The sequence below is a fragment of the Heptranchias perlo genome, chromosome 25 (genome assembly GCF_035084215.1).
Source record: "Heptranchias perlo isolate sHepPer1 chromosome 25, sHepPer1.hap1, whole genome shotgun sequence".
Taxonomy (NCBI): domain Eukaryota; kingdom Metazoa; phylum Chordata; class Chondrichthyes; order Hexanchiformes; family Hexanchidae; genus Heptranchias; species Heptranchias perlo.
The window spans coordinates 45,489,899-45,561,760 of NC_090349.1; the positions used below are offsets into that span (position 1 = coordinate 45,489,899).

The 71,862-nt window shown below is 44.3% G+C and overlaps 1 protein-coding gene across 1 annotated transcript; it reads left to right on the forward strand.

Moving 5' to 3' along the window:
- The first annotated feature begins 7,392 nt into the window (after nt 1–7,392).
- LOC137342287 (syntaxin-2-like) lies at nt 7,393–54,188 on the forward strand. The gene is made up of 10 exons (XM_068006198.1): nt 7,393–7,626; nt 16,390–16,464; nt 17,462–17,561; nt 30,464–30,538; nt 34,028–34,101; nt 35,238–35,346; nt 42,315–42,388; nt 44,023–44,160; nt 48,329–48,439; nt 53,816–54,188. The coding sequence occupies exons 1-10, from the start codon at nt 7,597–7,599 to the stop codon at nt 53,894–53,896; spliced, it is 867 nt and encodes a 288-aa protein (XP_067862299.1). The 5' UTR covers nt 7,393–7,596; the 3' UTR covers nt 53,897–54,188.
- Nucleotides 54,189–71,862: the final 17,674 nt, after the last annotated feature.

Consider the following 71,862-nt stretch of genomic DNA (forward strand, 5'->3'; position numbering starts at 1 on the left):
TTGGAGTGGGGTTGTGTTTGTGGTGAAGTTGTGTTTGTAGTGGGGGTTGTGTTTGGAGTGGAGTTTTGTTTGGAGTGGGGGGTGGTGTTTGGTGTGGGGTTGTGTTTGGAGTTGAGTTGTGTTTGGGGGGTGGGGTTGTGTTTGTAATGGAGTTGTGTTTGTGGTGAGGTTGTGTTGGGGTGGGGGTGTGGTTGGAGTGGGGTTGTGTTTGTGGTGAGTTGTGTTTGTAGGTGGGGTTGTGTTTGGAGTGGAGTTTTGTTGGAGTGGGGTTGTGTTTGGTGTGGGGGTTGTGTTTGGAGTTGGTTGTGTTTGGGTGGGGTTGTGTTGTAATGGAGTTGTGTTTGTGGTGAAGTTGTGTTTGGATGGGTTGTGTTTGTGGTGAAGTGTGTTTGGAGTGGGGTTGTGTTTGTAGTGAGGTTGTGTTGTGGTGAGTGTGTTTGGGGTGGGGTTGTGTTTGTAGGGTGGTTGAGTTTGTGGTGGGGTTGTGTTTGTAGTGGGGTTGTGTTTGTAGTGGGGTTGGGTTGTGGTGGGGTTGTGTTTGTAGTGGGGTTGTGTTGTGGTGGGGTTGTGTTTGTATGGGGTTGAGTTTGTGGGTGGGGTTGTGTTGTATGGGGTTGAGTTGTGGTGGGGGGTGTGTTGTAGTGGGGTTGTGTTTGTGGTGGGGTTGTGTTTGTATGGGGTTGAGTTTGTGGTGGGGTTGTGTTTGGAGTGGGGTTGTGCTTATGGTGGGGTTGTGTTGTAGTGGGGTTGTGTTTGTAGTGGAGTTGTGTTTGTGGTGGGGTTGTGTTTGTAGTGGAGTTGTGTTTGTAGTGGGGTTGTGTTGTAGTGGGGTTGAGTTTGTGGTGGGGTTGTGTTGTCATGGGGTTGAGTTTGTGGTGGGGTTGTGTTTGGAGTGGGGTTGTGCTTATGGTGGGGTTGTGTTTGTAGTGGGGTTGTGTTTGTAGTGGAGTTGTGTTTGTGGTGGGGTTGTGTTTGTAGTGGAGTTGTGTTTGTAGTGGGGTTGTGTTTGTAGTGGAGTTGTGTTTGTAGTGGAGTTGTGTTTGTGGTGGAGTTGTGTTTGTGGTGGGGTTGTGTTTGGAGTGGGGTTGTGTTTGTGGTGGGGTTGTGTTTGGAGTGGGGTTGTGTTTGTAGTGGAGTTGTGTTTGTAGTGGAGTTGTGTTTGTGGTGGGGTTGTGTTTGGAGTGGGGTTGTGTTTGTAGTGGAGTTGTGTTTGTGGTGGGGTTGTGTTTGGAGTGGGGTTGTGTTTGTGGTGGGGTTGTGTTTGTAATGGGGTTGAGTTTGTGGTGGGGTTGTGTTTGGAGTGGGGTTGTGCTTATGGTGGGGTTGTGTTTGTAGTGGGGTTGTGTTTGTAGTGGAGTTGTGTTTGTGGTGGGGTTGTGTTTGTAGTGGAGTTGTGTTTGTAGTGGGGTTGTGTTTGTAGTGGGGTTGAGTTTGTGGTGGGGTTGTGTTTGTAATGGGGTTGAGTTTGTGGTGGGGTTGTGTTTGGAGTGGGGTTGTGCTTATGGTGGGGTTGTGTTTGTAGTGGGGTTGTGTTTGTAGTGGAGTTGTGTTTGTGGTGGGGTTGTGTTTGTAGTGGAGTTGTGTTTGTAGTGGGGTTGTGTTTGTAGTGGAGTTGTGTTTGTAGTGGAGTTGTGTTTGTGGTGGAGTTGTGTTTGTGGTGGGGTTGTGTTTGGAGTGGGGTTGTGTTTGTGGTGGGGTTGTGTTTGGAGTGGAGTTGTGTTTGTGGTGGAGTTGTGTTTGTGGTGGGGTTGTGTTTGGAGTGGGGTTGTGTTTGTGGTGGGGTTGTGTTTGGAGTGGGGTTGTGTTTGTAGTGGAGTTGTGTTTGTAGTGGAGTTGTGTTTGTGGTGGGGTTGTGTTTGGAGTGGGGTTGTGTTTGTAGTGGAGTTGTGTTTGTGGTGGGGTTGTGTTTGGAGTGGGGTTGTGTTTGTAGTGGAGTTGTGTTTGTGGTGGGGTTGTGTTTGTAGTGGAGTTGTGTTTGTAGTGGAGTTGTGTTTGTGGTGGGGTTGTGTTTGGAGTGGGGTTGTGTTTGTAGTGGAGTTGTGTTTGTAGTGGGGTTGAGTTTGTGGTGGGGTTGTGTTTGTAGTGGAGTTGTGTTTGTGGTGGGGTTGTGTTTGTAGTGGAGTTGTGTTTGTAGTGGAGTTGTGTTTGTGGTGGGGTTGTGTTTGGAGTGGGGTTGTGTTTGTAGTGGAGTTGTGTTTGTGGTGGGGTTGTGTTTGTAGTGGAGTTGTGTTTGTAGTGGAGTTGTGTTGTGGTGGGGGTTGTGTTTGGAGTGGGGTTGTGTTTGTAGTGGAGTTGTGTTTGTGGTGGGGTTGTGTTTGTAGTGGAGTTGTGTTTGTAGTGGAGTTGTGTTTGTGGTGGGGTTGTGTTTGGAGTGGGGTTGTGTTTGTAGTGGAGTTGTGTTTGTGGTGGAGTTGTGTTTGTGGTGGGGTTGTGTTTGTAGTGGAGTTGTGTTTGTAGTGGAGTTGTGTTGTGGTGGGGTTGTGTTTGGAGTGGGGTTGTGTTTGTAGTGGAGTTGTGTTTGTGGTGGGGTTGTGTTTGGAGTGGGGTTGTGTTGTAGTGGGGTTGTGTTTGTAGTGGAGTTGTGTTTATAGTGGGGTTGTGTTTGTGGTGGGGTTGTGTTTGTGGTGGGGTCGTGTTTGTAGTGGGTTGTGTTTGTAGTGGGGTTGTGTTTGTATGGAGTTGTGTTTGTGATGAGGTTGTGTTTGGAGTGGGGTTGTGTTTGGAGTGGGGTTGTGTTTGTGGTGAAGTTGTGTTTGTAGTGGGGTTGTGTTTGGAGTGGAGTTTTGTTTGGAGTGGGGTGTGTTTGGTGTGGGGTTGTGTTTGGAGTTGAGTTGTGTTTGGAGTGGGGTTGTGTTTGTAATGGAGTTGTGTTTGTGGTGAGGTTGTGTTTGGAGTGGGGTTGTGTTTGGAGTGGGGTTGTGTTTGTGGTGAAGTTGTGTTTGTAGTGGGGTTGTGTTTGGAGTGGAGTTTTGTTTGGAGTGGGGTTGTGTTTGGTGTGGGGTTGTGTTTGGAGTTGAGTTGTGTTTGGAGTGGGGTTGTGTTTGTAATGGAGTTGTGTTTGTGGTGAAGTTGTGTTTGGACTGGAGTTGTGTTTGTGGTGAAGTTGTGTTTGGAGTGGGGTTGTGTTTGTAGTGAGGTTGTGTTTGTGGTGAAGTTGTGTTTGGAGTGGGGTTGTGTTTGGAGTTGAGTTGAGTTTATGTTTGGAAAGGATTGTGTTTGAGGATCGGTTGAGTTTGGGTTTGGATTAGTGATTGGATTTGAATTGAGTTTGGGGTTGTATTGGATTTGGGCACAGGTTGTGCTTGGGGGTGAGTTGAGTTTGTGTTTGGATAGGGGTTGTGTTTGGATAAGGGTCGTGTTTGGATAGGGTTTAGTCTGGATTCTTGTTTGGATGGGGCAAAGTTTGTCTTTGTACATGGTTTAGGTTTGGATTGGGTTTGTGTTTGGAGTGGGATTGGGTTTGGATTGGGTTTATATTTGGAGCAGTGTTGTGTTTGCACTTGGGTTGGGTTTGGAGTGGGGTTTGATTTTGGTGTTTGGAGTGGGGTTTGATGTTTGGAGTGGGGTTTGATGTTTGATGTTTGGAATGGGGTTGGGGTTTGATGTTTGATGTTTGGAGTGGGGTTGGGGTTTGATGTTTGATGTTTGGAATGGGGTTGGGGTTTGATGTTTGATGTTTGGAGTGGAGTTGGGGATTGATGTTTGAAGTGGGGTTTGATGTTTGATGTTTGGAGTGGGGTTGGGGATTGATGTTTGAAGTGGGGTTTGATGTTTGATGTTTGGAGTGGGGTTGGAGTTTGATGTTTGGAGTGGGGTTTGATGTTTGATGTTTGGAGTGGAGTTTGATGTTTGATGTTTGGAGTGGGGTTTGATGTTTGATGTTTATGGGGTTTGATGTTTGATGTTTGGAGTGGGGTTGGGGTTTGATGTTTGATGTTTGGAGTGGGGTTGGGGTTTGATGTTTGATGTTTGGAATGGGGTTGGGGTTTGATGTTTGATGTTTGGAGTGGGGTTTGATGTTTGATGTTTGGAGTGGGGTTTGATGTTTGATGTTTGGAATGGGTTTGATGTTTGGAGTGGGGTTTGATGTTTGATGTTTGGAGTGGGGTTGGGGTTTGATGTTTGATGTTTGGAATGGGGTTTGATGTTTGATGTTTGGAGTGGGGTTTGATGTTTGATGTTTGGAATGGGGTTTGATGTTTGGAGTGGGGTTTGATGTTTGATGTTTGGAGTGGGGTTGGGGTTTGATGTTTGATGTTTGGAGTGGGGTTGGGGTTTGATGTTTGATGTTTGGAGTGGGGTTGGGGTTTGATGTTTGATGTTTGGAGTGGGGTTGGGGTTTGATGTTTGATGTTTGGAGTGGGGTTGGGGATTGATGTTTGAAGTGGGGTTTGATGTTTGATGTTTGGAGTGGGGTTGGAGTTTGATGTTTGGAGTGGGGTTTGATGTTTGATGTTTGGAGTGGAGTTTGATGTTTGATGTTTGGAGTGGGGTTTGATGTTTGATGTTTGGAATGGGGTTTGATGTTTGATGTTTGGAATGGGGTTTGATGTTTGGAGTGGGGTTTGATGTTTGATGTTTGGAGTGGGGTTGGGGTTTGATGTTTGATGTTTGGAATGGGGTTTGATGTTTGATGTTTGGAGTGGGGTTTGATGTTTGGAGTGGGGTTTGATGTTTGATGTTTGGAGTGGGGTTGGGGTTTGATGTTTGATGTTTGGAGTGGGGTTGGGGTTTTGATGTTTGATGTTTGGAATGGGGTTGGGGTTTGATGTTTGATGTTTGGAGTGGGGTTGGGGATTGATGTTTGAAGTGGGGTTTGATGTTTGATGTTTGGAGTGGGGTGGGGATTGATGTTTGAAGTGGGGTTTGATGTTTGATGTTTGGAGTGGGGTTGGAGTTTGATGTTTGGAGTGGGGTTTGATGTTTGATGTTTGGAGTGGAGTTTGATGTTTGATGTTTGGAGTGGGGTTTGATGTTTGATGTTTGGAATGGGGTTTGATGTTTGGAGTGGGGTTTGATGTTTGATGTTTGGAGTGGGGTTGGGGTTTGATGTTTGATGTTTGGAGTGGGGTTGGGGTTTGATGTTTGATGTTTGGAATGGGGTTGGGGTTTGATGTTTGATGTTTGGAGTGGGGTTTGATGTTTGATGTTTGGAGTGGGGTTTGATGTTTGATGTTTGGAATGGGGTTTGATGTTTGGAGTGGGGTTTGATGTTTGATGTTTGGAGTGGGGTTGGGGTTTGATGTTTGATGTTTGGAATGGGTTTGATGTTTGATGTTTGGAGTGGGGTTTGATGTTTGATGTTTGGAATGGGGTTTGATGTTTGGAGTGGGGTTTGATGTTTGATGTTTGGAGTGGGGTTGGGTTTGATGTTTGATGTTTGGAGTGGGGTTGGGGTTTGATGTTTGATGTTTGGAGTGGGGTTGGGGTTTGATGTTTGATGTTTGGAGTGGGGTTGGGGTTTGATGTTTGATGTTTGGAGTGGGGTTGGGGATTGATGTTGAAGTGGGTTTGATGTTTGATGTTTGGAGTGGGGTTGGAGTTTGATGTTTGGAGTGGAGTTTGATGTTTGATGTTTGGAGTGGGTTTGATGTTTGATGTTTGGAATGGGGTTTGATGTTTGATGTTTGGAATGGGGTTTGATGTTTGGAGTGGGTTTGATGTTTGATGTTTGGAGTGGGGTTGGGGTTTGATGTTTGATGTTTGGAATGGGGTTTGATGTTTGATGTTTGGAGTGGGGTTTGATGTTTGGAGTGGGGTTTGATGTTTGATGTTTGGAGTGGGGTTGGGGTTTGATGTTTGATGTTTGGAGTGGGGTTGGGGTTTGATGTTTGATGTTTGGAGTGGGGTTGGGGTTTGATGTTTGATGTTTGGAGTGGGGTTGGGGTTTGATGTTTGATGTTTGGAGTGGGGTTGGGGATTGATGTTTGGAGTGGGGTTTGATGTTTGATGTTTGGAATGGGGTTTGATGTTTGATGTTTGGAGTGGCGGTTTGATGTTTGATGTTTGGAATGGGTTGGGGTTGGGGGTGGGAATGGGGCTGGCCTTTTCTCTAAACTGCCCCTTAAGAGACATTGGGTTGCTTCAGTGTCATCAACCCAAATAAAGTAACAAAAGTGCCCCTTTGTTAGAGGTGGCACAAACAATAAACACACAAATCATACAAAAGGAAAAGGAAACTTATGAATTAAATAATATTATTGTCACTATCCACTACACGGGACTGGGGTTGGGATTGGGGCGAGATTAAGAATGGGGGCAGATCTAGGATTGGGGGGCGGAGCTGGGACTAGGATTGGGGGGCGGGGCTGGAACTAGGATTGGGGGCGGGGCTGGGACTAGGATTGGGGGCGGGGCTGGGACTAGGATTGTGGGCGGGGCCGGGACTAGGATTGGGGCGGAGCTGGGACTAGGATTGGGGGCGGGGCTGGGACTAGGATTGGGGGCGGGGCTGGGACTAGGATTGTGGGCGGGGCCGGGACTAGGATGGGGCGGGGCTGGGACTAGGATTGGGGCGGAGCTGGGACTAGGATTGGGGCGGAGCTGGGACTAGGATTGGGGGCGGGGCTGGGACTAGGATTGGGGGCGGGGCTGGGACTAGGATTGTGGGCGGGGCCGGGACTAGGATGGGGCGGGGCTGGGACTAGGATTGGGGCGGGGCTGGGACTAGGATTGGGGCGGGGCCGGGACTAGGATTGGGGGCGGGGCTGGGACTAGGATTGGGGGCGGGGCCTGGACTAGGATTGGGGGCGGGGCCGGGACTAGAATTGGGGGCGGGCCGGGACTAGGATTGGGGGCGGGGCCGGGACTAGGATTGGGGGCGGGGCTGGGACTAGGATTGGGGGCGGGGCTGGGACTAGGATTGGGGGCGGGGCCGGGACTAGGATGGGGCGGGGCTGGGACTAGGATTGGGGCGGGGCTGGGACTAGGATTGGGGCGGGGCTGGGACTAGGATTGGGGGCAGGGCTGGGATTAGGATTGGGGGCAGGGCTGGGACTAGGATTGGGGGCAGGGCTGGGACTAGGATTGGGGGCGGGGCTGGGACTAGGATTGGGGGCGGGGCTGGGACTAGGATGGGGCGGGGCTGGGACTAGGATTGGGGAGGGGCTGGGACTAGGATTGGGGGCGGGGCTGGGACTAGGATTGGGGGCGGGGCCAGGACTAGGATTGGGGGCAGGGCCGGGACTAGGATTGGGGGCAGGGCTGGGACTAGGATTGGGGGCGGGGCTGGGACTAGGATTGGGGCGGGGCTGGGACTAGGATTGGGGGGCGGGGCTGGGACTAGGATTGGGGGGCGGGCTGGGACTCGGATTGGGGCGGGGCTGGGACTCGGATTGGGGGCGGGGCTGGGACTTGGAATGGGGGGCGGGGCTGGGGGCGGGGTCAGCCGGCTACTGCCTGTGTGTGAGCCCGCCTGTGCGCCTGTGCGAGTGCCGGCTGTTGTCGCCCCCCCCCTCTCTCGGTGCCGTCACTCTCCGGCGGGCGGGCGGCGGCTCCCCGGTCTCTTTAAAGCGGATCCGGGCGGAGGGAGCGGCCTGAGGCTCTGCCATTTAACCGGAGCGGCGGCCCGACGGACAAAGAACGGGAGTTTCCGTCATGAAGGACCGGCTGGGGGACCTGAGGGCGGTGAGTGAGCGGGGGGCCGGGGGCCGGGGGATCGGTAACCGGGGGGGCCGGTTGTGGCAGGCCCTTCTCTCCCGGTTAACGGCCTTTATTCGGTTCCCCGGGCCCGCTTGATTCGGGACCGTTATCCAGCGGGCTCCCGCCGCCGGGCGGACGCGTTTTCGAAAAGTCGGGCGATAAATGGGGAAAAATCTCCCCCCTCAACCCCGCCCAAAATAACCAAATATCCCATCAAACCTCATCCTTCCAGAGAGCGCCGGCCCATTGATTCCCCCCCCCCCCCCGCCCCCGCCAAATAAACCCTCAATCAGACCGTGATCTGAGGGACCCGCTCTCCCCCGCCCAGGAAACTTCAGACCCGATTCCCCACTCCACCCCCGCCAAACTTCAGACCCGATCGCCCGCCCCTCACCGGCCAGGAAACTTCAAACCTGATTTTCCACCCCCCCACCCGCCCGCCCAGGAAACTTCAGACCCGATCGCCCCCCCCCCCCCGCCCGCCCAGGAAACTTCAGACCCGATCGCTCCCCCTCCCCCCGCCCAGGAAACTTCAGACCCGATCGCTCCCCTCCCCCCGCCCAGGAAACTTCAGACCCGATCGCGCCCCCTCTCCCTGCCCAGGAAACTTCAGACCCGATCGCTCCCCCTCTCCCAGCCCAGGAAACTTCAGACCCGATCGCTCCCCCTCCCCCCGCCCAGGAAACTTCAGACCCGATCGCTCCCCCTCCCCCCGCCCAGGAAACTTCAGACCCGATCGCTCCCGCTCCCCCCGCCCAGGAAACTTCAGACCCGATCGCGCCTCCCCCCTCCCCCCGCCCAGGAAACTTCAGACCCGATCGTTCACCCTCCCCCCGCCCAGGAAACTTCAGACCCGATCGTTCACCCTCCCCCCGCCCAGGAAACTTCAGACCCGATCGTTCACCCTCCCCCCGCCCAGGAAACTTCAGACCCGATCGTTCACCCTCCCCCCGCCCAGGAAACTTCAGACCCGATCGTTCACCCTCCCCCCGCCCAGGAAACTTCAGACCCGATCGCGCCTCCCCCCGCCCCCCGCCCAGGAAACTTCAGACCCGATCGTCCCCCCTCCCCCCTCCCCCCTCCCAGGAAACTTCAGACCGATTGCCCCCACCGCCCAGGAAACTTCAGACCTGATCGCCCCTCCCCCGCCCAGGAAATGTCAGACAGGAAATCCCTCTTTTTCAAATTAACATGATGGGGAAGCGAGTGTGTCTTTTGCTTGAAGCCAATTGTTGAGTAAAAGAATGTTTGTATTTCTGGATGTGTGTTTAGAAATTGCCTTTGAGGGTGTAGCAGTCACTCAGTTAAATTAAAAGGTGCATTGTACTTTGAGATGCTCTGTGCTATTATAGCATTTAATTAGGTTTAATTAATAGAGCTGGACTTAAACATATGGATTTTTTGAAATGGTAAACACAATGTTCTAGAAAAGTGTAAAAGTTCAACACATAACTTCAGAAGTAAAAATGAAAGGTGTGGTGTCTGTGCAACAGATGTGACAGAAGGATATGATAACCTCACATTACGGATTGGATCTGCTTCTGATTGCAAGCAACAAACAAATGTCATAAAACAAATTGCAAAAATGTGTACCGCTGCAGTTATGTGGTCCGGTTTGGGCTGGTCAGTGTGAGTCAGATTCAATCCCCTTGCTGAGTGTCGGGAAACAGGACACTGCACGCACACTGCTCACTGGCGAAATTTCAAATAATAGATCGCTAAATGAGAGAAAGAAAGATTTGCATTTATATAGCAGCGTTCACGACCTCAAGACATACCAACGCGTTTTACAGCCATTGAAGTACATTTTGAAGTGTAGTCACTGTTGTAATGTAGGAAATGTGGCAGCCAATTTGTGCACAACAAGCTCCCACAAAGAGCAGTGAAATAAATGACCAGATATCTGTGTTGGTTGAGGAACCAGTGAGAGCTCCCTTGCTCGTCTTCAAGTCATGCCGTGGGATCTTTTATGTCCACCTGAGGGGGCAGACGGGACCTCAGTTTAACGTCTCATCCAAAAGACGGCACCTCTGGCAGCACTGCACTGGGAATGTTGGCCTTGATTTTGTGCTCAAGTCTCTGGAGTGGGACTTGAACCCACAACCTTGTGACTCAGAGGAGAGAGTGCTACCCACTGAGCCACAGCCGACACCTTGGTAAGCTCTTAAGGCAGTGCATCAACTGCAAGGTTCTTTTTAAACCACAGTGTGGTTTTAAAGGTGTGATATTTCATCTGTTTCGAGTGGTCTTGCGTCTCAGTCAAATTAGATTTGTATCATATGTTTTTAAACATTGCACAACACCAAGTGTGCAGTATAGCTGGGGCATGAGCAGCTGAAACTGCAGACAAGTTGACCTAGGAATGTTAACTACTTGCAACCTCAAGTGTGGTCTCATTGCCACTTGAAAGTTTAATAACTTTCTCTTGTATAATTTCATCTTTCAGTGCAGCAGTTTTCCTCAAATCTCTGATACTTTAAGAATTGTAGAAACATTAGGAAACTGGTTTGTGAACAGCCTTCATACTGGTTTGGTAGGGATTGTAGGTGAATCCTACAACAACAGCTTGCATTTATATAGCGCCTTGAATGTAGTAAAACGTCCCAAGGCGCTTCACAGGAGCGATTATCAAACAAAATTTGACACCGAACCACATAAGGAGATACTCTGACATGTGACCAAAAGCTTGGTCAAAGAGGTAGGTTTTAAGGAGGGTCATTAAAGCAGGAGCAAGGCAGAGAGGTTTAGGGAGGGAATTCCAGAGCTTAGGGCCCAGGCAGCTGAAGGCACGGCCGCCAATGGTGGAGCGATGGAAATCAGTGATGCGCAAGAGGCCAGAATTGGAGGAGCGCAGAGATCTTGGAGGGTTGTAGGGTCTGGAGGAGGTTACAGAGATAGGGAGGGGGCGAGGTTCATGGAGGGATTTGGAAACGGGGATGAGAATTTTAAATTTGAAGCATTGCCGGACCGGGAGCCAATGTAGGTCAGCGAGCACAGGGGGTGATGGGTGAACGGGACTTGGTGCGAGTTAGGATATGGGCAGCAGAGTTTTGGATGAATAAAGTTGCCTTTTTATTTAGAGCGTTTTTCTCTTAACTGCAGTATATACTTTGGGGTCCTTTTAATGAGAACTCCAGTGTGTTGATGCAGATGGTTAGTGTTAATTTTATTTTTCTCAAGATATTTTGCTGAAAATATCTTTGTGAAGTCTCTCGCTCTAAAGCAGCTGCTGGCTGTCACATTAGTCACCGTCTGGTTGAGAGTTAACGAGATTACACTAGCAAACACAATCTGTATTCTGATTTCTAATCATATGCTCAATGTTATCAGTCTTTGAATAGATAATTTGTTCAGTTGGAAAGCTGGTATTCTCTCCCCTCTCTTCCCCACACCTTCCAACACTAATATGCTGACTCTGGTATAGTTGTACAGGTACGGGTCATTCTTTAGTACCGAGCCAGGGTGACCATTCTTTATGGATGAGTCTAGTCAGTGAATGTTTTACAGTATTTTACTATGGGTAAGAAGGAACGAACGTGTATTTAATTTGAACCTTTCAGGACATCCCAAAACGCTTCACAGCCAGAGAATTACTCTTGAAGCCACTCTTCCTTAAAACCTAACTCTTCGACCAATCTTTTGGTCACCTGTCTTAATATCTACTTATGTGGCTCGGTGTCAAATTTTGTTTGATAATCGCTCCTGTGAAGCATCTTGGGGCATTATACTACGTTAAAGGCACAATGCAAGTTGTTGTTTTTGTGTATTCACTGTTGTGATGTAATGTAGGGAAATGTGGCAGCCAATATGCGCACAGTAAGATCCCACAGTGTCTTCCTCATCCTCCCTCTGTAAATCAGCTGGAACGGGGGACTCAGCACAGCGAGTTTCAAACCTGCGTCCCATTCTGGCATGTGCTTCTCTCGTTCCCTTCTCCTAATTTTATGGACAGTGCAGAATGTCTAGTACTGTTGAGAGTATCCAAGGCTGTAAAATCTTTGTGGCTCCATTCTGTGCTTGTCCTTTATGTAAATACTCTGTAGCAAATGATAGAAAAAGTACAATGCTTCAGTGCATATTGGCTTTCTTTTTGGACTAATCTAGCCAAAATATTGAAGTTGGCAATGTTCCTGAAATGTGTGCTATTGTAAATAATGAGCTATTTTAACTTGGGTGCAGACTATATAGGAATATAGGAAGATAGGAACAGGAGTAGGCCATTCAGCCCCTCGTGCCTGCTCCGCCATTTGATAAGATCATGGCTGATCTGTGATCCAGCTCCATATACCTGCCTTTGGCCCATATCCCTTAATACCTTTGGTTGCCAAAAAGCTATCTATCTCAGATTTAAATTTAGCAATTGAGCTAGTATCAATTGCCGTTTGCGGAAGAGAGTTCCAAACTTCTACCACCCTTTGTGTGTAGAAATGTTTTCTAATCTCACTCCTGAAAGGTCTGTCTCTAATTTTTAGACTGTGCCCCCTACTCCTAAAATCCCCAACCAGCGGAAATAGTTTCTCTCGATCCACCCTATCTGTTCCCCTTAATATCTTATAAACTTCGATCAGATCACCCCATAACCTTCAAAACTCCAGAGAATACAACCCCAATTTGTGTAATCTCTCCTCGTAACTTAACCCTTGAAGTCAGAGTATCATTCTTGTAAACCTACGCTGCACCCCCTCCAAGGCCAATATGTCCTTCCAAAGGTGCGGTGCTCAGAACTGCTCACAGTACTCCAGGTGCAGTCTAACCAGGGTTTTGTATAGCTGCAGCATAACTTCTGCCCCCTTATACTCTAGTCCTCTAGATATAAAGGCCAACATTCCATTTGCCTTCTTGATTATTTTCTGCACCTGTATTCCTGATTCTTTGAGTCAGACCTACATACTGTACTTGGTGCTGGATTTAGTCTGCCGTGCAGCTGATAATTCCCTGCAAGTGCTAAGTGGCTTGAAAGAACAATTTAAAAAAAAATGTGGGTGGGGAAAGTTAGTGGTAAGATCTGGTGGGCCTCAAAAGTATTGAGTAAGGAGTGCAGTTATATGGCATTCAAACCAATAAAGCCATTTGTCTCCACCTTGCCTGAATTTGTTTTTACTTCAGAGATTCTTTTAATTTTATTTTCACTGATCTCAATATTGCAAGAGTCAATATGTTGGAACTGCGAGGGTACTCCCTTCCGCACTTGTACTGTCATCGGGGAAGAGGAAACATTTCTAAAGTTGTTCTCTTTAGAGCAGGGAAGGTTATAGGGAGATTTAATAGAGGTGTTCAAAATCATGAAGGGTTTGGATAGAGTAAATAAGGAGAAACTGTTTCCAGTGGCAGGAGGGTCGGTAACCAGAGGGCACAGATTTAAGATAATTGGCAAAGGAAGCAGAGGGGAAATGAGTTTTGTTTACGCAGTGCACTGTTATGATCTGGATTTCACTGCCTGAAAGGGTGACAGAAGCAGATTCAATAGTAACTTTCAAAAGGGAATTGGATAAATACTTGAAGGGGTGAAACTTGCAGGGCTATGGGGACATGGCAGGAGATTGGGCCTAATTGGATAGCTCTTTCAAAGAGCAGGCACGATGGGCCGAATGGGTTCCGTCTGTGCTGTATTATTATATGAGAGGGTTGTCCTATGAGGAGAGATTGAGTAGAATGGTCCTATACTCTCTGGAGTTTAGAGGAATGAGAGGTGATCTCATTGAAACATATAAAATTCTTAGAGGGCTTTACAAGGTAGATGCTGCGAGGTTGTTTCCCCTGGCTGGAGAGCAGAGCTCGGGGTCATAATCTCAGGATAAGGAGTCAGCCATTTAGGACTGATGAGGAAAAGCATTTTCACTCAGAGGGTTGTGAATTGTTGGAATTCTCTACCCCAGAGGGCTGTGGCTGCTCAGTTGTTGAGTATATTCAAGACTGAGAGAGATTTTTGGACACCAAGGGATATGGGGATTGGGTAGGAAAGTGGAGTTGAGGTCAAAGTTCAGCCATGATCTTATTGAACGGTGGAGCAGGCTCGAGGGACGTGTGGTCTACTCCTGCTCCAATTTCTTATGTTCCTATGATTTCTAAGGCAGGGAGAGGCGATGGAGTTGCTTCTGGTTAGGCATCCCAGCAGAGTCAAAACCACAAGCTAAAATTAAAGCTTCATTGAATCATTTATCTTTCTGCAGTCAAACATCCCAATGATTCCATGGCTGTAACTTTCCCCAGGCTAGTACTCTGTTTGTTTTATATCTCTCCACTATTATCACATTCTTCCTTCCAGCATGTTCACTGTGTTGAAATCGAGATTTATCACACTGTCTCCTGCTCCAATTCATTCTTACCCAGGACCTCAGGACTGTACAATCCCAGGGCACATTTACAGCTACTTTTCATTGCTGATTTAAACACCTGCTGTTTTTTTCAGATTTCTGTACTCTTTTTAGTATCAAAACTGGGAGAAAATTGGGAGCAAAAATTGCAACCAAAGAAACCTAGGTAAATTTGGAGGAAATCAGTTTTAAAAAGGATTTTTTTTTTATCTGCAACATTCCTAAAATTCAAAACAAGCAAGGGACTTAAAGTTTTTCTACTGTCTAATGTACAATTGGTGCTGAAAAATAGATCCTATTTTGCACTAGTACAGTTTCAGTTTACAATTCATGTGTTTCTATCTGCTTTTCCTTCTCATTTTTTGATTAATTTGTATCACAACTTCCTGAAAAACACTTGTTTTCCAAGCAATGGTGGCTCTTCTCATCATTGCTTGAACTTCGCCTACTTCTTAACTGGTCCTCGTAGAGTTTGTATAGTTAATATATTCAAAGGTGACATTTTCCTTTTTTAAAGAGAATTTATTTCAGTATTATGCGATGATTATCTCCTTAATGAGCTAGATAAATGTAATAACAATACAAAGAAACCAAACCTTGAAAGCTCCTGTTCCTTTCAGTGTTAATTCTATTACAGTATTCTCAAGTGATATTTTCTGGTCAGATATGATGTCTGTCTCTAATTCCCTTAATTACGGTAAAGAAAGAACTAGCATCTATATAGCTCTACTAGTGCAAAATAGCATTTATTTTTTGTGTGGTGGTGTGTGTGTGTGGGTGGGTGTTCTCCCAAGGTGCCTCACGGAAACGTAATAAAAACAAAATGGACACGAGCAAAAGGAGGCAATATTGGGGTGGGACACCGAAAACTTGTTCAAAGAAGTGGGTTTAAAGGAGGGTCTTAAAGGAACGGAGAGGAGAGGTTGAGGGAGGGAATTCCAGAGCATGGGGCCTAGGCGGCTGAAAGCACAGCTGTCAATGGTGAGGCGAAGAGACCAGAGTCAGAAGAATGGAGGGTTGAAGGTGGTTGTTACAGGGCTGGAGGAGGTTACAGAGCTAGGGAGGGGAAAGGTATTTAAACACAAGGAGGAGAGTTTTAAATTTTGAGGGGTTGGGGGACTGGGAGCCAATGTAGCTCAGGATGGACAGGGGTGATGTGCGAGATAAGACACGGGCAGCAGAGTTTTGGATGAGCCACAGCCTCCCTTTTGGAGGACAACTTCAGGTTTATGTTGCCCACTCCCTTCCCCAGTGCAGCCAGCATGGGTCGGACACAGACTCTGAACTCTGTAAACTGAGCAGAACAGTCTTGATACTTTTTGGGAGTCATGTTAAACTTTTCATGACATGCTGTTCCATACGTGATCCTTTTGGCTGTGCGTTGGAGCCCAACAAGATGGTCCTTTTGGGAGATAGTGCCTTAGAATTGTAGAATGTTACAGCACAGAAACAGACTATTTGTCCCATTAAGTCTGCACTGGCGTTTCTCTCCATGTCTTCATGTGCTGACCAGTATGATGCCTTTTACCCAGATTCTAAACTGCTCTATTATAGTCTAGTTTAGTAATGCTGAAATTCAGTCTAGATACATCCCTAGAATTTTAGTAAAGCATAATGCTGAGCATGCAACATTATCACACCGACACTTTTTTTTAAGTGTGTATTTTTACATTAGAATTTAGGTAAAACGTTAAGAGTGTGTGGAATGCTCATGCTGTCTCCATTTCGACTGTGGATAAACACCCAGGCGCACGATAAATTACAGATTTTTGTCAGTCTAAAGATGGGCTGAGGCTGGAGAAAGTATTTTCAGTTATATAATACAAGGGTGAGGTTGTAATTTGAGGTGAATTAAGAGCAGTGCACCAGAAGTGAATGACACTTTAAAACCTGTTGGTTTGAGAATTGGTTTCTATGGTGTGTTGGTAGCATTATAAATAAGCCTGGTGACACTATAGTGACTGCTCTTGCCGTGTGTAGAATTGTGGCTTGAAATTTTGATTGCAGAAATATGTTCTGCAAATAATATATTGTACCTCAGAATGACCACTACATCAAACAAACGCTCTGCGGGATCAAACGGATATTGTAAGGTGGGGTGAGAAGAGGATGCTGGCAAAACAGCAAGCAAAGAGGTTGGAGATGGTAAGAAATCCTTGATGGGTCCAAGTTAGTGTGGGACACAGTGATAGCAGTGGGATGTAGGGTGAAAATAACGGGTTTTGGGTCATAACAAATGAATTGGTTTGGGAGTCCTGACAATGGATTAGTGGAAGAAGTGAGGATAAATCAGAGGGGGTTGTTTTTTAAAAAAACAGGCACACTACAGTAGCAGTTCAGAAGTAAAACCAACATTCTGTATTGCTGAAAATGTGTTTCTTGGAGAATTTATTTGTTATTTGCTAATTGTGTTTTTTTGGTTGTCCATCTGTAGTACAAAGAAAATTATGATGATGAAGTGACTATCACTGTGGAAAAGGACCACTTTATGGATGAGTTCTTCCATCAGGTAGGAAGTTGGAACATGGGGGCACGGGAGTGGGTCTTGTGGGTATCAGTTGGTCCTGTTACAACTACTCGTTACACTGGGCGAGCGCACTTGACAATACGTATGTTTTTCTTCACTTTTGTCATTATTGTTCTTTGCCTATTCCTTTCGTGCCCTCCCCACTCCCTCCCCCTCACTTTGAGAGGCATGCGGGCAACACATTACCAGTGCTAATCTGCAGCTATCTGCTTGCACAAGTATCTGACTCCCACCAGTTCTCCATTTCCCTCCTTGGTGAGGAAGGAACCCCTTCACTGGCTGCTGGACTGAGCTTGCTGTCTGAGAAGCCAACTCCATTACATATACGGAAATGTACAGATAGAGCTAATACTCGATCATGTAAGTTATTGTCATGAACACTTAGCCAATTAGAAAAGAGAAGGCTGAGGGGTGACCTGATAGAGGCCTTTAAGATTATGAAAGGGATCGATGGAGAAGATGTTTCCACTTGTGGGGGAGACCAGAACTAGGGGCCATAAATATAAGATAGTCACTAATAAATCCAATAGAGAATTCAGGAGAAACTTCTTCTCCCAGAGAGTGGTGAGAATGTGGAACTCGCTACCACAAGGAGTAGGTGAAGTGAATAGCAGAGATACATTTAAGGGGAAGCTGGATAAACACATGAGGGAGAAAGGGATAGAAGGATATGCTGATAGGGTGAAATGGGAGGAGGCTCATGTGGCGCATGAACACTGGCATAGACCAGTTGTGCTGTACACTCTGTAATTTAAAAGCCACTTTTGGAGTAGAGCCATCAGTTTAAAATAAGTGGCTTATCCTGAACAGGGAGCCCTGAAAACACCAGTGGCTGTTGCATTAACTTTTGTACATTGCTGTAACTGTATGTTGTGTAGACTTGCGATCTAGTTTTTTTAGCATTAATGCCAATTCTGTATTAAATTGGTGTATTGGATATATGAATACGACTTTTAACTACAGAAGATTTATGTTACAGGTTGAGCTAATCCGGGGATACATTGACCGTATTTCAGAAAATGTGGACGAGGTGAAGAAGAAGCATAGCATCATCCTATCGGCACCAAACCCTGAAGGGAGTAAGTAGCGGCTTGAAAAAGTTTCTAAATGGCAGCTGTATTAATGTTATACAGATGTTCTGTTCGCAGTTGACATTAGTGTCATGTGGTTTAGAAGTTACAGCAATGAAAAGCCATTTGGAATCAAGTAGATCCAAGGAATTCAACCACCTCCTACCCGAGACTGGGAAATGTGTTTAATCAGTGTGTCCACTTTCTTGACATTAAACACATTCCTGATTGAGGCTACAATAAACAGGAGATGAAATCTGCTAGGAGGTGGCTCCATTACAGCAAAGAGCTATTTTTTTGCAAATAGCTGAAAACCAATGTGGATGGAAGTAACATGCTCTAGGGAAATGCATTGGTGAACCATCCCCAGTATGTGGACTTAAACCTGCTTGCTCATTTTCTAGTGCTTAGGTACCCAGTAACGAGGATGTGATGGGGTCTGTTGCCTGGATTGGATTTGAGGGCCTTGGTGTGATGGAACCGTCAAATCTCGCTACCATTTCCTGAACTTCGGGTAGGAGATGGTTAAATTCATTGGGTCTACTTGATGGTTTCAAAGGGCTTTTCATTACTGTAACTTCCAAGCCACATACACTACTGTCAACTGAGAGCAGATTCTAAGGTTTTTGAATGCAGCAGAATGCACTCTGACTTATAGCCTTCAAACTCCGTCAGGCCTTTGCTGGAAAAGTGGGAAAAGGAATTTTGTAAAGACAAGTCGATTGTGCAGTGTCATTTCAAGGTATGTGAAAGTAAGAGGGTGCAAATAATTGTGTGCGTTTTTGCAAGTGAGCTAACTGAAATTGCAAGTTGGGAATAGATCACCTGATGAGTTATTTAGTCTACTTCAGCCACACTTTCAAATATTTTTAATGAACTGCTTTAATACTCAGGCATGTAGGCTGTTATTTCTACTTGATTCAGCAGCAAGTTATGGCGCTCCATACAAACATGCGAATTACGAGTAGGAGTAGGCCATTCGGCCCCTCGAGCCTGCTCTGCCATTTGATAAGATCATGGCTGATCTGATTGTGACCTCAACCCGACATTCCTGTCTCCCTACTATAACCTTTGACTCCCTTGATAATCAGGAATCTATCTAATTCAGCCTTAAATATTCAATGACCCTGCCTCCACCGCTGTCTGGGGAAGGGAGTTCCACAGAATCTCAATCCACTGAGAAAAAATTTGTCCTCATCTCTGTCTTAAATGGGCGACCCCTTATTTTTAAACTGTGGCCCCTAGTTCAAGTCTCTTCCACAAGGGGAAACATCCTCTCAACATCTACCCCTTCAAGTCCCCTCAGGATCTTATCTGTTTCAATAAAATCACCTCTCATTCTTCTAAACTCCAGTGTATACAGGCCCAACTTGTCCAACCTTTCCTCATAAGATAACCCCCTCATCCCAGGAATCAGTCGAGTGAACATTTCTGAACCGCCTCCAAAGCAATTATGTCCTTTCTTAAATAAGGAAACCAAAACTGCGCACAATATTCTAGATGTGGTCTCACCAATGCCCTGTACAACTGTAGCAAAACATCTCTACTTTTATATTCCATTCCCCTTGCAATAAATAATAACATTCCATTTGCCTTTCTAATCTCTTGCTGTACCTGCATACTAACTTTTTGTGATTCATGTACTCGGACACCCAGATCCCTCTGACTCAGAATTCTGCAATCTCTCTCCATTTAAATAATATACTGCTTTTCTATTCCTCCTGCCAAAGTGGACAAGTTCACATTTTCCCACATTATTCTCCATCTACCAATTTTTTGCCCACTCGCTTAACCTATCTATATCCCTTTGCAGGCTCCTTATGTCCTCTTCACAATTTACTTTTCTACCTACCTTTGTGTCATCAGCAAATTTAGCAACCATACATTCGGTCCTTTCAACCAAGTCATTGATAGTCATATCTATTTCATTCTAATGTATAACATTTCCTAGTAAATTCAAACATTTATTTTGTGGTCGGTCAAGGAGCTGAAATTTATAGCTGCTCCATGATTTGCTGAGTAAAATCTCTTCATGACTCATAGACTAGCCTTGTATTCCCTGGAGTATAGAAGATTAATAAGGTAGAGAGAAACTATTTCCTCTGGTGGTGGTGGGGGGAGTCCCGAACAAGGGGGCATAACCTTAAAATTAAAGCTAGGCTGTTCAGAGGTGATGTCAGGAAGCACTTTTTCTCACACAGGGTAGTGGAAATCTGGAACTCTCCCATAAGCTGTTACCGCTGGGGGTCAATTGAAAATGTTGAAATTGATAGATTTTAGTTGGTTTAGGGTATTAAGGGATATGGAGCAAAGGCAGGTAAATGGAGTTAAGGTCAGGATCTAATTGAATGGCAGAGTAGATTCGAGGGGCTGAATAGCCTCCTCTTGTTCCTATGAGAGAGAGATACTAGTGAAATGAGTTGATTGCTAATTAAAAATGAGTAAGGAAGGACAGTAGGCATAGAGTCACTGTTACTGGACTCGAGAGCTTTACTAGCTGTTGGTTTCTGGTTGATTGTGCTTACACTAGAAATTGCATCACCTGAAAATTAAACCATCGCCATAAATGCTATGCTCGAATGGGTGGGAATTCTATACGTTAGATTAACAACTTGCATTTATATAATACCTTTTAACGTAGTGCTGTCTTAATGTTATAAAAGATTGTTTAACTTTCCCAGAATCATATATAGTTCTTCTAAACTAAAGATGCTTTGAGCCTGAGACAGTTGGCTCTTGTCAGATTTTATACACCTGCGATTTTCTAAAATAAACCCTGTCCTTTTTATTTACTTTTGCTGCCTCTCTCTCTCTCTTTTGTGAAACTGGACATTTCTTGTGCAGAAGATTGTGGCATCATTTACTTACAGTAAAATCCTGTCTAATCCACATAGACCAGGGCCCAAAATAAGGAAGTGGGGAGTCTCCATGTTCTTGTTTCTAGGAAACGGAACATAACATGGAAGAGTTGGCATGGTTACTGAGTTGTCGGTCTCCAGTTACAAGCCATTAAAATGTGACTAATGAGCGGGTAAATTCAGTCCAAATGGTACATTAGGGTGCGGGTGGTACCTGTTCAGTCACACTGGTAGGCTCGGACAGTATTAAGAAATGACAGGTACACACTTCTCTCCTGTCACCCATTTGAGGCGAGATTTTTGTCCCTTTTAAGGTCTCGAGTAGCATGTCTGCACCAAAATGGGATTACAGTTTGTGGGTCATTGTGAAGTATGAATGAACTATTATACCTTTAGAAGTTATAAGGAAGATTTTCCTGTGTGCGTATTTTGTTTGATAATCGATCCTCTGAAGCGCCTTGGGACGTTAAAGGCACTCTATAAATGCAAGTTGTTGTTGTATCAGCTGAACGCCAAATATTGGGCTCCTTGCAATTCAGCCTGCCCGATTCTCTGATATTCGGGTGATTTAGTAGGCCCAGGCACAGATCCAAGAAAGTCTCCTTTTATATCCTTTGGTGGAATGACTTGAGTTTGACTGGTAGGTTTTGCTGAGGTGAGTGTGATTTCTTGGTCAGTGACATCAGGTGTCAGCCGTGGCTCAGTGGGTAGCACTCTCGCCTCAGAGTCAGAAGGTCATGGGTTCAAGCCCCACTGCAGGGACTTGAGCACATAATCTAGGCTGACATTCCAGCGCAGTACTGAGGGAGCGCTGCACTGTGGAGGTGCCGTCTTTTGGATGAGATGTTAAACCGAGGCCCCATCTGCTCCGCCAGGTGGATATAAAAAAAATTCTCTACTATTTTGAAGAAGAGCAGGGAACCTCTCCCTGGTGTCCTGGCCAATATTTACCCTTCAACCAACATCACAAAAACAGATTATCTGGTTGCTATCAGATTGCTGTTTGTGGGATCTTGCTGTACGCAGATTGGCTGCCACCTTTCCTACATTACAACAGTGACTACACTGCAAAAGTACTTAGTTGGCTGTAAAATGCTTTGGGACGTCCTGAGGTCGTGAAAGGTGCTATAGCAATGCACCTTCTTTCTTTAGTGCCCTGCTACATGAATGAAACAGTTTTTAATCTGCTGTTGATTGAAGCAAAGGATAATCTGTGTCAATATTTGTGCAATATTTTGCCATAATTTTTCGTGTCTGCTTTATGTAACTCAGAACTGCAGAATTATTTAATATGTGTCTGTTTTACTGTGGTATCCAGGAAGTACTAGAATGTTATGTGTTTTCTTGCCCAGAATTGGAGTCTGACAGCTGGGTGTGTGTGAAGGCAAGCAGTCAAGCCGATATGTCAGACCTACACAAGGATGTGGCAGGAGGCTGTGGGGAAGTATGTTCAACAGCGGCACTAAACATAAAAAGAGAAGTCCTTGCCTTTTCCTCATTTTAAGATTTCAATCATAATTACCTTACGTGAGCTCCATTGAAACCGTGTCTCATTACACTTAATATCTTCAAGCACTGTGAGCTATCAAGAAGTCATGAGTCTGTATCAAAATATCTACTTCACACTGTATTAGTACAGCGTCAGCAATAATTGACAATTATTTATTCTGTTTTCTCTCTTGGAGATATTGGTTGAGTGTTACAGCTTTTCTGAAACTTGGTCGTTAACTGTTTGTGTTAGCTCTTGTGAAAGGGCTGACTCGTGCACACGTGCAGTGTGAAGGGGTGACTCAGTCACCAATGCACCAAGAGCTCCCCTCGCTTTCTTCATCTTTCATTAAACTGTTATTACTGAAGGAAGTGTGAAGTGATGCATTTTGGGAGGAAAAATGAGGAGAGGCAGAATAAACTAACTAGTACTATTTTAAAGGGGGTGCAGGAACAGAGACACCTGGGGGGTTCACATGCATAAATCTTTGAAGGTGGCAGGACAAGTTTAGAAGGCTTTTTTTTTAAAAAAGCAGACAGGATCCTTGGCTTTAAAAATAGAGGCCATAGAGTACAAAAGCAAGGCAGTTATACTAAACCTTTACAAAACACTGGTTAGGCTTCAGCTGGCGTATTGTGTTCAGTTCTGAGCACCGCACTTTAGGAAGGATGTCAAGGCCTTGGAGAGGGTGCAGAGGAGATTTACTAGAACGGTACCAGGAATGGATGCAGACTCAATAGTAACTTTCAAAAGGGAATTGGATAAATACTTGTAAAGGAAAAATTTGCAGAGCTATGGGGAAAGTGCGGGGGAGTTGGACTAATTGATCTCATGGTATAACTTGCATCAAGTCAGCTGGCACATTGCTTTATAAAATCGAGCATTGCATTATTTTTGAGGTGGCCTATCCTTTTAGGGCCACACGGTATAAGTGATGTAGATCTTGAGTTGAATTAGAGGTTAGTTGCTGGTTAGGGATGTCTGCAGATTGGGAGTTCTTTGTAAATTTCCAAGTCTTAAGAAACCAGCATGAAGTAACTGACTTTAAAATATACAGGTCTGACATTTTGAAATGATGATGAATGTGTGATGGAGACAAGATTCCTGGACCTGATTTCTTAAGCATATGTGAGATCTCTATTTCGTAAGTCAGAGGATACACTTATGTCAGGAACATTGTCTCATGTAACATTAAGTGCATTATTATGCTGAGATGGTGCAGTTGTGTGTAACAGGTGTACCCCTTTTTTAAGGCCATATGGTCTAAGCTGCACCTTCTCGAGGTCAGTTAGAGGCCAATTGACATCAGGAACTTCCCAAGAAAAATCAGAAGAAATGAGCAGGAAATGATTAGTTTTGTCGGTGGTTGACACTTGAGAAATTTGTTTATGTACCAGAGGATCTCCAACGGTAAGTTGATGCACGATGTATTATTCTGCTGCTAAGGGGAGTATTGTCCCTTTAAGGCCGCAGTTTGATTAAGTGAAGGTCCAAGCACGTCAGTTATTGATTAGGGAACTTTGCCGATTGCAAAGAGCTTCCAAGTTTCAGGCTCAAGATCCACGACTGGCTTTCTCTTCTAAATTGTTTTGTATCCGCAATAAAAGTGTGATATCTGGCGGTCCGTGTCTATGTCCGAACCCTCTAGAAACTAGTTGAGATCAGGAAGGTGTTGAAGTGACACCTGCCCTGGATTTATTCAACAGGTGGTCCTATTGATCGAACTGGAGTCAGCGATCCCATTGCCCCTTGATGCTGATCTGAAGCTATCGGTTTCCTGAGTTGCAGCCAAATTCACTTTCTGCAAGGTATGCAGCCCCTATTGCACGAGTGAATTATAGAATCTAACTTCAACTTCCGTTTAAAAAGATTCTGAAATTTGATTATGAAAATTGCAAGTGAACATTTCTCCCCACTCTACTGACATCTCGATATTAAATTGGTTCTTAATTGCTTTGACAATATTTTATTGATATGCATGGAAACCAGTGCCCATACTTGGGAAATCCACAGGGATAAAGTTTTTTGTTTGCGCACTCTTTTTTTTTTATCCAGAGCCTCACCCCACTTCCCCATGCCTAGAAAGGGTGGGTACAGGTTGACCAGTGCTAGGGCTGTCAGGTGTGAGCATGGATGCTGCTGGAGTTTAACTAGCTTAAACAATGCAGCTTGCCAACACAGAGCACTGGTAAGCTTTCCACTTCCTGTCCAGTTAGGACCAACCTACCCATTAGTTTTTACGTAGAATGTACAGCACAGAAACAGGCCATTCGGCCCAACTGGTCCATGCTGGTGTTTATGCTTCACACGAGCCAAATAGAGTTTGCAAGATTATGTGGTACCGAGTGGAAGAATTCCAGCCCCAGTGACAAACCCACTGGGAGTGTCAAGTCTGCCAAGGATGTTGGACTCTGAACAAATCTTGCATTGCTCAGCGTGTCATCATGGAGTCAACTTGATCTAAAGAGATCCTGTTTACCCCCTCCCCTCCCCAATCCCTTTTTAACTGGTGTGGTTTTAAATTCTCATGGTTACTTGTAGTTTAAAACTGAATCAAGTTGTTTTGTGCCTTGGCTGATCTTGAGCATGATGTGGAGATGCCGGTGATGGACTGGGGTTGACAATTGTAAACAATTTTACAACACCAAGTTATAGTCCAGCAATTTTATTTTAAATTCACAAGCTTTCGGAGATTTTCTCCTTCCTCAGGCAAACATTTGCCTGAGGAAGGAGAAAATCTCCGAAAGCTTGTGAATTTAAAATAAAATTGCTGGACTATAACTTGGTGTTGTAAAATTGTTTACAATTGATCTTGAGCAGTATGACCTGGCCTTTAGCTAAATAATGTACTGTCAATGCATGGTCTTATTTTGAGCTAGCAGCAATATGTTTTAAGCTTTCTAGAATCCACCTATGCATTTTATTAGAATTGGTATGTCCTGTCACCTTAAAGGGATCTTCGATGTTAACCGTGTCCACACCTCCTGACACTTGCCCTGTCACATTTTTAATAGGATTCTCCCATTAAAGTGACAGCAGTTCCACACGTTGGCCACTGGGTAATGTTGTGGAGCAGATTTGTCAACTTTCATCTGAAAACTTTTCACATGCCATTTTTGCTCAGTAACTCAAGTTTCTAATTTTCAAAATAAGTATTTAAACACTACAATTACATATTTCACAATAACTCAGTTGCATTTATCCATTGTATTGTTTTTTAATGTAGTCATTAAAATTTTTAATTGAAGGCCTCAATCTCTCTCAAAGGCCTGGGCTTCGACTGGATAGTTCATCTCAATAATTGAGAAAGCTTTTGATCACATCTGTGCATTCTGAGCATGTGCAGTTTGAAGAATTTTCCGGAATGCAATCTGTACATTCTGAAGATGTGCAGATTAGTTATTTCAGCCAGTTATTTCTGCATCCACACGCGTTTGAGAGTTTCTTCACTTTTTCCAAACGACTGACAGAAACTTGGAGATTGAATTTTCAAAATCTTTTATTTCAGGTGACTGATAAATTGATATAAATATATTACAGTTGTGGTTTTCTGTTATGAACTCTTCACAGAAAAACAGAAACAGCATGTGTGAATGGTAACAGCAGTGGAATTAATAACAGCTGTTGGCGGTTTTTGCTGCTTTGAAAAGAAAGCATTGTTTAGAGAACAGATATTTTAATCATTACTTTTGATGCTATATATTCAGTTTAAAAAAAATCTTTCCTGAACCATTTTTGAGGCCTAAGTTTTTTTTTAATATATATAAAATCTGAACTTTTGAGTGTTTTGAAGAGATTTATGTTCAATAAAGACTGTATAAGTCAGCACATTCATTAATAGTAAGCTGCTGGCACATGTTGGTACTGCATAGAAGAAAATGGTCCATCCATTCATTTTAACAAGCAGATAATTTATGCTTAAATACTTGAAGACAAGAATATGATGATGGGAGCTGGCTAGTGATGGGAAAATTGGTGCTGCGACCACATGGTGCCGGGGGGTGGGGCTGAGGGGCTGGTCGCCTGATGGGTCAGATGGGGCCACTGGTACTTTGGGCTCCATTTTCCCTCGCCCCCTGCCTCTCACGAGAATGTTAGACCCTGCTCCCCATAACACCGTTGGATCCTGGCAAAGTGTTCCAAACCCCCTCCTGCTCGACCTTTTCAACTCTCCTCATAATTCCTCCCTTCCCTCCTCCCTGTCTCGGTGCTCACAAACCTCCTAGACTGCATTACTAATGCTCCCTAATCCCATAACCTCACCCCAGTGCTCCCAGGTTGTTAGATCTCACTCCCAATGCCCCCAGATCCCAGGACCTGTTCCAGTATTGCTAGAGCCTCCCCCTCTAGGTCTTCCTGGCACTGTTAGCCCCTTCCCAGACCCTAGAAGCCCACATCAAAGTACTGCTAGATCCTGCAATCCTAACCCAGTACTGGCTGATCCCAGAGCTACTATCCCCAATGCTGATCAGTCAGTGTCCCTGGTAACGGTACTTTGTACAACACACCCCGTTATTATAAAACTCAGAGATGCTGCTGGAGATTTACTAGCAGCATTAAAAGTCGTGCATATAATGTGCACCAAGTGTCACACTTACTTTGTGTAACACTTTCCCCAGTGTGTTGTTAACACTTCCATTATGAAATAGCATATCCTCCAACTCTTGAGAAGAGCACAGGAGATATGCTAGTACATTACATAATGTGGACATTCACTAAGGGAAATCCATATGCACGTGGACTGAGATGTTGGCTGAATGAAGTTGTATATTTTGCTATCTTACCAGCCAGTTTCAGTTAGGGTGGTGCAAAGTATACTGTGGGGTGTAATGTCAGATAGCAAGTGAAAGTATGACCCCCTCAAATGGACTAAGGTAACAAGTGTATGTGATTGGCTGACAAGTTTAGTAACTCAGCATCTTTGCACGCACAGTCCTCTGGTTTGTGGACACAAGCCATTGAATCTCTCGCACACTGGCCTGTGCGTAGCCTTTAACATTTTCAGCTTTATAATTTAGTAAGATGATGTCCTACGATGTATTGTAGTGCACTGTCTCTGTCTCTGAAGATTTTGAATAAATGTTGTTTGGCTTGTTACGGGACGTTTTCATCTCCGTACCGGAATTCCAGAGGGGTGTTGGGAATTGCTTTGCATGACACCAAATACTAAGGACAGTTCTTCCCTGTTTTGGGAGCGGGGGTGGGGAAAGCAGAAAATAAATGCAAATTTTAAATACCTGACCAACTGGGGTTATGAATTTTTGTTTACAGGAGTCTTGTGTGAGAGTTTATTGATATCTCTTATTGGAGACAACTCTCACTATAAGATAATTGCATTCAAACAAAATAGTGTTTTCTTCAACTGAATTATGAATGTAAGCTGAAACCAAAAGTGATTTAAAAACAATATGAATGTTTAGATACTGTCTTTTGAAGCTTTGCTAATGACCTTTCACTTTAAATGGGAAAACGAGCATTTCCTGGAATTTCTGTGCTTTTTAAAAAAAAAAATCATTCCTGGGATGTGGATGTCGCTGGCGAGGCCAACATTTATTGCCCATCCCTAGTTGCCCCTTGAGAAGGTGGTGGTGAGCCGCCTTCTTGAACCGCTGCAGTCCGTGTGGTGAAGGTTCTCCCACAGTGCTGTTAGGGAGGGAGTTCCAGGATTTTGACCCAGCGACAATGAAGGAACGGCTGATACATGCCTAAGTCAGGGTGGTAAATAGTTTGTCATTTCTATTAAATTATTTTAGCCAACTGTCTTCTTTTAATTGCTAGCTATAGTCAGGTTGGTAAGAGGGTTTTCTGTTTGGGGTGGGAGACTGTGCAAGAGAGTGAAGTGCTCCTTTCACCTGAAGCTGGTAAAGGAAAGAACCATTGTATCAGCTAACGGCGTTTATTTCAGGTTGCAACATTGAGTGTGGTGAACGTTTTATCCCCAAAAAGTTTTCAAAATCGTACTCTCTTAGCATAATTTGGGAGTTTTTTTCCTCTGCTAATTACTTCAATTTTTCGTCCATGTGAACAGTAGAAAACAGTTGTATTAAAAGAAATTTCTAATTGAATATTATTGGTAGAAAATTGGTCTTGTTTAGTGAGGCTTTGGAGAAAAATGAGCTTCTCAGCTGGTTACTATCCTGTTTTCTGTAACAGAAATGCAGTTGCAGAAACCAGTCGTTTTCAGTTTGATTTTGTTGTAATTCTGTGCCAACGGATAAATAGGATTGTTTATAGATTCCTGGTTAAGATTGGTGTTTAAATAATTAGCTAGGTCTTAATCCTCAGATTTTATGAAACTAAAAATATTGTAGAGTAAAAAGACTACAGCTAGTTAAAGAACTTCACATAGAAACTAGCTGGAATCAGTCACTGTTTTCTAGTGTATAATAGGCTAGATGAAATTGGTTCTCAGCAATGCCAGCTGTGTATCAAAGCTCCAATGAGAAGTTACTAAATCAAACTTAGGCAGGCGGGAGCAAGTAGTTTTGTCCTTGGTTTGCAGCTGCTGGAGTTTAATTTCAAAATAAAAAACAGAAATGCTGGAAATCTACATTAAGTCGTCAGCATCTGTAATGGAAACAGGAGAGTTTTGGGTGTGTACCCTTCAATAGACTGAAACAGCCCTGGCTCAGTTGGCAGCAATCTGGCCTCTGAGTCAGAAGGTCATCATCGGTTCAAGTCCCATTCCAGAGACTTGAGCTCATAATCTAGGCTGACGCTCCCAGTGCAGTACTGAGGGAGTGCTGCACTGTCTTTTGGGCAAGACATTAAACCGAGGCCCCGTCCGCCCTCTCAGGTGGACGTTAAAGATCCCATGGCACTATTCGAAGAAGAGCCCGGGAGTCTTCCTCTGTGTCCTGGGCCAATATTTATCCCTCAACCACACCTTTTTTTATATATAAAAACACAGAATATCCGGTCATTATCTCACTGCTATTTAGGGGAGCTTGCTGTGTGCAAATTGGTTGCTGCGTTTTCCACATTACTACAGAGATTACACTTCAAAAAAAAGTGCTTCACTGGCTGTAAAGTGGGTTGGCACTTCCTAAGGTTGTAAACGGCACCATATAAATGCAAGTTCGTTCTTTTTAAACAGCATTTTAGGAAGGTTGGGGGGGACACCAACACTCATCAATCACTGTGGGAGTTAATTGGCTAAACAACCTGCCAAGTGATGTTAAAGGATCTTAGAGATGATGCAAAGGACTCTGCCAATGGGAGGGTGGGAGTGAAAAGACAAAGGAGTGGCTCACAAAACGGGGAAAAAATATCAAAATGCAAATAGGGCAGATCTGAAACTAAAACAAATTGCAGGCTGAACGCAGTGGACCTGTGAGTCACAAGAAGAGGGAAACGGTCCACACAGTGGGCTGAAGGCCCCATCAATGCTGTGCTTCAACAAAGTGTCTCCACCTCAAAGGGCATCCTGCCCCCTCCCCCACCACCCCTGTCCCGTCCCAAGCACCGACAGACTCTGCAGGATAACTCCAGCCTTGTACTGCTTGGAGACTGGGAGTTATTGCAGTCTCGCTGTGGTTTGGCTTTGCGCAGGCTGGAGTATAACTCCAACCTTGGAGACTGGGAGTTGTCGCAGTTTGTTACTCTTCCAGCCTCCTTGGGCACACCTTATTTCCCAATTCTCCACCAACATGCATTAGTTTTAACTGTTTAGAAATGTATACCAGTGGGGCAGAAGACTGTTCCAATCAGTGATTCGATACTGGAGGATGCAGACTGTTAGCAGTGTGTGACATACCACGTTTATATTGCAGAGCACTTAAGACTTTACTAATTGAGGAAAGTTAAATTTACAAATCTACAAAAATATGGACCGTGTGGAGACGTTGGGGATTGAGTAGATAGAAGGTATTGTAAAAACATTAGCTTAGCCAAAACAAATAGTGAGCAAAATACTGAGATGCTGGAAATACTCAGCAAATCAGGCAGCATCTGTGGAGAGAGAAACAGAGTTAACGTTTCAGGTTCTGATGAAAGGTCATCGACTTGAACTGTTAACTTTTTTTTTCTCCATAAATAGAGAGCTGTTCCATTGTACAAAAAAAATACAAAGGAGCACACACTATGTTCTACTGCTTTCAAGTGACTGAGTGTGAGCACATACCCTTAAGAACTTTTTGAAACCAATATATTTATTTATTTCTGTGAAACTCGTTTTGGATCTGAGTACAGTTCCTGGCGACACCGAATGTTTCTGATGGGATACAAACCCATTTCCTGCATCGTCTGTACCAACAGCTAGGCTTTCAAAAAATTGGAACTCTAAAGGAGTCACTTTCACAAGATGTTGGCTTTGACTCTGATGCTATCTATAACTGTGTTCATTGAATAACTGATGTGTAGTGATTTGCTGTCGAAAGATCAAGAGGTTCGAAATAAAGTGCTGCAGGTATATTGAACTTAACAAAATTAAGGGCAGGTGTTAAGAACACATTGTGGAGAATTTTCTTCCTTCCCTTCAATAAAAATCTAAAGAGCCTTTTAATATTTTGATTCCAATATTCCTTTTTAGAAGTTCATTCAAAACTTTTTCTTTTCTCTTAAAGAAACCAAAGAAGAACTCGAAGAACTTACACTCGCAATCAAGGGGACTGCAAACAAAGTCCGAAATAAGCTCAAAAGTAAGTTGTTTTTTTTCAGATGGGCCAATGAGATGTGTGGGGTGTGTGTGTGTGTGTGTGTGTGTGTGTGTGTGTGTATATCACTAATTGCACTCTTGCACTAATCTGTACATGGTCTTTCCTTTTTTTTTTCCTCCCCTGCCCCAAGTGAAATCTTCTCTCCATGACTAGGGTGGGTGACCACAAGCAAGCATACAGCCCTGATGGATCATAGAATCACACATAAGAAATAGGAGCAGGAGTAGGCCAATCGGCCCCTCGAGCCTGCACAGCACAGAAGGAGGCCATTTGGCCCAATGTGCCTGTGCCAATTAGTCCCGCTCCCCCTGCTCTTTCCCCATAGCCCTGCAAATTTTTCCCCTTCAAGTATTTATCCAATTCCCTTCTTGAAAGTTATTATTGAATCTGCTTCCACCGCCCTTTCAGGCAGCGCATTCCAGATCATCACAACTCGCTGCGTAAAAAAAAAAAATTCTGCTCATCTCCCCCACGTCTTTAAGGACTGTCATTTGTGTTTATACTACCCCACCCCCACCCCCCCACCATGTACCTGCTGTTCTGTAACCAAGAGGCACAAAGATTTGTTTTCCTTAACCACTTCCCCACTCTCCTCCCCCCCCCCCCCCCCCCGCCTCCCAAACCCTGAAACTTAGGGGAGAAAATCCACACCAGAGGTTCTATTGTATGTTTTTGAGGGAATACCTGATTTCATGCAGACTAAGGCTACACTAACTCCTGTAACTTACTGAGTTTATGGGTTTCTCTCGGTATTACCCCCTACTCTTGGGGGCTCTGGTAATAAAAGGCACGTAGGGAGAGGGTGTGTGGGTCACTGTGCCTCACCAATCTTACACTGGGCTTCCCTTTTCCGGCCAGCACTTACGCTGAAGCTAACATTCCTGCATCCTGATGGAAAGTTTATAAATTTAATGTCGTTTTTTTTGTTGTTGAATTAGGTCATTTGATATTTGGCATTGTAGTAAGTTTTTTGTTTTCTTCTTGAGTAGTTTTAATTGTCCTTAATGCCATATCTTATGTTTCTAAAAGAAAAAAATTGTCTTCATGTAACCCCAATGAGTCCCTTCCCCTTTTTTCTCTCATCTGGATTTGTGAGGCCATTTTTTCTGTTTATCATCGAGTTACATCAAAATTACAGCACAGAAACAGGCCATTCGGCCCAACTGGTCTATGCCGGCGTTTATGCTCTACACGAGCCTCCTCCCTCTGTACTTCATCTCACCCTATCAGGATACCTATCTATTCCTTGCTCCCTCATGTGCTTGTCTAGCTCCTCCTTAAATGCATCTGTGCTATTTGCTTCAACTACTCCCTGTGGGAGCGAGTTCCACATTCTCACCACTCTCTGGGTAAAGAAGTTTCTCCTGAATTCCCTATTGGATTTATTAGCGACTATTTTATAATTTTATGACATCTCGTTTTGGACTCCCCCACAAGTGGAAACACCTCTATGTTTACCTCTATCAGGTCACCCCTCAGCTTTCTCTTTTCTAGAGAAAAGAATCCAAGTCTGTTTTCATATTTTTAATTTGTTTGTTAATCCAGATTAGGTACATTTTTGTCTGAGTTTATTAGTTTTTGATATGTACTTATCCTGCATGCTCAGCATTATACCTTTTTAAAGATGATCCACTTTGATTTAGTCTTTGTGTGAGAAGATAAATTTCCTGATATCAGTCCTAAACTTGACTTTTACTAATTTGAATTTATAGTCCCCTGTCCTCATCCTAAATATCCTGGATTTGTGTTTTCCAATCTTGCTTCTCTCTTAAGATCAGCTCTCTGACATCTTCTTTCAAGATTGAAAACCCCAAGTTTATCCAATCTTTCCTCATAGCTGAGACCTCCAAGGCAAAGGGTCAGCCTTGTGGCTCGTCTCTGTACTGCCTCCAATGTTAGAACGTCTTGCTTAAATTTCGATGACCAGAACTGGACACAATACTTGAGGTGTGGTCTGGCCAGAGCACTGGATAGTTTGAACATGACTACCTCAAATTAGATTCTACTCTTCTTGTTGTGTAGGTTGAACATTCTGTTGGTGCCTTGCATTGGTTGGATATATTGAGCATTGAGTCGACTGAGACTCCGGGTCTCTTTCAACTGTAGCTATTTCAACGCCATTCATGAAGTACGATTGTTGCCTGTTTTTGCCTTCTGTGGCCCAGTGCTTTACATTTGTCTGTATAGAAGCACGTGGCATTAAAGGGGAGGTGGTAACTTGGGTGCGTAATTGGCTCAGGGATAGGAGACAGAGACTAATGGGGAATGGATGTTATTCTGACTGGAGAGAAGTATGCAGTAAGGTTCCCCAGGGGTTGGTATTTGGACCATCGCTTTTCTTATATATAAATGACCCGGTCTTGTGTGTAGGGAGTATAATTTCGAAGTTTGCGGACGATGCAAAATTTGGCAATGTAGTAAATAGTGAGGAGGATAGTAGCAGACTTCAGGAGGACAGAGACAGACTGGTGAAATGGGCAGACACATGGCAGATGCAATTTAATGCAGAGAAGTGTGAAGTGATGCACTTTGGGAGCAACAACATGGAGATGCAAAATAATCTAAATGTCCTATTCTGAGGGGGTGCAAGAGCAGAGGGACCTGGGGGGGTGGGGGGGGTGGGGGGGGGGCATATTCACAAATCATTGAAGGTGGCAGGACAAGTTGATAAGGCGGTTAAGAAAACGTATGGGATACTTGGCTTTGTAAATAGGGGGCATTGAATACAAAAACAAGGTAGTCATGCTAAACCTTTACAAATCACTGGTTAGGCCTCAGCCTGGAGTATTGTGTACAATTCTGGGCGCCACACTTTAGGAAGGATGTCAAGGCCTTGGAGAGGGTGCAGAGGAGATTTACCAGGATGATACCAGGGATGAGGGACTTCTGTTATGTGGAGAGATTGGAGAAGCTGGGATTGTTCTCCTTAAAGCAGAGAAGGTTAAAGGAGACCTAATAGGAGTATTCAAAATTCTGAGGGGGTTTTGATAGAGCAAGTAGCAAGAAACTGTTTCTTCTGGCAAGTGGGTTGGTAACCAGAGGTCTTAGATTTAAAATAATTGGCAAAAGAACTAGAGGGGAAATGAGGAGAAATTTTTTCACACAGAGGGTTGTTAAGATCTGGAACACACTCCCTGAAAGGGCAGTGGAATCAGATTCCATAGGAACTTTCAAAAGGCAATTGGACATGTACTTGAAGAAAACTAATTTGCAGGGTTATGGGGAAAAAGCTGGGATGTGGGACTAAATTGGAAAGCTCTTTCAAAGAGCCAGCACAGGCATGATGGGCTGAATGTCCTCCTTCTGTGCTGTAAGATTCTATTAAATCACATCTGCTATTGTTCTGCCCACTTATGTATTTTGTCCCATCCTTACTATCAAACCGTACATGAACTTGTATCTTCAATGTCACTTGTCCTTATTATGCTTGATGTTAAACAATGATCCTTGCCTTTTTTATTTTAATTATAGTTATAGAACAAAGCATTAAAGATGAAGACAATGAGAACCAAGGTTCAGTAGATTTAAGAATACGAAAAACTCAGGTACAGTACAGTGCTCATGTTATTCCAAAGAGTAAATGGTGTAGGAAGTTGATATGTTTCCTTGTAAAATGATGCTTTTTGATTTATATGCATGCCTCAATGAAAGAGGCAGGAATTCTGGTCATGCAAGCTGGTAATTCCTGGTTACATTTCATTTACACATTGTGAAGAATAATAAGACTTGGCTGAGCCACTTTATTGAAGCGCTGTGTTCGTGCTCTGCTTGTGTAGCACTTAGATTGCAAACATTTCAACATTACATGTTTGTGAAGATATTAAACTCTACTTTCATCAGTTTAAAAATAAGAAGTTCGGGCTCCTTGCTGCCATTCTAGTGCAGACCTGTTAGTGTGTGACTGCACAGAAAGGCAGGCAAACATGCATTGCAAATGGATCTGTCGGCTCAGAATCTGTGACCCAGCAAAAAAATTTATTTCTGGTTTGTATCCTCTGTTTGATTCCATCTGTGCTGAGTTAGCTGTTCTTGAGCTGGGATGCTGGTGGCCTCACTGCCTCTGTATTAGGATTGGAAAGGAGGAAATCAGTTAGAATGGTGGGGAGGGGGAAGAGAGTTGTTTCCATTGGTGAAATTAAAGATGAGGAAAACTAAGTTGGGCAAGGTCCATAGTGGTGAAAGAGTTGTCAACCCAGATAGGGGGACTTCAGGAAAGAAAACTTTTCTGGGTGTAAAAATGTAACTGCTGTAGAGTTATCACCGGAAGCTGCACACGTGACATGTCAAAGCCACCTGGAATGTTTAAAACATTTCTCCCCCAATGGTGTCTTTTTAAACCACGCACGCACGCACACCTGCAGGTTTTTAAAACATTTTCTAAATTATACCTGTGTAGTAACTGTCAACAGGAGCCAGGAGTGCCCAAGGTGTGATCTTTGCGGCTGCACAGGTTCATACTGTGGAGCTTCAGGGGCCTTGTATAAAATTCAAATCAATGTTAGATATATCTCAAATTTTTCATACTGGCAGATCTTGGTGTTCTGAACTAGACCACCTGCTTTATTGGTTTCAGATGTCTATTCAATGTCTGCATTTACATTAAAAAGCTGTTAATAAGAATTGGCCTGAGGTTCAATTTCTTTGCTTCTGTTAAAGCACTTTCCTCCTCTTTAAATTTCAGCATTCGACTCTGTCCCGAAAGTTTGCAAATGTGATGACTGAATACAATGAGATTCAGATCTTATTTAGGGAACGCAGCAAAGGACGAATTCAGCGTCAGCTTGAGATCAGTGAGTGAATCTTAATCAGAATTCTACTTTTCGTCTTTTTCATCGACAGTGAAAACTAAAGACCGTCGTAAGACCTTGGTGTTCTGAATCCTGCTCGTAGATATGACCGCTAGATTTAACATTAAAATAATGGAATTGAGCATGAGTAAAACCCGTGCCTCCTGTTTGATGAAGCTTTTGTGTGATGTTGGAATTCAAAAGTGAGGAAGTTATATGCTCCTATGGTGGATAGAGAGAAACTATTTCCGCTGGTTGGGGATTTTAGGAGTAGGGGGCACTGTCTAAAAATTAGAGCCAGACCTTTCAGGAGTGAGATTAGAAAACATTTCTACACACAAAGGGTGGTAGAAGTTTGGAACTCTCTTCCGCAAACAACAATTGATACCAGCTCAATTGCTAAATTTAAATCTGAGATAGATAGCTTTTTGGCAACCGAAGGTATTAAGGGATATGGGCCAAAGGCGGGTATATGGAGTTAGAACACAGATCAGCTATGATCTTATCAAATGGCGGAGCAGGCACGAGGGGCTGAATGGCCTACTCTTGTTCCTGTGTTATGCTCCAGCTGTGCAAAGCCTTGGTCAGACCCCATTTGGATACTGCGTTCAGTTTTGGGCACCACCTTGGAGAGGACATATTGGCCTTGGTGGGGGTACAGCGCAGATTCACCAGAATGATACCAGAGCTGAAAGGGTTAAATTATGAGGACAGATTGCATAGACTAGGTTTGTATTCCCTTGAGTTTAGAAGATTGAGGGGTGATCTGATCAAGGTGTTTAAAATGCTAATAAAATTCGATAGAGTAAAAAGAAAGACTTACATTCATGTAGCGCCTTTCACGACCGTAGGACATCCCAAATCGCTTTACAACCAATTAAGTAGTTTTGAAGTGTAGTCACTGTTGTAATGTAGGAAACGCGGCAACCAATTTGCACACAGCAAGCTCCCACAAACAACAATGAGATAATCACCAGGTAATTTTTTTTTAAGTGATGTTGGTTGAGGGATAAATATTGGCCAGGACACCCGGGAGAACTCCCCTGCCCCTCTTGGAATAGTGCCTTGGGACAGCTGCGACTGGGTTAGATAAAGATAAACTATTTCCACTGGTGGAGGAACCCAGAGCTTAAAGTTAAAGTTAGGCCGTAGTAGTGAAATTAAGAAGCAATTTTTCATACAAGAAGGATAGTAGAAATCTTGAACTCTTCCCTCAAAAGGATGTTTTTGTGACTGGAAGCCTGTGGCCAGTGGGGTACCACAGGGATCGGTGCTGGGTCCCTTGCTGTTTGTGGTCTACATTAATGACTTGGATATGAATGTAAAAGGTATGATCAGTAAGTTCGCTGATGATACAAAGATTGGTAGGGTGGTAAATAGCGAGGAGGATAGCCTCAGTCTGCAGGACGATATAGATGGGTTGGTCAGATGGGCGGAACAGTGGCAAATGGAATTTAACCCAGAAAAGTGCGAGGTGATGCACTTTGGAGGGACTAACAAGGCAAGGGAATACACAATGAATGGGAGGACCCTAGGCAAGACAGAGGGTCAGAGGGATCTTGGTGTGCAAGTTCACAGATCCCTGAAGGCGGCGGAACAGGTAGATAAGGTGGTAAAGAAGGCATATGGGATACTTGCCTTTATTAGCCGAGGCATAGAATATAAGAGCAAGGAGGTTATGATGGAGCTGTATAAAACACTGGTTAGGCCACAGCTGGAGTACTGTGTGCAGTTCTGGTCGCCACACTACAGGAAGGATGTGATCGCTTTGGAGAGGGTGCAGAGGAGATTCACCAGGATGTTACCAGGGCTGGAGCGCTTCAGCTATGAAGAGAGACTGGGAAGATTGGGTTTGTTTTCCTTGGAGCAGAGGAGGCTGAGGGGGGACATGATTGAGGTGTACAAAATTATGAGGGGCACAGATAGGATGGATACTAAGGAGCTTTTTCCCTTCGTTGAGGGTTCTATAACAAGGGGACATAGATTCAAGGTAAAAGGCGGGAGGTTTAGAGGGGATTTGAGAAAGAACTTTTTCACCCAGAGGGTGGTTGGAGTCTGGAACTCACTGCCTGAAAGGGTTGTGGAGGCAGGAACCCTCACAACATTCAAGAAGCATTTGGATGAGCACTTGAAATGCCATAGCATACAAGGCTATGGACCAAATGCTGGAATATGGGATTAGAGTAGACAGGGCTGATGGCCGGCGTGGACACGATGGGCCGAAGGGCCTCTATCCGTGCTGTATGACTCTATGACTCTATGATGTGAATGCTGGGGGTCAGTTGAGATTTTCAAGACTCAGATCGATAGATTTTTGTTGGGTAAGGGGATCAGGAGATTATGGAGCCAATGCGGGTAAATGGAGTTGAGGTACAGATCAGCCATGATCTAATTAAATGGCGGAACAGGCTCGAGGGGCTGAATGACCTCCTTCCTGTTCCCATGTTGCCCATGTTTCATAAAGTGCTTATTAATTTGGAGAAGCTGTCAAATTTGGCTGTGAGGATTGTTTGATAAATGCCCAAGGAAAAAGGCTAGTAACATTCTATGACTTTTAAAATGTAATACTAGTCCCCACAAAAGTTACTTGTCATCACATTCTTCCATTCTTCCATGCTTTCCATTACATTGCATGATTACAATGTGTGCAAATCATGTAACAGGAAAAGTGCCACAAATACGGGCAGCACCTTCCTGCAGTTTTAAATGTAATATTCACTAATAGTCATCAGTAATTCAAGGAATTATGGCCTTTGAAAAGCAATGGGATTAGCCCTCTCCTCTCACTGAAATGAAATATTCTTCCTCACTTTTTGTTTTTCCTTTTTTTAGGAAGAGAATCGAATGCTTTTTTTGTTAGATTCTCTGCCAGAGCCAAGGATTTAACTTTAGAAGTCCCAATTTTGTCCATTACTTCCCTTTTTTGAGCTCTGGGATGAAAATGTGTGTGAAATTCTTGATGCGATGAGCAGATATGGCTTGTTTCAGCTCCTAAGATGAGCAAGCCCGTTTGAGCTAACGTGAAGCCTGGTCCTGCAATAATCTACCAATGGTAAATCCCTACTTGAGGACGTTACAGTGCTGAGTACCACAGAGTTTAAATGGAACGGCTGTCGTCAAGGATTCAAGACGACCCAAAAATTCCCTCAAATTGTGTGTTGTGCGGCAGTAACATGTTTGGTAAATGATCTCATTGGTGCGTTGCATCTTGCATTGCCACTAGTGGAGAGGATCCGTGCCCATTTGTAATAGAAATTACAGGCTAGCTCATCAAATCATCAGACTCCTGCCTATCTGTGGCCAGGCGTAGTACACACTGAGCCAACGTCTCCCATTCCAAAGATTTGTTTCCCTTTATTTGATTTACAGCACATTATTTCTGTTGCTGTTTTCTGTAATTGGAGCACTGGTTTTCTTTATGTGGCTATTGCTGTCTTTTTGGAAGTTGGGACTAGTGGTTCCCTGGGAGTGTGTTAATATTTAGAGAGTCCCTCACACAGAAGAGTTTTGAAGCTACTGGCCTAATTGAAAGAATGAGATTGCATACGAAGAAGAATAATTTGCTTTTCTGATTACTCCTTACCTCGTACTCTAAATAAGAATCATTTAGGTGTATTCAACAATAATTTGCATTTATACAGCGCCTTTAACGTAGTAAAAATGACCCAAAGGGCTTCACAGGAGCGATTATCAGACAAAATATGACACCAAGCCACATAGAGATATTAGGATAGGTGACCAAAAGCTTGGTCAAAGAGGTAGGTTTTAAAGGATTTAAAGGAAGAGAGAGATAGAGAGGCGGAGAGGTTTAGGGAAGGAATTCCAGAGCTTGGGGCCTAGACGGCTGAAGGCACGGCCGCCAATGGTGAAGCGATGAAAATCGGGGATGCGCAAGAGGCCAGAATTGGAGGAGCGCAGAGATCTCGGAGGGTTGTAGGACTGGGGTGAGGTTACAGAGATAGGGAGGGACGAGGCCATGGATTATTCACATGGTTTCTACGCTTAACATATTTACAAACATAATATTCCTTCTACATTTACTGGACTGTACATGGTTCGTGTTTTCTAATGGACACACCTAGATTACATCATGGAAAGGCACCATTGAATAGCTCACTATCTCTAACAGGACGAGTAGCTTTCACACATTCCTACTCTTCTGACATGCGGTTGTTGTGGACAGTGGTATTTAACATGTAATTCTGAAATTCTTTGCCAAATTGTTGTCCCAAACTGCATTCGAGAGAATGAAACAATTAAGCGATCGCATCGACAACCGACGTTTATTGAAGTAACTTCAAACTCCTTGTATGGCGTCAGTCACCTCATCTCGTGGGATGGGATGTCCGGCTGTCTCTAAACTCACTTGGCCTATCCAACTGTCATTTACTTCATCTCACATTTCCTTCCTGTCTCTTGGGCTATTAAAATATATCACAACAAAATAGAATTGTTTTGGATTAAGTATATTGGATTTAGAAACGTAGGCCATTCAGCTCTTCAAGCTTATTCCGCCATTCAGTTAGATCATGGCTGATCTGTATCAGCCTGATTTTCGTTTTTAAGGAGGAAAAAAATTCCTTGTGTGCAGATGCTGTTTATTTTTTCTCGCCTCTCTCTGGTATTTTAATTGATCAGATATTAGTTGGTCAGTGTTTCATAGTAACGGAAAATTTCCTGGCGTCAAGAAACATTTTCTAAAATGTTCATACAAAAAGCTTCCAGAGTCTCTCAACACGGTGCAGTGAGCTTGTAGATGCATCAGAACAGATTTATTGGGCATTGACCTGTTGGGTCCGTTAAATCAATAAATCTAAGGAATCTTTGTTAGTTTTGAATGCTGATCAATGTACTTGACTTGTGTGTACTCACTTTTAACTTGGTCTTGTGTGATTTGGCTTCCAGTATTTAGCTTCAAAATCCTGAAGGGTCTAGACAGAGTAGATAGAGAGAAACTGTTCCCATTGGCGGAAGGGTCAAGGACCAGAGGACACAGGTTTAAGGTGATTGGCAAAAGAACCAAAGGTGACATGAGGAAAAACGTTTTTACACAGCGAGTGGTTAGGATCTGGAATGCACTGCCCGAGGGGCTGGTGGAGGCAGATTCAATCATGGCCTTCAAAAGGGAACTGGATAAGTACTTGAAAGGAAAATATTTGCAGGGCTACGGGGATAGGGCAGGGGAGTGGGACCAGCTGGATTGCTGTTGCATAGAGCCGGCGCGGACTCGATGGGCTGAATGGCCTCCTTCCGTGCTGAAACCTTTCTATGATTCGATGCACCAATCCCTATAGAAAAACCCTGTCCAGCTATTGTTTTTACTGTATAAAAGTGAATCCACACCACCTCCCTAGACTGCAGTATGGCCCAGACGTTATTTAATTGTGTACAGATGGAATAGGAACAGGGGGAGGTCGTTTAGCCCCAAGTGGTGAAGATGAAAATTCTTCTTCCTTCCCCCCCCCCCCCCCCTCAACCCAACCCCTGTGAATTCTCAGCTTTGCAAATCTAAAACTAAAGGAGTGAAGTCTTTGGGTTTCATTGGCAAGAGATTGTTATATGGCATTCAACTGAGATCTGTAACTAATTTTTATCTCCAAAGGGCAGGGGAAGTGTCCTAGGCCCAACCATCTTCAGCTGCTTCATCAATGACCTTCCCTCCATCATAAGGTCAGAAATGGGGATGTTTGCTGATGATTACAGTGATCAGTTCCATTCGCAACCCCTCAGATAATGAAGCAGTCCGAGCCTGCATGCAGCAAGACCTGGACAACATCCAGGCTTGGGCTGATAAGTGGCAAGTAACATTCGCGCCAGATAAGTGCCAGGCAATGACCATCTCCAACAAGAGAGAGTCTAACCACCTCCCCTTGACATTCAACGGCATTACCATCGCCGAATCCCCCACCATCAACATCCTGGGGGTCACCATTGACCAGAAACTTAACTGGACCAGCCATATAAATACTGTGGCTACGAGAGCAGGTCAGAGGCTGGGTATTCTGTGGCGAGTGACTCACCTCCTGACTCCCCAAAGCCTTTCCACCATCTACAAGGCACAAGTCAGGAGTGTGATGGAATACTCTCCACTTGCCTGGATGAGTGCAGCTCCAACAACACTCAAGAAGCTCGACACCATCCAAGATAAAGCAGCCCGCTTGATTGGCATCCCATCCACCACCCTAAAAATTCACTCCCTTCACCACCGGCGCACTGTGGCTGCAGTGTGTACCATCCACAGGATGCACTGCAGCAACTCGCCAAGGCTTCTTCGACAGCACCTCCCAAACCCGCGACCTCTACCACCTAGAAGGACAAGGGCAGCAGGCGCATGGGAACAACACCACCTGCACGTTCCCCTCCAAGTCACACACCATCCCGACTTGGAAATATATCGCCGTTCCTTCATTGTCGCTGGGTCAAAATCCTGGAACTCCCTTCCTAACAGCACTGTGGGAGAACCGTCACCACACGGACTGCAGCGGTTCAAGAAGGCGGCTCACCACCACCTTCTCGAGGGCAATTAGGGATGGGCAATAAATGCCAGCCTTGCCAGCGACGCCCACATCCCGTGAACGAATAAAAAAAAAGCTGTGTCAGAATGGACTTTAAAAATGGTACAAATATAACTTTCCCTTCAGACACTCTCTTGTCCTCTCCTATACTGTTCAGTGTCTCATGTTAACTGATGTAGCTAACAGACTCAGTTTTACACATTTTGGACTTCCATATTGAACGTGCGTCAGTCTTGCTGTGCTGATTTAGAGGTGGTTCATTGTTGTTTTGATGGATGATCAAGATCCCAAAAAAGAAGGGAGGGGTTTCTGAATTAGATTTCTGGTATTCCTTTCTAATATGTTGCTTTATAAAGTCCATTTTATGTGGCTTTGTAATCTGGGGATTCAGTATGGAAACTGAATTCTAGAGGATCAGGGATCATTGAATTACTCGTGTCCACTTTTCTTTGACAGCTGGAAGGACGACCACTAGTGACGAGCTGGAAGAGATGTTGGAAAGTGGAAACCCGTCTATCTTCACATCTGATGTAAGCAAACGTGGAATTTGCCTGATTTTAGTTTCTATTCAACATTTTACAGAGCACGATTTAAAATATGAACAAACGTGGTGCTCCAACACACTGCCATGATCGATAGGATGTGGGCTTATAGCAGTGACTTCTCCCCCTTCCTCTCCTTCTCCCCCTTGCGCCGTGGCTCAGTGGGTAGCACTCTCTCCTCGGAGTCAGAAGGTCATGGGTTCCACTCCAGGGACCTGAGCACAAAATCTAGGCTGACACTCCCAGTGCAGTACTGAGGGAGTGCTGCACTGCGAAGGGTGTCGTCTTTCAGATGAGGCCCCAAATGCCCCCTCAGGTGGACATAAAAGACCCCACAGCACTGTTTCGAAGAAGAGCAGGGGAGTTCTCCCCGGTGTCCTGGCCAATATTTATCTCTCAACCAACATCACTAAAAAACAGATTATCTGGTCGTGATTGCATTGCTGTTTGTGGGATCTTGCTGTGTGCAAATTTGGCTGCTGTGTTTCCTACATTACAACAGTGATTACACTTCAAAAGTACTTCATTGGCCGTGAAGCACTTTGGGATGTTCTGAGGTCGTGAAAGGTGCTATAGAAATGCAAGTCTGTCTTTCCCTGTTCCTGAACCTACTGGCTTCTTGATCTGGGCCATACTGAGTGAAGGCCAGACACTTACACAGAGAGGGGGCAGTTGCTCACTGGCTGCCTCTGTGTTCATGTTCAGGTATGTTATAGTTTGGGAGTAGATCACTTGGCAGCCTCTTACCCACTGATTGGCTTTAATTGTTTACAAAACATATCCTAAGATTACTTTTGTATTGACTTTAGGTAGGTATGTAACTTATAATGCACTGATTTTGAAAGCGACTATAAAAAGAAAGACTTGCGTTTATATAGCACCTTTCATGACCTCAGGATGACCCAAAGCGCTTTACAGCCAATGAATTACTTTTCAAAGTGAAGTCACTGTTGCGAATTGGCTGCCGTGTTTCTTACATTACAAAGTCCCACAAACAGCAGTGTGATAATGACCAGATCATCTGTTTTAGTGATGTTGGTTTTAAAGGATATATAACTTGGCAAAGGGAAAGACTAACCACTGGGGCTCCGGGTATGGCTCAGTGGGTAGCACTCTTGCCTTTCAGTCAGAAGGTTGTGGGTTCAAGCCCCACTCCAGAGACTTGAGCACATAACCCAGGCTAGTTCCGTACAGCATTGAGGGAGTGCTACACTGTCAGAGGTGCGTTATTTTGAACGAGGCGTTAAATTGATGCCCCTCGGGTGGATGTAAAAGATCCCACGGCCATTATTGGAAGAGCAGGGAGTTCTTCTGGTTTGAGGAACATTCATCCCTCAACCAACACCAAGTAATTTATTGGCTGTAAGGCGCTCTGGGACATAACACGGTATATAAATGCGAATTCTTCCCTTATCCTCGTCCTGCGACCAAGCAGTGGTTGACTTGTCGAGGGACCTGTGTGAGGGGTGGAAGAAGCAGAGTAGTGCATAGCTCCTTCCTGCCCTTTAGAATGGTTTGCTGGAACAGCCAGTTGACCTTTTTAACCTTTGAGTATCAGAAGGAAGTATCGTTAGAATCCCCAAAGATTGCAGCAATCAGCTTCTTCATCTATTTCTTTACAGATCATATCAGATACTCAGATCACTAGACAAGCTCTTAATGAGATTGAGTCACGGCACAAAGACATCATCAAACTGGAAGCGAGTATACGAGAGTTGCATGACATGTTCGTAGACATGGCTACATTAGTCGAACAGCAGGTGAATCATCTAGTGGATTCTTGATGACTGGTGTCTGTTTTAAAATTGAATGTTAAACTCCAAAATTATTTCCATAGTTATTAAAGTGAGTAATTGCACAGCCGACGAGCGATGTGGGTTGGTGTAGAAATGAATTGAGTACAGTGCGAGCAATTAACTCCTGGTCAGCCCGCTGTTTCCTGCCGTTCACTTTGTTTCCACAACACGGGGTTTTCTGTGTTTAGCTGTATATTAACATGTTTTTTTAAAATCTGTATTGATTTTTTTTCGTTCAACCTGTTTGGTTGTTTGAGTAAGCTGTGGAGTGACACGCATGAAATGGTGGTTGCGTGGACATTGGAGAGTGAAAGATATATTAGTGCTTGCATCACCGGTCTGGTCGGGCATTGATTTAAACAATAATTCTGACACTGATTCACTGGAGACGCTAAATGTAGCAACAAACACCACTCGCCGTCCACACTAGTCACAAAGCTCGGTGTCTTCATTGAAAGGCTGTATAAGGAGTACACCATATTAATCGGAGTCCTAAAGAAAGCTGAGCCATAGTGTATTGGGAGCTCGTCCAGTACAGTGCAAAGGTTAACAAATGAATACTAGCAATAAAAACAGAACATGCTGGAAAATACCATCGGGTCAGGTAACATCTGTGGAGAGAGAAAGAGTTAATGGGGATGATTTTAAACCCCAAGAACAGGTGGGTTGGGGGTGGGTGGGAGTTGAAAATAGTTGTATACTAGGCTTGTATTCCCTTGAGTATAGAAGGTTAACGGGTGATCTAATTGAGGTTTTTAAGATAGTTAAAGGATTTGATAGGGTAGATGGAGGGAAACTATTTCCTCTGGTGGGGGAATCCAGATCAAGGGGGCAGAACCTTAAAATTAGAGCTTGGCTGTTCAGGGGTGATGTCAGGAAGCATTTCTTCACACCGAGGGGAGTGGAAATCTGGAACTCTCTTCCTCCCTCCCTCCCCCCCCCCCCCCCCCCCCAAAAAAAAAAAGCTGAGGCTGGGGGTCAATTGAAAATTTCAAAACGGAGATTGATAGATTTTTGGGCCAGGGTATTAAGGGCTATGGAACCAAGGCGGGTAAATGGAGTTAAGCTACAGATGGGCCATGATCTAATTGAATGGCGGAACAAGCTCGAGGGGCTGACTGGCCTCCTCCTGTCCCTATGTTAGAGATGAACAGCTTTTAAGTAAGGGCAGGAAAAGAACAAAAGGGAAGGTCTGTAATAGGGTGGAGGGCAGGAGTGATTAAATGACAAAAGGGATGATGGTACATGGCAAAAAGTAGCGGGGGAGATGGTAATGGGACAAGTATAGAAACAAAAGATGGGTCCAGAGGAGATGTAAATGGTTACAGAGTGTCCAAGAGAAAATGGGAGTGGTGGTTATGATCTAAAGTTGTTGAACTCGATGTTAAAACCAGAAGGTTGTAAAGTGCCTAATCGAAAGATGAGGTTTTGTTCCTTGAGCTTCATTGGAACAGTGTAGGAGACCGAGGTCAGAGTGGGAATGGGATGGAGAATTAAAATGGCAAACGATGGGAAGCTCAGGGCCACACTTGCGGACTGAACGGTGGTGTTCAGCGAAGCAATGAAAACTAGCCTCTCGCAGTGTGCCTAATGACTCCTCCTGCTAGTGAGTGGTATTGCTGCATCTATCGTGATGCTGCACCGTGCAAGTCTGCTTCTGACCTGTTTGGGGAATAGAGATTTTACTTAAAAGCACAGATACCAAAATGATGCTCATATAAAAGGTTAGAAGACCAAAACTGGACTTTTTTTTTATACAGCTCCAATTCTTTCCCCTTTGAATTCAATCCTTTTTTTTGTCCCCCCCCCCCCCCCTTTTTTAAAGCAGCAGTGTTTTCCTTTAAAACAGTATCTGCTGGGTCCAAGCTGCCATCTTGTAACCTCATGTTTTGTTTTCAGCTCTGCTTTAACCCAGGAATCCACCCAAACTAACTTTCATTTTTTATCTAATTGAAAGAAGTTATCTAATGTATTTAAAAAATCTTGAATCTGTGTTCACTGCTTGTCAACTTTTAACACCATGTGGAGGGAGGGTGTAAATACACCATGACCAGTTTACATAGGCAGTTCCCATTATGAATGTGGACACGGGAATTTATAATGGAAATCTACAAAAGTAAAGGCAGAATATGAATCTTTAAAATAGAGACTGAATCCCACCTGTATGCCCTGGTCCAATGATCCCTTGCCCTCTGACCCTACTTCACCTGAAAACCACACTTGGTCCCCACTCCATGTGTGTAATATTACAGGAGACCGACTAGTTGAAGGTTATTTTTTTCTTAAATGTCAACACAGTTTATCATGCAGATTTAAGTTTTGTGTGCAGCTCGTACCCTCGACCTGATTGGTTATGTTGTTTAAAATGCTTCCTACATCAGAACCAATTTTCCAACTGTCTTCTATCAAAAGAATTTCTAGAGGACATTGCACAGACGTCTGTGACTGAGTGGAGTTGTGTCAATCTAAGCTTCCTGAATTTTTTTCTGAGGTGTAATATATAAATGAGATTTCTCTTTTTTTTTGCTTTGCTATTTGCCGCTGATGGACAGTAAAACAGGTAACCAAAAAATACACATGAATCCATCCATTTCATTGATGAGCATATTGAATCTCTGGGATGTTTATTGCTGCGCTGTCGAAATACTGCGATATTTGTGTAGTATGTTGGCACTGATTTGGAGGCAAACATGGAACCTCTCGTCAGTTTGCAGACATGAACTTCCATCCAGCACAGGATCAAAAATTGTGATTATTTTCAAACCTACATGGGGACTGAAAATGCAGCAATGATATTTTTGAACAAAATCATTGTACACTGATTTAGGATTATTCTGTTTTCAGTACAATTCTCCACAGGTCAGAAAAGGTACACTATTTGTATTCTGCTCTGACTTTATTAAGTCTAAAATATGTAACTTTGCAAACTACACTAATCAATATTTTTTTTCCTGTGCCTGTTAATTCAGCTTCACTGTCATTTTGTTGTTCATCCCCGTCTTCACTCCCTGCCATGTATCGTCATGTACTGCATTTAATGCATTGACAAGCTCATTGTTCCAGAGGTTCTGGCTTAAACAAGACACTTGTTTAAACATCATTCCCCGCAGCTAGGCATAATTAGTGTTAAGCTATCAACTGAAGATGTGATTTCAGCTTTCTATTCCATCGTTTAAATAAAGGATCCCCAGTCTGTGCTGAGGTCAGTTGATCTGATCGAGGTGTTTAAAACAATTAAGGGTTTTGATAGGGTAGGCACAGAGAAACTATTTCCAATGGTGGGGGAATCCAGAACAAGGGGACACAATTCTTAAAATTAGAGCTAGGGGTGATGTTAGGAAGCAATTTTTCACAAAGGTAGTGGAAATCTGGAACTTTTTTTTTCCTCTTTCTCTCTCCTCTCTCTTTTCCCCCCCCCCCCCCCCCCCATTAAAGGGGGTGGACGCTGGGAGTCAATTGAAATAAGATGCAGGGTCTGGTCTTGTGATATCTCAAGGCCCTGATCTCGGGGATGCTCGTAGAGAACGATTGAGCGACGATGAGGAACTTCCCAGGGAAAGCACGACTAGGGGCCATGTCTGCTTCTTCAGGTACTTTTTAAGGAAGGATTATAAAAGCAGTGGAAAAGGGGCAGCGTAGATTCATTAGGATGTTACCAGGATTGGAGGATACAGTTAAGATGGGAGGGGTGAGAGGTTAGCGCGGCTTTGCACTAGAGCTCAGAAGGCCAAGGGAGAGAGCTGATGGAGGGTCTTCGAGATCAGGAAGGGTTATGTTGAGGTAAATAGTGATGGATTGTCTGCACTGATTGGTGAGACAATAATGAGAAGGCACAAATTTAAGACAATAAAGGGGAGAGAACGGGAGAGTGCGATTAGACTTGGCTACTCGTGGAGAAAAGGCTGGTGCAGACTTGATGGTCCGAGTGTTTGAGCTGGAACATTCTGTGATTCTATTCAAGTAGCTGTGCCACGGAGAGGGCCTGAGCCAGGTATCTGCCGCTGCCCGCCCACGGCAGACCAATGGTTTGAACGATAGGAGAAAAGAAATAGCGGCAACGAGACACTGCACAGGATATATTTTACAACATTTCTTAAACTGACTCTGTTTCCTTTTTGTTTATTTAAAACAGGGTGAAATGATTAATAACATAGAGACAAATGTGGTGAATGCCACTGAATATGTAGAGCGGGCTAAAGAAGAGACAAAAAAAGCTGTTCGATACCAGAGCAAAGCACGAAGGGTGAGTTCCCTTTTAATTACTTACAGATTCTTGCTCTTCCGTGTGGCTTTTTAAATTTCTGTTAAGCGATGTTTTGAGATTCTTGTCACATTTTGTTCCACTTGTCCTATCTTAAGTTTTTAGAGAAGAGTTTTGTGTTTTCAACTATTTAACAGCTGCAGTTGTGCTTTTTTAATCACCTGGATTTTCTAGTGGCTGCAGGTGTGAGTAGAGATGGTTGTTAATTGGCTTTATGTTTGGTTCAGCACCTCGCACAAGTGAGTGTTGGATGACTCTGCTTCTGAATCTGCCCACGTAGCAAGAAGGAACTAAACTTCACAAGTTACCCACGTGTTTCAGCTGATCTCACGAATTATAATCATAGAATCTTACAGCACAGAAGGAGGCCATTCGGTTCATTGTGCCTGTGCCGACTCTTTGGAAGAGCTATCCAATTAGTCCCACTCCCCTGCTTTTTCCCCGTAGCCCTGCAAATTTTTCCCCTTCCAGTATTTATCCAATTCCCTTTTGAAAGTTATTATTGAATCTGCTTCCACTGCCCTTTCAGGCAGCGCATTCCAGATCAGAACAACTCGCTGCGTTTTTTTAAAAAAAAAAACCCTCATCTCCCTCCTGGTTCTTTTGCCAATTATTTTAAATCTGTGTCCTCTGGTTACCGACCCTCCTGCCACTGGAAACAGTTTCTCCCTATCTGTTCTATCAAAACCCCTATTAGCACCTTTTATTAAATCTCTCCTTAACCTTCTCTGCCTAGCCACCACTCAACCAATTGTAAACGTGTGAAGGATGAGCTACAGATAACGCAGGGAGCCAATTGTAGAATTCCTGAAGGGATGAAAGTCAAACAGGAGAACCCCTTCGACCCAATTGCGACCTGTGCAAAATATTGCAAAAACAGGCAGAAATCATCATTTTTATTTTTAATTTTCCCCATAACGTTTGCTGGGGTTGTGGTGCTACAGGTTGCTGGTCACTCTCGAGTATCTTGCATGAGCCTGGATGGTGAGCACTCCAGCATGCAGCACAGCTGAATCCAATCTGTCCCCACAGTCCCAGCAGGAGTTGCTGGAAAGCAGGCAGAGTAGGGAAAAGAAAGAAAGACTTGCATTTGTATCCTGCCTTTCACAACCTCGGGATATCCCAAGGCGTTTTACAGCCAATTAAGTACCTTTTTTAAAAAAAAATGTAGTCACTGTTTTTAATGTAGGAAACGCGGCAGCCAATTTGCGCACCACAAGGTCCACAGACAGCTATGTGATCATGACCAGATCACCTGGGGTTTTTTTTAGTTGTGTTGGTTGAGGGATAAATATTGGCCAAGACAACGAGAAGAACTCCCCCGCTCTTCTTCAAAATAATGCCATGGGATCCTATTACGTCCACCTGAAAGGGCAGAGGGGGGGGCCTCGGTTTAACGTCTCATCCAAAAGACAGCACCTCCGACAGTGCAGCACACCCTCAGTACTGCACTGGGAGTGTCGGCCTGGATTTTGTGCTCAAGTCTCTGGAGTTGGACTTGAACCCATGACCTTCTGTCACCTGATGAGGAACACTGATTCCTTTTCCTTCCCCTCCCCCCCCCCCCCCCCTCCAATTCCCAACCCAGGGATGCTAAGGCTAATTATAGTGTCCTTCATATCTGACTGACTCAGATCAGCTAACTCAACATGGACTAGACTCGAACCTTGTATCTTCCAAGTCAATGTTTTTTATTTCATTGAACTGTGCATCTTTCAATTCTATGTAAATATCACAATTTCAAACCAATACGTTACAGATCGTATACAATGCGATCTCAATATTACAATTCAAACACAGTATATTCCTTATAATACATGGTGTACAATACAAGGTGGGGTGGCCTTTCCCCATAGAGCCTTTGCCTAGGTCACACCTCACTTCAGTACGTCCTACAGCACGTACTCCTGGACCTTGGAGTGTACCAGTCGGCAACACTCAATGTGGGCAAATTATTGGAATCAATTCTGAGGGACGGCATAAATCATCATCATTTAGAAAGGACACTCAGCATGGATTTGTTAAGGGAAGGTAGTGTCTGCTTAACTTGAGTGAATTTTTTGAGGCGGTAACAAGGAGGGTCGATGAGGGTAACGTGTTTGATGTAGTGTACATGGATTTTAGCAAGGCTGTTGACAAGGTCACACATGGCAGACTGGTCAAAAAAGTAAAAGCCCATGGGACCCAAGGGAAAGTGGCAAATTGGATCCAAAATTGGCTCAATGGCAGGAAGCAAAGGGTAATGGTTGACGGGTGTTTTTGTGACTGGAAGGCTGTTTCCAGTGGGGTTCCGCATGGCTCACTAGGTCCCTTGCTTTTTGTGGTGTATATTAATGATTTCGACTTGAATGTGGGGGGCTTGATCAGGAAGTTTGCAGATGATACAAAAATTGGCCATATGGTTGATAGTGAGAAGGAAAGTTGTAGACTGCAGGAAAATATCAATGGACTGGTCAGGTGGGCAGAAAAGTGGCAAATGGAATTCAATCCAGAGAAGTGTGAGGTAATACATTTGGGGAGGGCAAACAAGGCAAGGGAGTACACAATAAATGGGAGGATACTGAGGTGTAGAGGAAGTGAGGGACCTTGGAGTGCATGTCCACAGATCCCTGACGGTAGCAGGACAGGTAGATAAGGTGGTTAAAAAGGCATATGGGATACTTTCCTTTATTAGCTGAGGCATAGAATATAAGAGCAGGGAGGTTATGCAAGAACTGTATAAAACATTGGTTAGGCCACAGCTTGAGTACTGTGTACAGTTCTGGTCACCACATTACAGGAAAGATGTGATTGTACTCGAGAGGGTACAGAGGAGATTTACAAGGATGTTGCCAGGACTGGAGAATTTTAGCTATGAGAAAAGATTGGATAGGCTGGGGTTGTATTCTTTGGAACAAAGGAAGCTCAGGGGAGATTTAATTGAGGTATATAAAATTATGACTGGACTAGATAGAGTGGATAGGGAGGACCTATTTCCCTTAGAGACGTCAGTAACCAGGGGGCATAGATTTAAAGTGATTGGTAGAAGGATTCGAGGGGAGCTGAGGAGAAATTTTTTCACCCAGAGGGTGGTGGGAGTCTGGAACTCACTGCCTGAGAGGGTGGTAGAGGCAGAAACCCTCATCGCATTTAAAAAGTACCTGGATGTGCACCTGAAATACCGTAACCTACAGGGCTACGGACCAAGTGCTGGAAAGTGGGATTAAGCTGGATAGTTCTTTTTTGGCCAGCCTGGACATGATGGGCCGAATGGCCTCCTTCTATGCCGTAACTTTCTATGATTCCACGAATTACTCACCACATAAAAGGGACCTCATAAATTGTATTCAATTTCTCGTATGTTTAGATGACTCCAGGGGATATCACGGTCATGCAGCATGTTTATGCACTGGGAAGCTAGATTTATGTTCCTCTTTTTTTTTTTTTCCCCCCCTTCCCCCAATAAAAAGTAGGGTGGATGAAGTTGTCTAGAATCTGCACACCATGTCAACCCACTGAAGGACTTTGGCAGATTAGTGTTGCCAAATCTCCATGATTATCCCGGAGGCTCCACGGATTAAATATTAATCTGGACACTGCTGCAAGCAAAAACTCGGAGAAAAATCATAGGGACATTTTTTTTTAAAAGTTTTTTTTTCCCCATTATATTTGAACACTAGTTGTTGGTTATAAAAATATTGGAGATGGGGGGGACAAAGGCTGTTTGACCATCAAATCATCCATTTGGGTAACTGAGAGACTGTTCACTTTCCAATTGGCCATGGAAAGGTGGGACCCCGGGAGGATGGGCCTGTCAGGCGACCAATGGTGGTGGTGTGGGGGCGGGGCACTGTGCAGATGGGCGTGTCAGGTGACAAATAGTGGGGGGGGGGGGGGGTGCCCACGAGGATGGACACGTTGGGTGACCAATGACTGGAGTGTAGGCGGGGTGGTTTGGGGGGGGGTGCAGTCATGTGATGAACCCTCCAGGAATATGTCCCGCCAGAGTTGGCAAACCTACAGCCAGAGGGTGGGAACACATCACTCACCCAGCCTCGTAACCTGAGAGCTTGGTGAGGGGAGACATTTTGGAAAGGCGCACTGTTTCTGGGATTAAGATTTATTGGACTATACAACGCAGCGTTTTTTTTCGCTCTGCACAGTTTAAGGCAACATTGACTGATGCGCCTTAAGAGCTGAATGAAAGTGACCTGAATTTGCTGTGGTGGGCTCGTTCCATCCGGAGAGATCTCCGCCCTGCATCACTGACGATCTATCAAAGTAGATCGAAAGCAAAAGCACTGCGGATTCTGGAAATCTGAAATATAAACAGAAAATGCCGGAGACGTTCAGCAGGTCAGGCAGCATCTGTGGAGAGAGAGTTAACGTCTCGGGTCGATGACCTTTCATCAGAACACTGGATATTCCTGATTTTGCTGCAATTTGACACCACTGAGAGCCCCGTTCAGCGCTAGAGAGCAAACCACAGTTAGTCTGAATACCCATCAGTTGATAAATAGCTTTCTTTGATGCTGTTTGACTCTCATGCTGACAATCGTTTATATGAAGGACCCACTTGGCTTCAAGTGTATCCAGTTAAATTGTTTGAAATTTAGAATCTGATCCGTATTAGTCCTTTGGCTTCACTAAATCGCTCTCTGAATAGAACAATTGTAAACTATTTTACAACACCAAGTTATGAATAGAACAAGTGTTCAGTCTGTGAATACACAGCATTTCAGTATAAAATATTTACAGCAAACTTACAAGATGTTTTAACTCTTACACTGCTGGAAGGGTGAGACTGTGGCACTGAAGCAAGCACAGATATTATAATAAAACTCAAGAAATCCCATTGGTTGCTTTCTTCCAGTAATGTTAACCGTACACTACAAGAGAACTGCTTGCCCCCCCCTCCCTTCCCTTATTCGCTCCCATTCCTTTTCCCGCTTATCCCTTGATGCAGTACTGAGGGAGTGCTACAGTGTCAGAGGTACCTTCTTTCAGACGAGTCTTTAAACTGAGGCTCCGTCTGCCTGCTGATGTGAACATAAAGGATCCCACGGTACTATTGGCTATAGTTATGGTAGTCTAGTGGTTATGTTACTGGAGTGGTAATCCGAAGGCCTGGTCTAATAATCCAGAGAATGCGAGTTCAAATCTCACCATGGGCTGTTTGAGAGTTTAAATTTAGTTTTTAAGAAAATCTGGAAATGTAAAGCCGGTGTCAGTAAAAGTGACAATGAAGCCTCTTTTTTTTTTTCCCTACATTTTTGACAAATGCTAATAATTCAGATGAAAATATTGTTGCCGTGGCAGTTTTAATGGAGCAATGAAAAGTCTAAAGTGTAATTTTTTTTCTCTTTCTATCTCTTGCAGAAAATGTTCTTCATATTGATTTGTGTTGTGATCCTCGTGATTATTGTTGCAATTATCATAGGAGTGACGGTCCCATCGTAGCGACCAGCCCCTTGGGACAAATGACGAAGATTTGCTGGATAGGGATAATCGTGCCTTGTAACATTACTCTTTTGTTTTTGGTTAAGGCTGACAAAACAACAACAAATTGCACAAACGACAGTTGCTTATGGGATGCTTAATACCAAAGCATTTACTGCCATTAATTGACTTGTTTGTACAATACTTGACTGCTGTTTTTATACCATATAAATGTTAAATATTCTTTTTAAGTTAACAATTTAATGTGTTGCTTTGGAAACTGTTTACATAATAAAGATTTGGTTGATTTCCAGTGTTGATAATCTTTAGGCTGCCACACGAGGACAGCAAGAACAATGTCGTTTGTTGGTTTGTATCATCAATGTTGATGACTAATGTTTAATAGCAAGTCCCCATCCCCCTCCCTGTGCAAACCACAGCTAACACTCCGGCAGTCAGACTGAGCTACCACAGCTCTTCAACCAACAGACACACGTATTTTACAAGAAGCATTATGTTGGGAAAACCAGAATGGAGAGAATGCGTTGCCAATAACTGGAAATTACTGTCAGAAAGGCCTTATTTGAATGACTTCAGCTCAAGTATAATTCGATTTATTGTAAGCGGGGACCATCACAAAAGCTGCTCCAGTGGATTACTTTACTGATCGGTCAAAGCCCAACGTGGCAAAGGACACTCGACTCTCAACTATCTACATTCACGTTCCACAATAATAATTCATAAGCAAGGTAGGAGCTGAGTGTTTTGTGGAGAGTTGCGCCCCGTGAGTAAAGTGCATTACCTCCGGGACAGCTTAGTTGCACCTTTTTTTTAAAAAAAAACTACAATTTAGCGAACTTGTATTTAATAATTGTACTTTATAAACTGCTCCAGCTTATGTTTACGCAGATTGAAGAAGGTTAAAGCCATTATGACAGATATATTGTGTAGTTACAGCTGACATACACATGTTGCCTTTAGGCTAGGTGAATATAAGATACTGAAATGTCACTGTTTTCGGAATGCCTGTATTTATCTATTAGCATAGTATTGTAAGATTTACTAGACACTAAATATTTAGATTCTTTATACGTAGGTTAAGGAAAGCTAACCGGACTGATTTTAGACGCTTAGACTATGTACAATTTTTGTTTTAAAAGAAAAATTCAAAAGAAACTTAAGGATTGTTTTTAGCAGTCCTGTAAATATGACATTACTGCTTTACTAATCATTTACCGTGTGCCTTAATGTATAATCTGAAAGCAAAATTCAATATCTAATTATTGTAGCAACGTACTGAAAGTTAGATACCGTCTCTGTGCAACATTGCCTTATATGTTACATAAGTTATCACTGTTCATGGTCTGTTTTTCAAGTTGTTATGCTTTTTTTAAAAAAATACATTTTTGCAGGAGTTATGTAATATTCTTTTCTGAAATATGACATCCTTTTTCTTGGTTGATATAAAAATCAAACCTGAGAATTCTGTATTAGATCCTGTGTAGATATTTTGGGATGTAAATTAACTTTGTATCGCATTAATATTTGAGTGTAAATTATGTTTTGTTAAATTTGAGAATAAACTAATATCAAAGCCATAACAGTGGTCTTAAGAACAAATGTGAGTTAATGCACCAAAGAAACTTAGTGTGTATGTTGCCTTATTTGTTCCCCCTATGAGGCTAATTCTATAGACACTTGTCCTGATATTTACCTAACTTGCTTGTATCAATTTAATGCACAGTTGCATTGTGTGGAGATAAATTCATAAAATCTTACAGCGGAGAAGGAGGCCATTCGACCCATCATACTTGTGTCGGCTCTTTGAAAGAGCTATCCAATTACCCACTCCTGCTCTTTCCCCATAGCCCTGCACATTTTTCCCCTTCCAGTATTTATCCAATTCCCTTTTGAAAGTTATTATTGAATCTGCTTCCACCGCTCTTTCAGGCAGAGCATTCCAGATCATAACAACTCACTGCGTTTTCAAAAAAAAATTGAAGCAGATACAGTAGTAACTTTCAAAAGGAATTGGATATATACTTGAAAAGTAAATATTTGCAGGGCTATGGGGAAAGAGCAGGGGGGAGTAGGTCTAAGTAACAGAGGGTTGATGAAGGGAGTGCAATAGATGTATATATGGACTTTCAAAAGGCATTTGATAAAGTTCCACATAACAGACTTATTTGGAAAATAGAAGCACATGGAATTAAAGGGACAGTGGTAACGTGGGTATGTAATTGGCTAAGGGATAGGAGGCAGGGAGGATTGGTGAACGGGTGTTTTTCTGACTGGAGCGAAGTGGGATTGATCGGGTCGGTATTCGGACCATTGCTTTTCTTGTATATAAATGACCTGGACATGGGTTTAGGGAGTATAATTTCAAAGTTTGTGGAGGATAGTAGCAGACTTCAGGAGGACAGAGACAGACTGGTGAAATGAGCAGACACATGGCAGATGCAATTTAATGCAGGTAAGTGTGAAGTGATGCACTTTGGGAGGAACAACATGGAGATGCCTTATAATCTAAATGGTCCTATTTTGAGGGTGTGCAAGAGCAGAGGGACCTGGGAGTTGCATATTCACAAATCATTGAAGGTGGCAGGACAAGTTGATAAGGTGGTTAAGAAAACGTACGGTACTTGGCTTTGTAAATAGGGGGCATTGAATACAAAAACAAGGTAGTCATGCTAAACCTTTACAAATCACTGGTTAGGCCTCAGCTGAAGAATTGTGTACAATTCTGGGCACCACACTTTAGGAAGAATGTGAAAGGCGTTGGAGAAGGTACAGAGGAGGTTTACCAGGGATGAGGGACTTCAATTATGTGGAGAGATTGGAGAAGCTGGGATTGTTCTCCTTAGAGCAGAGAAGGTTAAGGGGAGACCTAATAGGACCATTCAAAGTAGTGAGGGCTTTTGTTGAGCAAATAGGGAGAAACTGTTTACTCTGGTTAGTGGGTCGGTAACCAGAGGTCACAGATTTAAAATAATTGGCAAAAGAACTTGAGGGGAAATTTTTTTCCCAGAGGGTTAAGATCTGGAAGACACTCCCTGAAAGCACGGTGGAAGCAGATTCCATAGGAACTTTCAAAAGGCAATTGGACATATATTTGAAGAGGACTAATTTACAGGGTTATGGGGAGAAAGCTGGGGAGTGGGACTAAATTGGACAGCTCTTTCAAAGAGCCAGCACAGGCACAATGGGCTGAATGGCCTCCTGTGCTGTAAGATTCTATGATTCTATCCCTTAATCTGAGTGCAACAAGTGGGAAAATTTGTTCCTCTGCACAGAAATCTCCCCTGAGCCCCCTCTCCTCCCCAGTAAACAATCCCAGTTTAAAATCGATCGTGACCCAGAGCACATTCTCCCTCTTGCCCAGAGACAGCCCTGCAACTGAGGTCCAGGGTCCCTGGGAATGCTTCCCTCCTGTGGCTTGCTGCTTGCTCTTGGTTATAGCTGTTCCCCAACTCTAACCATCCAAGCAGAATGAGAGGCATTGCTCAGCTCAGCATGGTCAGAAAAGGAGAGCTAGCCAGAGATGCAAGATAATTGTTGCTTTGATCGCCTTCAAACCTTCCCAATAATTGCCTGTCTCTTCCTCTACTTCACTTCCCAACTTCATCCATGTTTTTTGCCTCCCAATTCTATCTGCCTCAGCCTCTTGGTTTGCCTTTTTTTTCATATCCCCTTCGAACTGTCCGATTCTCACATAGGTTATGAAAGCTAGTGTTACATGGAATTTACAGCACAGAAACAGGCTATTCGGCCCAGCGGGTCTATGCCGGCGTTTATGCTCCACACGAGCCTCCTCCTACCCTACTTCATCTCACCCTATCAGTATATCCTTCTATTCCTTCCTCCCTCATGTGTTTATCCAGCTTCCCCTTAAATTCATCTCTGCTATTCGCCTCAACCACTCCTTGTGGGAGCGAGTTCCACATTCTCACCACTCTCTGGGTAAAGAAGTTTCTCCTGAATTCCCTATTGTACTTCTTAGTGACCATCTTATATTTATGACCCCTAGTTCTGGTCTCCCCCCACAAGCGGAAACAACATCTCCACGTCTACCCTTTCATAATTTTAAAGATCCCTATTAGGTCACCTCTCAGCCTTCCCTTTTCTAGAGAAAAGAGCCTGAGCCTGTTCGGTCTTTCCTGATAATTATAAACCTCTCAGTTCTGGTATCATCCTTTTTGTAAATCTTTTGTGCACCTTCTCCAATGTCTGGATACCCTGTTTGTAATATGGAGACCAGAACTGTTCACAGTACTCTATAATTGCTCCATGGCTATCTATCCTTTGAATCATATTTGTGATTCACTTTGGCATCAAACTAAATATGCAGGTGCAACCAGGCTAAATCTAAAACCCCAGAGCTGTTTTGAACTGCCCAATTCAGCCTCTGTTCGCTGGAACAATCCCTAGACAGTTAATTGGCCCCTTACGTTGATAATATAATGAATAACAAAGGCTACCATTATTCAATATTGCTTTTTAACAAAAAATAAATAAATCCTAATGAACAATTAACCTGCACAGAATGAGACCGCTAACTTGGAGCAGTGCCTCGGAGGGCTGGAGTAAAGAGCACTGAAAGTTGTCGCATTTAGAACTTTTTTTCAAAGTCAAAAGAGACTCACCTATCTATGTCTTTGAGCTGGATTCAGATGCAGACGGAGGGTCAGTCTGACCCAACGAGTGCCTCTTAGGTCTGTTTTAATACAGGATTCAGATGGGGTTTTTTATGTGCTATTCCAAGATCAAAGTAAATAGACCATAAGAAAATACTATTTCCTAACGTCACTGGATCAAAATCCTGGAACTCCTGACCTAACTGCACTGTGGGAGAACCTTCACCACACGGACTGCAGCGGTTCAAGAAGGCGGCTCACCACCACCTTCTTGAGGGACAACTAGGGATGGGCAATAAATGCCGGCCTTGCCAGCGATGCCCACATCCCAAGAATGAATTTTTTAAAAAAAATGCTGGCTGTTTTGGTATAATGGCCTGTGTATTAGGGTGCTGTGACATTTAGTGCACAGTGAAACATTTTCCAAGCAAGTGACCGTTTACTCACTTTGACTGGAGGTTATTTCTTTTGGGAGGGCGAGTCGTCTTTATTGAAATATATTTCTCCCCGTCCTCAGTCCTCGGTTACAGGACGGGCGAGTGAGCTGCTCCCAGATCTCGGCCAGAGGAGCAGCCTAGGGATGACGCTCCTGCTTGCGCATCCCCGATTTTCATTGCCCCACCATTGGCGGCCGTGCCGTCAGCTTTGGAATTCCCTCCCTAAACCTCTCCACCTCTGTCCCCCTCTCCTTTAAGACGCTCCTTAAAACCTACCTCTTTGACCAAACTTTGGTCACCTGTCCTAATATCTCCTTACATGGCTCGGTATCTAATTTTTGTCCGATAATGGTCCTGTGAAGCGCCTTGGGACGATTCTGCTATGTTAAAGGCGCTATATAAATGCAAATTGTTGTTGAGAGAAAACCAGAGAAAAGTCAATCTGAATTTCTGAGACAGCCAGCAGGTCAGAGATTGTGGTCCAGAAGCTGGGGGGGTATCTGAGTATTAGGTTGTGCTTTCATGGGTAAGGCTGTGAATGAATGGGTCAGAGGTCAAATGCGTTACGTGACACAGTACTGAGCCAGTCAGCAGAAAGTCCCCAGGTTTGATCCATGGTCTGTGCAGGTTTTGCTGATCTCAGATGGAGCGACTATCAGGTGTCAGCTGTGGCTCAGTGGGTATCACTCTCTTGCCTCGGAGTTAGAAGGTCGTGGGTTTGATCCCCACTCTAGGGACCCGAGCACGTAATCGAGGCTGACACTCCCAGCGTGATACAGAGGGAGTGTCGCACTGTCGGAGGTGCCTGTCTGCCCCCTCAGGTGGACGTAAAAGATTCCATGGCACTATTTCGAAGAAGAGCAGGGGAGTTCTCCACAGTTTCCTGGGGCAATGTTTACCCCTCAGCCAATATAATTAAAACACATTATCTGATCATTTATCTCATTGTTGTTTGTGGGATCTTGCTGTGCACAAATTGTTTGTTTTTATTCGTTCACTGGATGTGGGCGTCGCTGGCGAGGCCAGCATTTATTGCCCATCCCTAATTGCCCTCGAGAAGGTGGTGGTGAGCCGCCTTCTTGAACCGCTGCAGTCCGTGTGGTGAAGGTTCTCCCACAGTGCTGTTAGGAAGGGAGTTCCAGGATTTTGACCCAGCGACAATGAAGGAACGGCGATATATTTCCAAGTCGGGATGGTGTGTGACTTGGAGGGGAACGTGCAGGTGGTGTTGTTCCCATGTGCCTGCTGCTCTTGTCCTTCTAGATGGTAGAGGTCGCGGGTTTGGGAGGTGCTGTCGAAGAAGCCTTGGCGAGCTGCTGCAGTGCATCCTGTGGATGGTACACACTGCAGCCACGGTGCGCCGGTGGTGAAGGGAGTGAATGTTTAGGGTGTTGGATGGGGTGCCAATCAAGCGGGCTGCTTTATCTTGGATGGTGTCGAGCTTCTTGAGTGTTGTTGGAGCTGCACTCATCCAAGCAAGTGGAGAGTGTTCCATCACACTCCTGACTTGTGCCTTGTAGATGGTGGAAAGGCTTTGGGGAGTCAGGAGGTGAGTCACTCGCCGCAGAATACCCAGCCTCTGACCTGCTCTCGTAGCCACAGTATTTATATGGCTGGTCCAGTTAAGTTTCTGGTCAATGGTGACCCCCAGGATGTTGATGGTGGGGGATTCGGCGATGGTAATGCCGTTGAATGTCAAGAGGAGGTGCTTAGACTCTCTCTTGTTGGAGATGGTCATTGCCTGGCATTTATCTGGCGCGAATGTTACTTGCCACTTATCAGCCCAAGCCTGGATATTGTCCAGGTCTTGCTGCATGTGGGCTCGGACTGCTTCATTATTTGAGGGGTTGCGAATGGAACTGAACACTGTGCAGTCATCAGCGAACATCCCCATTTCTGACCTTATGATGGAGGGAAGGTCATTGATGAAGCAGCTGAAGATGATTGGGCCTAGGACACTGCCCTGAGGAACTCCTGCAGCAATGCCCTGGGGCTGAGATGATTGGCCTCCAACAACCACTACCATCTTCCTTTGTGCTCGGTATGACTCCAGCCACTGGAGAGTTTTCCCCCTGATTCCCATTGACTTCAATTTTACTAGGGCTCCTTGGTGCCACACTCAGTCAAGTGATGCCTTGATATCAAGGGCAGTCACTCTCACCTCACCTCTGGAATTCAGCTCTTTTGTCCATGTTTGGACCTAGGCTGTAATGAGGTCTGGAGCCGAGTGGTCCTGGCGGAACCCAAACTGAGCATTGGTGAGCAGGTTATTGATGAGTAAGTGCCGCTTGATAGCACTGTCGACGACACCTTTCATCACTTTGCTGATGATTGAGAGTAGACTGATGGGGTGGTAATTGGCCGGATGCTGCGTTTCGTACATCACAACAGTGACTACACTTTAAAAAAGTACTTCATTGGCTGTAAAGCGCTTTGGTACGTCCTGAGGTTGTGAAAGGCGCTATATAAATGCAAGTCCTCTCTTAAATGCAATAAATGAGGATACAATCTTCTCCCAGGGGCAGAGAAGAAATGAAATCCAAAAATAAGTAGTAATTGACTTGTGTAAAAAAAAGTGTATTTAACATTCCGATGAAAGTTATTATTGATATGATCCGTAGCGAGTTAAGATTCTGTGGGGTCGGTGAGGACCGTTAACCAGAGGCAGCCGATGATGGTGATGAAGAATTGATGATTAACCCCAGGTGCAATGCTGCAAGCTGTAATTGTCTGGTGCTCAGAACACTGGGCAGGGGGTCGTGTCTGTGAGTCAGTTTCTGACAGTTTCCTCAGTTCCCCTTTAAATGGCTGGGTAGTGATGTGGGCGTCTGCTGGCAGCAATGCCACATTACATGGCAGTGCATGCAGAGACAAGGAAGTGTTAAGAACAGTGTTGGATCATGACTAACATCGTTAAGACTGCACATGTCTAATGCAACAAGCTGGCTGATAATTAAGGGGCTATCCATAATTTCAACAAGAATTCAGGGAGTGCTCCGAGAGTGAGGCTGAAGCTTTCCAAATACTTTTTACATATGTAGCATTTCATTAATTGACCCTACCATCATTTTTATAACTATGCACAGGGGAGGGTGCCAAATGAACCAAAGATCACTCTTTATACTCTTGTGGGAAGAAAATGAGAATTGTAGTCGTTCCCTAGACTGTTCCAGTACAGAGTTCACTTGCAGATTTGATTTCAGTTGTGTCTCTGATGGTTGGATGCTGGGCTGATTTTGCTTTTGCCGATTTCCTTCTTGCCCTCTGGTCTAAATCAGGTCAGTGTTTAATTAGCCTTTCAGTCCAAAGTGAAATCTAATCATTTGGGTTTTAAACCATTGGCTGTTTGCATTTTCATTTTTGTTTGTCTGTGTTTCCAGAGTCAAATTTTTGATTCTACTGATTGAATTCCCCAAGTGGTTAACGTTTGCTAGTCAGATGCTCTCGTATCCTTCACACCTGACCATTTAATTGTGAGGGATTTTCCCCTCTGGGACATTGTGCAGTTGTAGTTTTTTTGTGACTATGTTCATGCTTTCTGCTCAGTTACAACTGAATCCTCCTGGAACCCCATCTGTAACCTGGGTAAAATACGTTCAGTTCACACACACACACACACACACACACACACACACCATCATCCCTTTCTACTGTATGGGAGACACAATTCCCCCATTACACTTAAGATAAAGGCTGCTGAATAGTTCAGAATGAGGCTTGCAAAGGATTGGAAAAATAAATACACAGTGCTAAGCGTTGCCAACTCTCCAGGATTGCTCTGCAGTCTCCAGGAATTAAAGATTAATCTGAACGCTACTGCGAGCAAACCCAGGAGAAAAAAAATCATGGAGCATTTTAAAGAAATGACTTCACTCTCATAGTATGTTACAGCACAAAAGGAGGCCACTCGGCCCATCGTGCCTGGGCTGGCTCTTTGAAAGAGCTATTTAATTAGTCCCACTCCCCTGCTCTTAGAATCATAGAAAGGTTACAGCACGGACGGAGGCCATTCGGCCCATTGAGTCCACGCCGGCTCTATGGAAGAGCAATCCAGCTAGTCCCACTCCCCCGCCCTATCCCTATAGCCCCGCAATTTTTTTCCTTTCAAGTATTTATCCAGTTCTCTTTTGAAGGCCATGATTGAATCTGCCTCCACCACCCCCTCGGGCAGTGCATTCCAGATCATAACCACTCGCTGCGTAAAAAAGTTTTTCCTCATGTCACCTTTGGTTCTTTTGCCAATCACTGTAAATCTATGTCCTCTGGTCCTTGATCCTTCTACCGATGGGAACAGTTTCTCTCTATCTACTCTGTCTAGACCCTTCATTTGTAAACAATTTTACAACACCAAATTATAGTCCAACAAATTTATTTTAAATTCCACAAGCTTTCGGAGGCTTCCTCCTTCCTCAGGTGAACGGTGTGGAAATGAAATTTTCGAATCCTTCGCATTTGAAAATCACAGAACAATGCCTGGTGATTACTGCCCATTGCCAAGGCAATCACAGTGAGCAGACCCTTCATGATTTTGAATACCTCTATCAAATCTCCTCTCAACCTTCTCTGTTCCAAGGAAAACAACCCCAGCTTCTCCAGTCTATTCACATAACTGAAGTCCCTCATCCCTGGAATCATTCTAGTAAATCTTTTCTGCACCCTTTCTAAGGCCTTCACATCTTTCCTAAAGTGCGGTGCCCAGAACTGGACACAATACCCCAGTTATGGCTGAACCAGTGTTTTATAAAGATTCATCATGACTTCCATACTTCTGTACTCTATGCCTCTATTTATAAAGCCCAGGATCCCGTATGCTTTTTTAACCACTTTCTCAACCTGCCCTGCCAATTTCAACAATTTATGCACATATACCCCCAGATCTCTCTGTTCCTGCACCACTTTCCCCAAAGCCCTTCAAGTATTTATCCAATTCCCCTTTGAAAGTTATTATTGAATCTGCTTCCACCGCCCTTTCAGGCAGCGCATTCCAGATCAGAACAACTCGCTGCGTTAAAAAAATGTCTCCTCATGTTGCCTCTGGCTCTTTTGTCGATCACCTTAAATCTGTGCCCTCTGGTTACCGACCCTTCTGCCACTGGAAACAGTTTCTCCTTAATTACCCCATCAAAACCCTTCATGATTTTGAACACCTCTATCAAATCTCCCCTTAACCTTCTCTGTTCCAAGGAGAACAATCCCAGCTTCTCTTGTCTCTCCATGTAACTGAAGTTTCTCGTCCCTGATGTACACTTTAGTTCATTAGAGATACAAATATTGGAGATGGCTGTTTGACCAGGTAGGGTGGTTGGAGGCAGGAAGTTACGTGATGAAACCTCCAGGAATATGTCCAACCAGAGTTGGCAACCCTATATACACCCTGCGTTCCCACATTAATGCCTGTTAGGCCATCAATACCAAACTATAACACTCGGTTAAATCAACAACTTGGATTTATAGAGCACTCTTCATGTTTCTAACAATGATGTGGAGATGCCGGTGATGGACTGGGGTTGACAATTGTAAACAATTTTACAACACCAAGTTATAGTCCAGCAATTTTATTTTAAATTCACAAGCTTTCGGAGATTTTCTCCTTCCTCAGGCAAATGTTTCAAGATCTCCTTGAAGCCTACGCATTTATACATATTGAACAATAATACATGGTGTTTACAGACTGCCCCTGCAACTGCCCGTTGCCAAGGCAATCACCGTGTTCAGACAGAGAGGTGTTACCTGCAGAACCTCCGAATACACATTCAACAAAAAAACAAACAGGGAAAAAAAACAGAGAAAAAAAACACAGAGAGAGGCAGAAACATCCGGAAGCAGAGAGAGCCAGCAAATGACCCATTATATTAAAAACAGATAACATTTGTTCGCTGGTGGGGTAACGTGTAGCGTGACATGAACCCAAGATCCCGGTTGAGGCCGTCCTCATGGGTGCGGAACTTGGCTATCAATTTCTGCTCGACGATTTTGCGTTGTCGTGTGTCTCGAAGGCCGCCTTGGAGTACGCTTACCCGAAGGTCGGTGGATGAATGTCCATGACTGCTGAAGTGTTCCCCGACTGGGAGGGAACCCTCCTGTTTGGCGATTGTTGCGCGGTGTCCGTTCATCCGTTGTCGCAGCGTCTGCGACAACGGATGAACGGACACCGCGCAACAATCGCCAAACAGGAGGGTTCCCTCCCAGTCGGGGAACACTTCAGCAGTCATGGACATTCATCCACCGACCTTCGGGTAAGCGTACTCCAAGGCGGCCTTCGAGACACACGACAACGCAAAATCGTCGAGCAGAAATTGATAGCCAAGTTCCGCACCCATGAGGACGGCCTCAACCGGGATCTTGGGTTCATGTCACGCTACACGTTACCCCACCAGCGAACAAATGTTATCTGTTTTTAATATAATGGGTCATTTGCTGGCTCTCTCTGCCTTCCGGATGTTTCTGCCTCTCTCTGTGTTTTTTTTCTCTGTTTTTTTTCCCTGTTTGTTTTTTTGTTGAATGTGTATTCGGAGGTTCTGCAGGTAACACCTCTCTGTCTGAACACGGTGATTGCCTTGGCAACGGGCAGTTGCAGGGGCAGTCTGTAAACACCATGTATTATTGTTCAATATGTATAAATGCGTAGGCTTCAAGGAGATCTTGAAACATTTGCCTGAGGAAGGAGAAAATCTCCGAAAGCTTGTGAATTTAAAATAAAATTGCTGGACTATAACTTGGTGTTGTAAAATTGTTTACAATTGTTTCTAACAAGGCAGACGTAACAGTGAGTGAAAAGTAAAGAACTTTTTATGGGGAGTGGGAGGGGGAGTGGGGGAGTCTGAAGGCAAGGTCAGAGATTTTTAATACTTTGAGGCAGTGAGAGAGGCAAGGCAACGAGAGCCTACGTTGGCTCCCAGACCAGCAACGCCTCGATTTTAAAATTCTCATCCTTGTGTTCAAATCCCTCCATGGCCTCGCCCCTCCCTATCTCTGTAACCTCCTCCAGCCCCTCTTTATGTGGCTTAGTGTCAAATTTTGTCTGATAATCGCTCCTGTGAAGCACCTTGGGACGTTTTACTACGTTAAAGGCGCTATATAAATGCACGTTGTTGTTGAAAGAACAGAGCAGTGTAAATGTGTGCCGACTGAACCTGAACAGTAAGTGGGATCTGATGCCTTTTAATTATAGCCCACAGTACATGTTTAACCAATCTGTTGTCAGGAGATGTCTGAATATCTAAAAGATAATGAGAAGTCATTGCTGCAATGATGTGGATTTTATTTATCTAGTTAACAAGTATAAAAGATGCAGTGGGATTTTTCATGGATTTTGCTTTTGTACATTACAACAGTCACTACACTTCGAACGTATTTAATTGACTGTAAAGCTCTTTGGGATGTCCTGAAGTCATGAAAGGCGCTATATAAATGCAAGTCTTTCTTTTTAAAGAGGCTGGTCTTAATTCTGTTTGACTTTAATCAGAGACGACATCAGGATTCCCTTGAACAAATGTAATGCTGCACTGAGTGTGCTGTGATTGAACTCCTCATTTCAATGCTCTCACTTGTTCAGGAAAAGAGCCCAGTGTGTTCACTTTTTCCTGACAGTCCTCACCTCTTAATTATCATTCTTGTAAATCTTTTTTGCACCTTCTCCAGTGTCTCTATATCCTTTTTGATAGATCCCTCCAACTGGAGGCTCTCTGTCATCTGAGGCTCGTGCTGCTAAAAGGAGATATATTTTGTGTTTTGCACCTATCAGGCATCCATCATACAGTGTAAAACAATCTTCACACAAAGAGTGATCAACACCAAACTCCCCAGTGGGATAATGGTGGCAAAAACCCTGGAATCATTTAAGAAATGGATGCTGGGATGGGGAGTGGATTGGTCCTTTCTGGCTACTTGACTTTAGATGGGCTGAATGGCCTCTCTCACCCCGATTGCTGATCTTTTCACCGTTTCCACTGCACTTTTTTCACCCAGGAAATTGAGAGTTGGCATCTTTTAATTTGGCAATTTATTGAATCACCCAATAAAACGAGGACCTGGAGAGACCCAGTTAATCTGAGACAAATCTTCAGCAGAATTCCCCAACAGGAGAAGCGAATTACAATAAAGGAAGAATCATTTTGGGTCAAATATCGAGAGTGCGGCTTAGCGATCAGGTTCCAGTTTTAAGTCTCTCTCCCGTGTTATGTGGCAGGGCGCCCCTCAAATTAATTAAATTCATGTAAATAACATTATTAAGATGAAGTTAAAAAGATACGGTTTTGTTAGGGTGTCTGTGGCTAGAAAAGATATAATTTTTGCACAACAAACATCCTTCTCAATCATCGGAGGAAAGGCAGATGGACCTGTGTCAAGGGACCCACCGACCCCCTCGATGGGGACCCGGTCCTTGCCATGTTGTTTCTGTAACATTCCAGTGTACTCCGGCTGTAGTCGGCTGTTGCTCCAAGACGGTGGGACCGCAGACAATCCTGGCCGACAGGCCAAACCTCGGAGGGGACCCACAATCCTTCAGTGGCTTCTGCAGACTCTGTGAATCAGCATTGTGGAGAATAAGAGCATCTGGTTTAGGCCATCCGAGTGAGTCTGGGGACTGAAGGGTGTGTAATGCTGGGGAATAAGTTCAAAGACTTTAATGAGCATGAAGTACACTCGGGGGAGATTATACACATTAAAGCTGTGGCCCTCTTTGCTCTCTTGTCTCTTTTAGCTCTGTCTCTCAAAGCTGATGTCTTGATGCAGGGTTTAATTTTATTTCAGGACTATTGAGGGAGCTAATTCATAGTTAAGATCACAGTGTATCCTAGAGTGTTTTCTGTTTTTCCCTTTTCCCTTCTTACTGACTCCACCACCCTAAACACACACTCCCTCCACCACCGGCGCACTGTGGCTGCAGTGTGTACCATCCACAGGATGCACTGCAGCAACTCGCCAAGGCTTCTTCGACAGCACCTCCCAAACCCGCGACCTCTACCACCTAGAAGGACAAGAGCAGCAGGCACATGGGAACAACACCACCTGCACGTTCCCCTCCAAGTCACACACCATCCCGACTTGGAAATATATCGCCGTTCCTTCATTGTCGCTGGGTCTCCCGACCTAACAGCACTGTGGGAGAACCTTCACCACACGGACTGCAGTGGTTCAAGAAGGCAACTCATCACCACCTTCTCAAGGGCAATTAGGGATGGGCAATAAATGCCGGCCTTACCAGCAATGCCCACATCCTGAGAATGTATAAAAATAAACCTTTCCATATTTTTTCAGAGCTGAGGGAAGGTCGACTGGTGGCTGTGGTTAATCCTTTCAGGAAAAGGGGAGATGCGGTAACTCAGGAAAAGTGAGGTGGGCAACAGCTTTTCGCCCCAAACCCTGGAGACAACTTCCTGCAACCAACATTGGTAGAAAGGGAGTGGGGAGGGAGATTACAGTAACATAGAAATGAGGAAATTCAGCGGTAAGAATGGAGGTCAGGCAAAACTTTAACAAGGACGAAGTAAGTGGGGGTGGCTAGTGGAGCAGAGGGATGAAGAGGTAATTAGAAGTGTTTCTGCAGGGAGAAAGGGGCTGGGAGTTGGATCAGAAATGAGTGGGTGAGGTTGGCATCAATTAAAAGGCAACCAATGGCCTGCTCTTCTTTCTAAAAGTTCTGGTGATCCGTCTCACTCCTGACTCATTCCACCTTCCTCACTCGTAAACACATTCTGTACTTTGACAGATCCCTGTTGAACATCAGAAGGTTCGGAGTGTGAAAAGGCCATTCAGCCCATCAAAACCTGTTCTGTAGAGTATCCTCGGTGTTCTGTTTTGTTATGACTCTGTTGTTATACTTGTTTCCTTCTGTGTAAAAGAGTTCCTTCCAACTCTGCTTCTTGCATTCGGGAAATGATGACGAGGACAGTTAGAAAGAAAGAACTTGCATTTATATAGCGCCTTTCAACACTGATATCGCTTGAGGGATAAATGTTGTCCAGGACGCAGGAGAACTCCCCTCCCATTCTTTGAAATAGTACCGTGGAATCTTTTACATCCACACAAGAGGGCAGACAGGGCTTTGGCTTAACGTCTTATCCAAAAGACGGCACCTCCGACAGTGCAGCGCTCCCTCAGTACTGACCCTCCGACAGTGCGGCGCTCCCTCAGTACTGACCCTCCGACAGTGCGGCGCTCCCTCAGTACTGACCCTCCGACAGTGCAGCGCTCCCTCAGTACTGACCCTCCGACAGTGCGGCGCTCCCTCAGTACTGACCCTCCGACAGTGCAGCGCTCCCTCAGTACTGACCCTCCGACAGTGCGGCGCTCCCTCAGTACTGACCCTCCGACAGTGCAGCGCTCCCTCAGTACTGACCCTCCGACAGTGCAGCGCTCCCTCAGTACTGACCCTCCGACAGTGCAGCGCTCCCTCAGTACTGACCCTCCGACAGTGCAGCGCTCCCTCAGTACTGACCCTCCGACAGTGCAGCGCTCCCTCAGTACTGACCCTCCGACAGTGCAGCGCTCCCTCAGTACTGACCCTCCGACAGTGCAGCGCTCCCTCAGTACTGACCCTCCGACAGTGCAGCGCTCCCTCAGTACTGACCCTCCGACAGTGCAGCGCTCCCTCAGTACTGACCCTCCGACAGTGCAGCGCTCCCTCAGTACTGACCCTCCGACAGTGCAGCGCTCCCTCAGTACTGACCCTCCGACAGTGCAGCGCTCCCTCAGTACTGACCCTCCGACAGTGCAGCGCTCCCTCAGTACTGACCCTCCGACAGTGCAGCGCTCCCTCAGTACTGACCCTCCGACAGTGCAGCGCTCCCTCAGTACTGAGCTGAAGTGTCAGCCTAGATAACATGCTTGGCTCTGACTCAGAGGTGAGAGTGCTCCCACTGAGTCCAGACTGAGTCCCTATGGGAGGTAATTTTTGCAAGTCTGTAATGCCAGTGTGTGAGACACAGACCTGGGAAAGATTCACTTTGTGGTAAACAGCTAGAAACGTATCCAGTCCGATTTGTAAAATTATATTTGGAGAGAGGAAATTAAACCTGTAAAGCTTCATATTGGAAAGTTCTCTAACTCATTTATTGATCAGTGCTATTTCTGTGCCTGGTGACAATGGCAGAGCCATGCTTTGCTAAGACATTTCAAGAGAAATTGGTTAGAATAATTAGAGTAATGAAAGTGACCTTTTTAAAGCAATTGGTCAATCGTAGCCTGAATTTACACATGAATTAAGTTCTGACATTGTTAAACTAACCCAGCCTGAAGCACCACTGTATCAGACTGTAGATAGGCTGGTGACTGGAGCATTTCAACCCATGTGAGCATTTTTCCACTTTTGCTGTAAATCTACATTCCTCTTACAACAGTCTTACTGGTCTTCATGTGAACTGGAGTTTAGATTTTAAGTGTCTGTGGTCATGTTGTGTAACTCCATTTAACTGAGGGGAGAGAGAATGGTGGCACAGGTCAGTCTGAAATGCTTTGTTAACTCTTGGTGTACGTTTAACAATCAATAATCAGTAACTAGGAATTATTTATGGTCCCTCCAGGAATAATAGTGAACTATTCTAACCTTGTGGATGTTCCGATTATTTGTTTTGTGTTTTCCATTCATAAATGATGTGATTTTCCTCTGTGCGTGGTTTGAAATGGAAGGTTTGAGACCCTTTGCGTTATCTGATTTAATCGTTCTTTGGATTTGGGCTTCTTGAACCGCTGCAGTCCGTGTGGTGACGGTTCTCCCACAGTGCTGTTAGGTCGGGAGCGTCAGGATTTTGACCCAGCGACGATGAAGGAACGGTCGATATATGTCCAAGCCAGGATGGTGTGTGTGATTTGGGGGCGATGGTGTTCCCATGTACCTGGTACCCGTGTTCCATCTGTTCAATTTGAAACAGCATAAAATCCTCAGATGTGGAGTTATGGAGTCTTATCAACAGCTGATTAAAATGTTACTGAAGAACAGTGTATATTCTTTGATGTTTGCAATCAAATGTTTCATTGAGAGATTATTATTTCCCCACGTATGTTATCACGTCCTCAGTCAGCGATATACCAATGGGATAGTGTTAATTGTCACTGCCCTGAGAGTCTCTCTAACTGGAATTCTGCTTCTCAACAGACTATTAATATTTCAAACAATTGACCTTTCTCACTCCTGAAGATGTAAATCTTACGAAGCAGTTTATCTCTGATTTGGATCGGCCTTGTTCTGTGAAGCTTGGGATGTGATGTGATGTGTTTCTAAGTGACTGTCTTGTTGATCTACATGTGCTGTGGTTACAAAGTGGTTAAACTGACCAACCACCTCTCCCTGTTTTAAGTAGATGAATCCTCAAGTGTGTGTATATAAACTGGCTTTTTGAACAACTGATCAAGTATTTTATTATAGAATTACATAGAATGTACAGCACAGAAACAGGCCATTCGGCCCAACTGGTCTATGCCGGTGTTTATGCTGCACACGAGCCTCCTCCCTCCCTATCTCACCCTATCAGCATATCCTTCTATCCCTTTCTCCCTCGTGTGTTTATCCAGCTTCCCCTTAAATGTATCTATGCTATTCGCCTCAACTACTCCTTGTGGTGACGAGTTCCACATTCTCACCACTCTCTGGGTAAAGAAGTTTCTCCTGAATTCTCTATTGGATTTATTAGTGACTATCTTATATTTATGGCCCCTAGTTCTGGTCTCCCCCACAAGTGGAAACATCTTCTCTACATCTACCCTATCAAACCCCTTCACAATTTTAAAGACCTCGATCAGGTCACCCCTCAGTCTTCTCTTTTCCAGAGAAAAGAGCCCCAGCCTGTTCAGCCTGTTGTTTAAAACAAGTTAATGATTTTGTTAAAATAGCAGGCAAGAATTTCAGGTGAACATAGGTTTGTTATTAAGATCGCACGGTGTGATTTGATTCCCATACTGCTGGTAAAAAAAAATG

Excerpts from the sequence above, each read along its gene's own strand:
- LOC137342287 (XM_068006198.1), top strand. The coding sequence starts at position 7,597 with ATGAAGGACCGGCTGGGGGACCTGAGGGCG. Across the intron at positions 16,465-17,461 it reads TGGATGAGTTCTTCCATCAG|GTTGAGCTAATCCGGGGATA; the intron begins GTAGGAAGTTGG and ends TTTATGTTACAG. Across the intron at positions 48,440-53,815 it reads ACCAGAGCAAAGCACGAAGG|AAAATGTTCTTCATATTGAT; the intron begins GTGAGTTCCCTT and ends TATCTCTTGCAG.